General features: G+C 43.6%; 1 protein-coding gene across 2 annotated transcripts; it reads right to left on the reverse strand.

The window, feature by feature from the left end:
• Positions 1 to 19,042: 19,042 nt before the first annotated feature.
• On the reverse strand, positions 19,043 to 56,621 carry SGCA (sarcoglycan alpha). 2 transcript variants are annotated; one of them, XM_069751456.1, is made up of 10 exons: positions 56,588 to 56,621; positions 47,116 to 47,238; positions 36,777 to 36,919; positions 36,615 to 36,687; positions 34,819 to 35,017; positions 31,815 to 31,974; positions 31,209 to 31,408; positions 27,709 to 27,735; positions 25,304 to 25,412; positions 19,043 to 19,741 (listed from the first exon to the last, which is right to left on the reverse strand). In XM_069751456.1, exons 1-10 carry the CDS (start codon positions 56,616 to 56,618, stop codon positions 19,694 to 19,696), a joined length of 1,113 nt encoding a protein of 370 aa, XP_069607557.1. In that variant the 5' UTR covers positions 56,619 to 56,621; the 3' UTR covers positions 19,043 to 19,693. The 2 variants fall into 2 exon arrangements, with proteins under 2 accessions (XP_069607557.1, XP_069607556.1); XM_069751455.1 differs by lacking the exon at positions 19,043 to 19,741 and adding an exon at positions 24,870 to 25,006 and having other exon boundaries at positions 25,189 to 25,412.
• Between the last annotated feature and the right edge of the window lie 15,468 nt (positions 56,622 to 72,089).

Raw genomic sequence — 72,089 nt, forward strand, 5'->3', positions numbered from 1 at the left:
CCTGCCCCCCACCCCCCCAGGTGTTTCTATGTATAACAGCCACCTTGTACAGCAGTACTGCTGCATTTGGACAAGGTGGCTGACTTTTTCTCCTTGCACACGTGGAACTCAACAAGTACAAAATGTGTCTCATTACAGACCATTACAATGTCCCTGAGGTGTGACTTTCCTTTTTAATGACACGCAGCACCCCCATTGTTAGCGCTGCCCGTCTCCTGACATCATTGGTTGGCTGGCTGTGCCTGTGCGTCCCCCCTGCCCGACACAACGCCCCCCGTTGTCTCATATATTTTGACTGCGAGGGTGTGATTGATGGGCACGAGCAGTGCATATGTTCCCCTGTTTTCACTCCCCTCCTTCCGCCTTCTTCTGACTGTGCGGCCTCATGGCCGCGGCATGCGATAAGGGATCAGCTGAGGCCGCCCAGTCTGAAGCAGGTGTAAGGACATGTGTGAGCGGCGAACATATTTACTGCACAAGGCCACGAATCCCAGCACCGCAGTGTGACTTTAGGAAAAGCCACTGTGGGTCTGGGATTTATGGCCATCGTTAACCGCACCGGCCAACATGAAATGAGGTCATGAGACGGCCTGCACTAACAGGGTATTGCCAAGGGATAACACAAGAGCGCAGTTTCCTGTACTGGAAATAACAACGGTAAGGAATCTGCGCACAGCACCTAGGTGTAAATTTGTACACCTGTGCTGCGTCTCCTTAAAAAGACTAGTAGTCACGCCTCCACTACTGTTTGACAGTATAATGGGCTAAATAGTGTACGTGTTTAATTCAGCGTGTGCAAGGAGCAAAATTAAATAGAGCAACCTTTGACTTGTGCATCAATAATGCTGTTCAAGGTGTGGCTCTTGTACCTTGCAACACCTGAGGGGGGGGTTAAAGGTAACCTTTGAAATTGGTTCAACTAGGCTTTGGCCAACACTCTGCTCCTCTACTCCTCCTGCTGACCCTGGGCTCAAACACCGCTAGTTTTTGCCCGGAAATGCTAGCTGCACAGAGAAAAACACCAGCCAATGTGTTAGTGGGGTTCAGCACCGCCAGCTGTTCCCCTGCTGTGTAGTCGGCAACGTGTCCAGCACAAGCCACGCTGGCACAACAGAACAAAAGCTGCCACCAGTGCAGGCTTCGGCCTACACTTTGCTCCTCTCCTCCTCCTGCTGACCCTGGGCTCAAACAACGCCAGTTTCTGCCCGGACATGCTAGCTGCACAGAGAAAAACACCAGCCAATGTGTTAGTGGGGTTCAGCACCGCCAGCTGTTCCCCTGCTGTGCAGCTTGCAACGTGACCTGCAAACGCCACGCAGGCACATGAACTGAAATTGAAGGGAGCCTGCCCCCCACCCACAGGTGTTTCTATGTATATCAGCCACCTTGTACAGCAGTACTGCTGCATTTGTACGAGGTGGCTGACTTTTTCTCCTTGCCCACGTGGAACTCAACACGTACAAAATGTGTCTCATTAGAGACCATTACAATGTCCCTGAGGTGTGACTTTCCTTTGTAATGACACGCAGCACCCCCATTGTTAGCGCTGCCCGTCTCCTGACATCATTGGTTGGCTGGCTGTGCCTGTGCGTCCCCCCTGCCCGACACAACGCCCCCCGTTGTCTCATATATTTTGACTGCGAGGGTGTGATTGATGGGCACGAGCAGTGCATATGTTCCCCTGTTTTCACTCCCCTCCTTCCGCCTTCTTCTGACTGTGCGGCCTCATGGCCGCGGCATGCGATAAGGGATCAGCTGAGGCCGCCCAGTCTGAAGCAGGTGTAAGGACATGTGTGAGCGGCGAACATATTTACTGCACAAGGCCACGAATCCCAGCACCGCAGTGTGACTTTAGGAAAAGCCACTGTGGGTCTGGGATTTATGGCCATCGTTAACCGCACCGGCCAACATGAAATGAGGTCATGAGACGGCCTGCACTAACAGGGTATTGCCAAGGGATAACACAAGAGCGCAGTTTCCTGTACTGGAAATAACAACGGTAAGGAATCTGCGCACAGCACCTAGGTGTAAATTTGTACACCTGTGCTGCGTCTCCTTAAAAAGACTAGTAGTCACGCCTCCACTACTGTTTGACAGTATAATGGGCTAAATAGTGTACGTGTTTAATTCAGCGTGTGCAAGGAGCAAAATTAAATAGAGCAACCTTTGACTTGTGCATCAATAATGCTGTTCAAGGTGTGGCTCTTGTACCTTGCAACACCTGAGGGGGGGGTTAAAGGTAACCTTTGAAATTGGTTCAACTAGGCTTTGGCCAACACTCTGCTCCTCTACTCCTCCTGCTGACCCTGGGCTCAAACACCGCTAGTTTTTGCCCGGAAATGCTAGCTGCACAGAGAAAAACACCAGCCAATGTGTTAGTGGGGTTCAGCACCGCCAGCTGTTCCCCTGCTGTGTAGTCGGCAACGTGTCCAGCACAAGCCACGCTGGCACAACAGAACAAAAGCTGCCACCAGTGCAGGCTTCGGCCTACACTTTGCTCCTCTCCTCCTCCTGCTGACCCTGGGCTCAAACAACGCCAGTTTCTGCCCGGACATGCTAGCTGCACAGAGAAAAACACCAGCCAATGTGTTAGTGGGGTTCAGCACCGCCAGCTGTTCCCCTGCTGTGCAGCTTGCAACGTGACCTGCAAACGCCACGCAGGCACATGAACTGAAATTGAAGGGAGCCTGCCCCCCACCCACAGGTGTTTCTATGTATATCAGCCACCTTGTACAGCAGTACTGCTGCATTTGTACGAGGTGGCTGACTTTTTCTCCTTGCCCACGTGGAACTCAACACGTACAAAATGTGTCTCATTAGAGACCATTACAATGTCCCTGAGGTGTGACTTTCCTTTGTAATGACACGCAGCACCCCCATTGTTAGCGCTGCCCGTCTCCTGACATCATTGGTTGGCTGGCTGTGCCTGTGCGTCCCCCCTGCCCGACACAACGCCCCCCGTTGTCTCATATATTTTGACTGCGAGGGTGTGATTGATGGGCACGAGCAGTGCATATGTTCCCCTGTTTTCACTCCCCTCCTTCCGCCTTCTTCTGACTGTGCGGCCTCATGGCCGCGGCATGCGATAAGGGATCAGCTGAGGCCGCCCAGTCTGAAGCAGGTGTAAGGACATGTGTGAGCGGCGAACATATTTACTGCACAAGGCCACGAATCCCAGCACCGCAGTGTGACTTTAGGAAAAGCCACTGTGGGTCTGGGATTTATGGCCATCGTTAACCGCACCGGCCAACATGAAATGAGGTCATGAGACGGCCTGCACTAACAGGGTATTGCCAAGGGATAACACAAGAGCGCAGTTTCCTGTACTGGAAATAACAACGGTAAGGAATCTGTGCACAGCACCTAGGTGTAAATTTGTACACCTGTGCTGCGTCTCCTTAAAAAGACTAGTAGTCACGCCTCCACTACTGTTTGACAGTATAATGGGCTAAATAGTGTACGTGTTTAATTCAGCGTGTGCAAGGAGCAAAATTAAATAGAGCAACCTTTGACTTGTGCATCAATAATGCTGTTCAAGGTGTGGCTCTTGTACCTTGCAACACCTGAGGGGGGGGTTAAAGGTAACCTTTGAAATTGGTTCAACTAGGCTTTGGCCAACACTCTGCTCCTCTACTCCTCCTGCTGACCCTGGGCTCAAACACCGCTAGTTTTTGCCCGGAAATGCTAGCTGCACAGAGAAAAACACCAGCCAATGTGTTAGTGGGGTTCAGCACCGCCAGCTGTTCCCCTGCTGTGTAGTCGGCAACGTGTCCAGCACAAGCCACGCTGGCACAACAGAACAAAAGCTGCCACCAGTGCAGGCTTCGGCCTACACTTTGCTCCTCTCCTCCTCCTGCTGACCCTGGGCTCAAACAACGCCAGTTTCTGCCCGGACATGCTAGCTGCACAGAGAAAAACACCAGCCAATGTGTTAGTGTGGTTCAGCACCGCCAGCTGTTCCCCCGCTGTGTAGCCGGCATCGTGTCCAGCACAAGCCACGCTGGCACAACCGACCAAAAGCTGCCACCAGTGCAGGCTTCGGCCTACACTTTGCTCCTCTCCTCCTCCTCCTGCTGACCCTGGGCTCTAACACCGCTAGTTTTTGCCCGGACATGCAATCTGCACAGAGAAAAACACCAGTCAATGTGTCAGTGGGGTTCAGCAACGCCAGCTGTTCCCCTGCTGTGTAGCTTGCAACGTGACCTGCAAACGCCACGCAGGAACATGAACTGAAATTGAAGGGAGCCTGCCCCCCACCCCCCCAGGTGTTTCTATGTATAACAGCCACCTTGTACAGCAGTACTGCTGCATTTGTACAAGGTGGCTGACGTTTTCTCCTTGCCCACGTGGAACTCAACACGTACAAAATGTGTCTCTTTGAGACCATTCCACTGTCCCTGAGGTGTGACTTTCCTTTCTAATGATACGCAGCACCCCCCTTGGTAGCGCTTCCCGTCTTCTGACATCATTGGTTGGCTACTTGCGCCTGTTCGTCCGCCCTGCCTGAATAAAATGCTCCTCGTTGTCTTAATTATTTTGACTGCGAGGGTGTGATTGATGGGCACGAGCAGTGCATATCTTCGCCTGTCTTAACTCATCTCCTTCCGCCTTCTTCAGACTGTGCAGCCTCATGGCCGCGGCATGCGAGAAGGGATCAGCAGAGGCCGCCCAGTCTGAAGCAGGTGTAAGGACGTGTGTGAGCGGCCAAAATATTTACTGCTCAAGGCCACGAATCCCAGCACCGCAGTGTGACTTTAGGAAAAGCCACTGTGGGTCTGGGATTTATGGCCATCGTTAACCGCACCGGCCAACATGAAATGAGGTCATAAGATGGGCAGCGCTAACAGGGCATTGCCAAGGGATAACACAAGAGCGCAGACTCCTGTACAGCAAATAACAACGCTCAGGAAGCTGCGCCAAGCACCAAGGCGTTATTTTGGACACCTGTGCTGCGTCTCATCAAAAAACCAAGTCACGCATCCACTACAGTTTTACTGTAGAATGGGGTAAATTGTGTATGTCTTTCATTCAGCGTGTGCAAGTAGAATGAAATAGAAATAATCATGAGGAAACGGAGTTACTGTCCATAAATAATCAGATTTTTATTAGTTAACAACCACAAAATACTAATATTGATACAACAAGTTTCTACAATACATATAAATATAAACCTAAAACAAAAAAGAGGGGTAGTGGTAGCAAAAGAGATGGAAAGACACTGCGTGGATATACCCAATGCCAAAAGATCCTTTCATAAAGTGCTTAGTGCAAATGAGAGCTGGGCTAGGATCAGGGCACTATACAGTATTCAAAGTACGTCATGACAATTGTAGTTGCCAATTACACTAAGCCGTGCGCAAAGGCTCAGAAAGCTATTTAGTAAAGGTATATTAATGCCTACATATAAACGTGCCCAGATAAATCTTACCCAGATGCTGGCAGTTAGGACACTCCACGCGTGGAGTGTCCTAACTGCCAGCATCTGGGTAAGATTTATCTGGGCACGTTTATATGTAGGCATTAATATACCTTTACTAAATAGCTTTCTGAGCCTTTGCGCACGGCTTAGTGTAATTGGCAACTACAATTGTCATGACGTACTTTGAATACTGTATAGTGCCCTGATCCTAGCCCAGCTCTCATTTGCACTAAGCACTTTATGAAAGGATCTTTTGGCATTGGGTATATCCACGCAGTGTCTTTCCATCTCTTTTGCTACCACTACCCCTCTTTTTTGTTTTAGGTTTATATTTATATGTATTGTAGAAACTTGTTGTATCAATATTAGTATTTTGTGGTTGTTAACTAATAAAAATCTGATTATTTATGGACAGTAACTCCGTTTCCTCATGATTATTTCTGTATTGTGGAGTGTCCAGCCTAGAATTGTGGCTCTCTTTGTGAGGCTCCCCCACTAGGGTTGTGAGCATGTTAGAGAAATCTGTGAAATTTTTCAATTTGGTCTTTTTCTAGAATGAAATAGAGCAACCTTTCACTTGTGCAGCATTAATACTGCACAAGGTGTGTCTCTTGTACTTTGTAACACCTGAGGGGGGGGTTAAAGGTTTCCTTTGAAATTGGTTCAACTAGGCTTCGGCCTACACTCTGCTCCTCTCCTCCTCCTCCTGCTTCAACACGGGCTCTAACATCGCAAGTTTTTGCCCGCAAGTGCTAGCTGCACAGATAAAAACACACGCCATTGTGTTAGTGGGGTTCAGCAACGCCAGCTGTTCCCCCAGTGTGTAGCCGGCAAAGTGTCCTGCAAACGCAACGCAGACACAAAGCTGCCTCCAGTGCAGGCTTCGGCCTACACTCATCTCCCCCTGCTTACCCTTTGCTCCAACACCGCTAGTTGGGGCTCTAGGAAGACAATCTTTAATAGGCAAGGCAACGCATCCGGGTTCCAGCACCGCCAGCTGGTTCTCGGCAGTGTTCTTGTCACAGGTACTCCCTCGTGCCAAGCCTGGTTTCAGCACCGTCAGCTGTTTCCGGGTTGTGTCAACTTCACTGAGACGCCTATGCTTGCCCCGTCGTGGGGCGGTCGAGTTAGCCAACTCCAGGGTGCCTCCAGTTTAGGAGCTTCCTATGTGGGCTGCGTGAACTGGTAGTCAAGGCTGGTTCTGTAGTGCCAGTAGGCCCAGCTCCCCCTGTAGGACTGTTGGGGTTCGGTAACTGCGGCTGCCTCGCGGCCTAGCTGTTCTCTCCTCTCCTGTGGGCCTTGGGGTCCACCACCTGGTTCCAGCACCGTCAGCTGGTTCCGGGCCGAGCCTTTGGCTTAGGTGCCTCCTCCTGGGTATCCGAGTTCCGCCAACGCCAGGCGGTCCTTGGTAGTGCTTTTAAGCGCGGGCACCTACAGCTTAGTAACCGGGTTCCAGCACCGTCAGCTGGTCCTCGGTCGTGCCATTGGCTCTTGCACACTGGGGCAACGCATCCGGGTTCCAGCACCGCCAGCTGGTTCTCGGCAGTGTTCTTGTCACAGGTACTCCCTCGTGCCAAGCCTGGTTTCAGCACCGTCAGCTGTTTCCGGGTTGTGTCAACTTCACTGAGACGCCTATGCTTGCCCCGTCGTGGGGCGGTCGAGTTAGCCAACTCCAGGGTGCCTCCAGTTTAGGAGCTTCCTATGTGGGCTGCGTGAACTGGTAGTCAAGGCTGGTTCTGTAGTGCCAGTAGGCCCAGCTCCCCCTGTAGGACTGTTGGGGTTCGGTAACTGCGGCTGCCTCGCGGCCTAGCTGTTCTCTCCTCTCCTGTGGGCCTTCGGGTCCACCACCTGGTTCCAGCACCGTCAGCTGGTTCCGGGCCGAGCCTTTGGCTAAGGTGCCTCCTCCTGGGTATCCGAGTTCCGCCAACGCCAGGCGGTCCTTGGTAGTGCTTTTAAGCGCGGGCACCTACAGCTTAGTAACCGGGTTCCAGCACCGTCAGCTGGTCCTCGGTCGTGCCATTGGCTCTTGCACACTGGGGCAACGCATCCGGGTTCCAGCACCGCCAGCTGGTTCTCGGCAGTGTTCTTGTCACAGGTACTCCCTCGTGCCAAGCCTGGTTTCAGCACCGTCAGCTGTTTCCGGGTTGTGTCAACTTCACTGAGACGCCTATGCTTGCCCCGTCGTGGGGCGGTCGAGTTAGCCAACTCCAGGGTGCCTCCAGTTTAGGAGCTTCCTATGTGGGCTGCGTGAACTGGTAGTCAAGGCTGGTTCTGTAGTGCCAGTAGGCCCAGCTCCCCCTGTAGGACTGTTGGGGTTCGGTAACTGCGGCTGCCTCGCGGCCTAGCTGTTCTCTCCTCTCCTGTGGGCCTTCGGGTCCACCACCTGGTTCCAGCACCGTCAGCTGGTTCTCGGCAGTGTCTTTTGCTCTTGTACCTTCTGCTCCCCATCCTGGTTCCAGTACCGTCAGCTGGTTCCGGGCAGAGCCTTTGGCTTAGGTGCCTCCTTCTGGGTATCCAAGTTCCACCAATGTCAGGTGGTCCTTGGTAGTGCTTTCAGGCACGGGTACCTCCTGCTTAGTAACCGGGTTCCAGTAACGTCAGCTGGTCCTTGGTAGTTCCATTGGCTCTTGGACATTCGGCTACCCATCCGGGTTCCAGTACCGTCAGCTGGTTCTCGGCAGTGTCTTTTGCTCTTGTACCTTCTGCTCCCCATCCTGGTTCCAGTAACGTCATCTGGTTCCGGGCAGAGCCTTTGGCTTAGGTGCCTCCTTCTGGGTATCCGAGTTCCGCCAACGTCAGGCGGTCCTTGGTAGTGCTTTTTAGCACGGGTACCTCCTGCTTAGTAACCGGGTTCCAGTAACGTCAGCTGGTCCTCGGTAGTTCCATAGGCTCTTGAACCTTCGGGTAGCCATCCGAGTTCCAGTTCCATCAGCTGGTTCTTGGCATTTTCTCAGCCTTCTTGTACCTTCTGCTACATTTCCAAGTTGAAGACCCTAACGTCGACAACCCGGAAGACCACCCCGATGACGACGACCCGGAAGACCACCCCGATGACGACGACGACGACGACGGCGGAGACGACGACGGCTGAGACGACGACGGCGGAGATGACGACACTGGAGACGAAGACCCTGGAGACGACAACATGGAAGACCGAGAAGCAGAAGAACAAGAGGCTGCAGAACAAAGAGCAGAAGAACATTAAGCATAAGACTTAATATCAGAGCAAAAGATATTATCTAAATTATATGCAGAAGAAGACTAAGCAGTGTATGGGGGTGAGTCCGTTCCTCCTCGTGGTGCCCCTGGATAAAGCCTGATGCTGCAGGCCAAACTGAACGCGGACAAATGTAACTTTTGTGACTGGCAGAACGGAAGGTGTAATCTTCCAACTTTTATAGATAACAACTACGGGAATGCCTGTCACAAATGAGAATATGATGAAGAAGTAGAATAGGAAGAATAATAACAGTGGAATAAAAAGAATATGTAGAATAGGAAGAATAATAATAGTTGAAGAAAATGAATATGAAGAATGTAATAAAAAAAAAAATAGGTAGAAGATGAAGAAGAAGATGAATAAGGTGAAGAAGTTGATGTCAAGGATGCTGATGATGATGAAGATGAAAGTGTGGGAAAAGAAAAAAAAAAAAAAGAAAAAAAAGAAGGGGAAGGGCGTGGAATAGTGAAACATCAATATCTGACAAAATAAAAAAAATTTACATACTCAATATCTTTTTCAATCCGAACTTCTTTAAAAAAAAAAAAAAAACATGCTATTCTATTTGATTGGACTAATCCTCATTGCCTTTAATGTCTCCGCCACCTCCCCCATACATCCTACATTATTCTTAGTTGTTTTCCTTCAGGTAGAATGAACCTACAAGGAAAGAAAGGGTTTATTTTAATTCCGATATTTTGGTCCCATTGACTTGCATTGGGATCGGGTATCGGTATCGGCGATATCCGATATTTTTTGAATATCGGCCGATCCAAACCGATACCGATACTTTCCGATATCGGAAGGTATCGCTCAACACTATTCGTCAGTAATGGTTTCTTTCTTGCCCTTCGCCCATAAAGCTCTGTTTGGTTTAATGTGTGGCATATGGTATTCCAGACTGTTCCAGTTTGGCCTTCAGGTCTTTGGATGGTTTTTCCACCATTCGCAACAACCTTCGAAGACATCTTATTATGAATCTGTTGTCGGGTGTCCCGGGACCAGGGGTTCTTTCCCTGTCCCTATAGCTAGGGACACCCTAGCTCCCCCTTTTCCCCGGATTACTTCTGATAGTGATGATGCTGAATGCACCCTCAGTCTGTACCCTTCCCCAACCTAGGGATGAGGGAAGAAGTAGTGTACCGTAATTCACCATCCAGACTAACAAGGTAATACGAACAGGGATAAAGGAAAATACCAATAATACAAATAAACTCACACAACTTACAGAGGTATACACCGGGGAGTGGAGGATGGGGTAAAACCAAAGTAGGAGAAGAATGAAAATTAGCAAACATCCAAAATCTACCAACATTCACAGATAAATCCACCCTTAGTCTTCTCAAATAACAACCAACAACCTCCAGCCATGCAGCAAAACCTAGCTCTGACAATGAGTGCTTGACCCAAACTATATGGGATGGGGGAATGGCTAACAGTGAACAGCTGAACCTTAATGCAGGAAAGCTTCCAGGAGCTCTCAACTGAGCAGCTTAACCCCTGCACTGCTAAAAGGAACCTGCACCGTTTAATATGAAGGTGACATGCTTTTAATCATTGCAGGGGTAGGAGAAATCACACGCTGCAGTCTTCTGGCTCCTCTCTGTTGCGGTAAACCCGTGACACATCTCTTCCCAATTTTCCTCTTTCCCCCATGTCCAGGGAGGTTCTTTACGGCTCCATGCTTGGCAAAACTTCTTAAGAACATTGCGCACTGTTGAAATTGGGATACCAAGATCTTTGGAGATGGCTTATACTCTTTGGAAGTCTTATGTTTGCTAATAATAGCAGCTCTGATGTCCTCAGACAGCTCCTTTGTCTTCACCATTGTGACAAAGGAACAGGGCCTACCATGTGGCTTTTTAAAACACTGAAGTCGTCATTCATTGGCTAATTCATGTCACATGGGCACCGACAATTAATCACAGTTGATTCTCATTTGTGATTTACCGCAGGCGAGTCAAAATGTGTTTCCATACTTATTTAACCCCTTCATGACCCAGCCTATTTTGACCTTAATGACCTGGCCGTTTTTTGCAATTCTGACCAGTGTCCTTTATGAGGTAATAACTCAGGAACGCTTCCACAAATCCTAGCGGTTCTGAGACTGTTTTTTCGTGACATATTGGGCTTCATGTTAGTGGTAAATTTAGGTCGATAATTTTTGCGTTTATTTGTGAAAAAAATGGAAATTTGGCTAAAATATTGAAAATTTCGCAATTTCGCAATTTTCAAATTTTAAATTTTTATTATGTTAAACGAGAGAGCTATGTGACACAAAAGAGTTAATAAATAACATTACCCACATGTCTACTTTACATCAGCATAATTTTGGAAACAAATTTTTTTTTGCTAGGAAGTTATCAGGGTTACAATTTGACCAGCAATTTCTCATTTTTACAACGAAATTTACAAAACCATTTTTTTTAGGGACCACCTCACATTTGAAGTCAGTTTAAAGGGGTCTATATGGCTGAAAATACCCAAAAGTGACACCATTCTAAAAACCGCACACCTCAAGGTACTCAAAACCACATTCAAGAAGTTTATTAACCCTTCAGGTGCTTCACAGCAGCAGAAACAACATGGAAGGAAAAAATGAACATTTAACTTGTTAGTCACAAAAATGATGTTTTAGCAACAATTTTTTTAATTTCCCAAGGGTAAAAAGAGAAACTGGACAACCAAAAGTTATTGTACAATTTGTCCTGAGTATGCTGATACCCCATATGTGGGGGGGACCACTGTTTGGGCGCACGACAGGGCTCGGAAGGGAAGGAGCGCTATTTGACTTTTTCAATGAAAAATTGGCTCCAATCTTTAGCGGACACATGTCGCATTTGGAGAGCCCTTGTGTGCCTAAACATTGGAGCTCCCCCACAAGTGACCCCATTTTGGAAACTAGACCCCTCAAGGAGCTTATCTAGGTGCATAGTGAGCACTTTTAACCCCAAGGTGCTTCCCAAATTGATCCGTAAAAATGAAAAAGTACTTTTTTTTCACAAAAAAATTATTTTAGCCTCAATTTGTTCATTTCCACATGGGCAACAGGATAAAATGGATCCTAAAATTTATTGGCCAATTTCTCCTGAGTACACTGATACCTCACAAGTGGGGGTAAACCACTGTTTGGGCACACAGCAGGGCTCGGAAGGGAAGGAGCGCCATTTGACTTTTTGAATTAAAAATTAGCTCCAATCGTTAGCGGACACCATGTTGCGTTTGGAGAGCCCCTGTGTGCCTAAACATTGGAGCTGCCCCACATGTGACCCCATTTTGGAAACTAGACCACCCGCAGAACTAATCTAGATGTGCGGTAACCATTTTAAATCCTCAAATGCTTCACAGAAGTTTAGAACGCAGAGCCGTGAAAATAAAAAATAATTTTTCTTTCCTCAAAAATTATTTTTTAGCCCACAATTTTTTATTTTCACAAGAGTAACAGGAGAAATTCGACCCGGAAAGTTGTTGTCCAGTTTGTCCTGAGTACGCTGATACCCCATATGTGGTAGTAAACCACTGTTTAGGCACATGTCGGGGCTCGGAAGGGAAGTAGTGACATTTGAAATGCAGACTTTGATGAAATGGTCTGCAGGTGTCATGTTGCATTTGCAGAGCCCCTGATGTGCCTAAACAGTAGAAACCCCCCACAACTGACCCCATTTTGGAAACTAGACCCCCCAAGGAACTTATCTAGTTATGTGGTGAGCACTTTCAACCCCCAAGTGCTTCACAGAAGTTTACAACGCAGAGCCGTGAAAATAAAAAAATCATTTTTCTTTCCTCAAAAATGATGTTTTAGCAAGCAATTTTTTATTTTCACAAGGGTAACAGGAGAAATTGGACCCCAATTGTTGTTGCCCAGTTTGTCCTGAGTATGCTGGTACCCCATATGTGGGGGTAAACCACTGTTTGGGCGCATGTCGGGGCTCGGAAGGGAGGGAGTACCATTTGACTTTTTGCATGCAAGATTGACTGGAATCAATGGTGACGCCATGTTGCGTTTGGAGACCACTGATGTGCCTAAACAGTGGAAACCCCTCAATTCTAACTCCAACACCCAACACACCCCTATCCCTAATCCCAACTTTAGCCATAACCCTAATAACAACCCTAACCCCAACACACCCCTAACCACAACCCTAACCCCAACACACCCCTAACCATAACACTGACCACAGCCTAATCTTAACCCTATTTCCAACCCTAGCCCTAATTCCAACCCTAACTCTAATTCCAACCCTAACCTTAAGGCTATGTGCCCACGTTGCGGATTCATGTGGGATTTTTCCGGACCTTTTTTGAAAAATCCGCAGGTAAAAGGCACTGCGTTTTACCTGCGGATTTACCGCGGATTTCCAGTGTTTTTTGTGCGGATTTCACCTGCGGATTCCTATTGAGGAAAAGGTGTAAAACGCTGCAGAATCCGCACAAAGAATTGACATGTTGCGGAAAATACAACACAGCGTTTCCGCGCAGTATTTTCCGCACCATGGGCACAGCGGATTTGGTTTTCCATAGGTTTACATGGTACTGTAAACCTGATGGAAAACTGCTACGAATCCGCAGAGGCTAATCCGCTGCGGATCCGCAGCCAAATCCGCTGCAGATCCGCAGCCAAATCCGCACCGTGTGCACATAGCCTAATTCTAAGCCTAACCCTAGTGGGGCAAAAAAAAAATATATATTTTCTCTATTTTATTATTGTCCCTACCTATGCGGGTGATAAAGGGGGGGGTTTATTATTTTTTTTATTTTGATCGCTATGATAGAAGCCATCACAGCGATCAAAATGTACCTGTAACGAATCTGCTTCTTCTGCATTTTGGAAGATGGCGGCGCCCATGGAACAGACAGACGGACACCGGGAGGGACACAGGAGGTCGGTAAGTATGAGGGGGGGATCGGACAGCGGGGGGGTAGATCGGACAGGAGGACAGAGGGGAGCAGAGGACAGCAAATGACAGGACGGAGGGGAGGAGATCGGTGGCGATGGCGGGAGGCAGGCAGATCGCGATCTCCAGCCATGGCTGATGCTATTGCAGCATCGGCCATGGCTGGATTGTAATATTTCACCTATTTTCATTGGTGAAATATTACTATCGCTCTGATTGAAAGTGAAAGTGAAACGTCACTTTCAACAGCTAATCAGAGCGATCATAGCCACGGGGGGGGCTCCCCCTGTCCCTGCAGGTCGGGTGAAATTTCAGTTAATCCTTTCACCCGGCCTGCAGGAGCGCAATCCAACCACGACGCATTTGCTGCGTCACAGGTCGGATTGACACAGGTTTTCATGACGCATACGCTGCGTCAAAGGTAGGGAAGGGGTTAATGTAAAGGGTGCCAATACCAGTACACAGCAAGCTTTAGGTTTTTCTATTTTTTCCTCCCAATTATTTTTGCTTTAAATTATTGTTTATCATTTGCTCCTTTGTATTTAGCACGAGTGATCTATACAAAAAAACTGTTTCACTTGATTCATTTTTTGCAGGAGACATTAACCTAACGATCCCTGTGTGGCCTATTTAAAAAAAAAAAAAAAAAATCAGGTTCCTCGCATTATGTTCTCATTCACTTTATGCAGTTAATAGCCCTCTGTGTCTCTACTGCTAGATACTTAGGCAGTTAACTGGTTCATGCAGCTTTACATGAACACCCGAGCCTTACACTATGGCTGCTCCGAATAACTAAAGCAATTGCTACCATCCACCTCTCGTGTCTCCCCTTTTCCTCATAGTTTGTAGCTTGCGAGCAGGGCCCTCATTCCTCCTGGTATCTGTTTTGAACTGTATTTCTGTTATGCTGTAATGTCTATTGTCTATACAAGTCCCCTCTATAATTTGTAAAGCGCTGCGGAATATGTTGGCGCTATATAAATAAAAATTATTATTATTATTATTATTATTATGTATTTAAACTTCATGGGTGCCAAGAACGATGAGCAAGACTGTGTGTATATATATACACTGTGTGCCGAATTATTAGGCAAGTTGTATTTTAGAGGATTATTTTTATTATTGATCAACAACTATGTTCTCAATCAACCCAAAAGACTCATAAATATCAAAGTTTAATATTTTTGGAAGCTGGAGTGGGTTTTTTTTTAGGTTTGGCTGTCTTAGGAGGATATCTGTTTGTGCAGGTAACTATTACTGTGCAGAGTTATTAGGCAACTTAATGAAAACCAAATATATTCCAATCTCACTTGTTTATTTTCACCAGGTATACCAATAAATTTAGAAATAAACATTTCTGACATGCAAAAACAGAACTCCAAAAAATTAGTGACTAATATAGCCACCTTTCTTTATGATGACACTCAACAGCCTTCCATCCAAAGAATCTGTCAGTTGCTTGATCTGCTTACGATCAACATTGCGTGCAGCAGCCACCACAGCCTCCCAGACACTGTTCCGAGAGGTGTACTGTTTTCCCTCCCTGTAGATCTCACATTTTATGAGGGACCACAGGTTCTCTATGGGGTTTAGATCAGGTGAACAATGGGGCCATGTCATTATTTTTGCTTCTATGAGACCTTTACTGGCCAGCCACGCTGTGGAGTAGTTGGAGGCATGTGATGGAGCATTGTCCTGCATGAAAATCATGTTTTTCTTGAACGATACCGACTTCTTCCTCTACCACTGCTTGAAGAAGTTGCTTTCCAGAACCTGGCAGTAGGTCTGGGAGTTGAGCTTCACTCCATCCTTAACCCAAAAAGGTCCCACAAGTTCATCTTTGATGATACCAGCCCATACCAGTACCCCACCTCCAGCTTGCTGGCGTCTGAGTCGGAGTGGAGCTCTCTGCCCTTTACTGATCCAGCCTCCGGCCCATCAAGAGTCACTCTCATTTCATCAGTCCATAAAACCTTTGAAAAGTCAGTCTTAAGATATTTCTTGGCCCAGTCTTGATGTTTTATCTTATGTTTCTTGTTCAAAGGTGGCCGTTTTTCAGCCTTCCTTACCTTGGCCATGTCCCTGAGTATCGCACACCTTGCGCTTTTTGTTACTCCTGTAATGTTGCAGCTCGGAAATATGGCAAAACCGGTGGCAAATGGCATCTTGGCAGCTTAACGCTTGATTTTCCTCAATTCATAGGCAGTTATTTTGCCCCTTTTTTTGCCCAACACACTTCTTGCGACCCTGTTGGCTATTTGCCATGAAACGCTTGATTGTTCGGTTATCACGCTTCAAAAGTTTGGCAATTTCAAGACTGCTGCATCTCTCTGGAGGACATCTCACAATTTTGGACTTTTCAGAGCCCGTCAAATCTCTCTTCTGACCCATTTTGCCAAAGGAAAGGAAGCTGCCTAATAATTAAGCACACCTTATATAGGGTTTTGATGTCATTGGACAACACCCCTCCTCATTACAGAGATGCACATCACATGATTTACTTAATTGGTAGTTGGCTCTCAAGCCTGAACAGCTTGGAGTAGGACAACGTATAAAAAGTGTCATGTGATCAAAATACAACATGCCTAATAATTCTGCACACAGTGTATGTATATGAGTAAGGAAAAACCTCACCGTGCAATGAGTCATATGGCTGCTCTCATTAGGTATGCATGGATATATACGCACAAATTTCCAGGGCCCAATTTATCATTGTATTACTGAAAAATTTTGGGGGGAAAAAATAGTGAGTTTTTTATTTGCAACAAAGTCATCAAAAAATTGCACCTTTTTTCAAGTTGTCTTTTGTGGATTGGTTAGTTTTCAGATTTTTAAGTCAATGTGGCTTTTCTTATACTGTACTGTAATAATACTATTTCAAGAGAAAAACTGAAAGATATCAATGTAAAGCAGGACCCTCAGTCCAAAAACGGGGACAGTACTGTACAACTAGCTGAAAGATGACTTTTTCAAGTAATAATATATTGGTGGGCTGCAAATTGCAATGAAAATGTCATTAAAATCAGATTGAAAAATGATTCTAAGTATCACATCTGCAGCTCAGCCTCTCTGCAGCAGCAGCTTTTCTCCATCTGATCCCTTCTCTCCTTTCAATCCCACAACAATCTGGCAGACAGCGAGAGAGTACAGAGATCCCACGCTGCAGTCACAGCGCTGATTAAAGATACCGAGCTGGGAATTAATCTGGGCCGGATTATTGTGAAGGGTGTCGTGTATGAAAGTCAAAGGGATCCTTGTTGTCAAGTGAGACTTGGGGCAAAGATCTCTTAAGGACAGCCAACTTCAGGTGCACAAAGAGTTAGCGGCATCATTTTAAGTATAAATTGAATCTTCTAAGCCAGAGTGCAAAATCTGTAGGAGCCCCTGTCCACCATCATATGTCATCTATAGTACTAGCATCTTCATGCTATGCCTGTGCACTCTTTAAGTATCCTTGGGTATGACCACTGGTGCTGCGACCAACAACGATCCTGGAAAAGGGGCTCTGCATCCCCAGTAATGATGCTCTGCTGAGTGGTGCTCTATTCATTGTCTATAGGACTGCCAGAGAAAGAAGAGTACAGTGCTCAGCTATTTATGGCAGTCCCATTCACAATATAGTGTAGGCCAGGGGTGTCAAACTGCATTCCTCGAGGGCCGCAATCCATGCGAGTTTACTTAGCACAAGGTGCTGCAATCATTATGTGTGTAGGTGATTAAATTATCACCTGTGCAGTACAAGGAAATCCTGAAAACATGACCTGTTTGCAGCCCTCGAGGAATGCAGTTTGACAACCCTGGTGTAGGCCAAATATGGATACCCACACGCCATTTAAGACGGGGTTCAACAAAGCCTCGTTCTTGAGGTTCCAAAGCCTTGTTATTGGGATTTGCTGGAGGTTTCAACGGTCAGACCTCCATTGATCTATCAATAAATAGGAGAAAATATTTGATTTTGGGAAAACCTCATTAATAGAATTCTTCAGTTTTTTACGGGATGATGCAACACATGAGCAGGATGCGTGATCACGGGCCACAGCAGTGACGTGGCTTTTAGTGAGGTCACAACATAGGGTCCTGAGGAACTAGAACTAACTTGAGGTATCATCCCTATGGAAAAAGTGTCATCATACAGATGTATAAATGGAGATGTAGCCAATTTTGAATGTTGCTGGAGGACGCAGAAGTATCAGTCTAACCACGAACCTTGAGCTAAGTTCTCCTGTCACATATGAAGACACCAAGAATATAAATTACCTCAAATTCTGCATTGAGGCCTCAGATCTTCTAGTTACACCTCGGCTAAATGAGTGTCTTTAATCTTGCTCATTTTTTTTTACACTCCAGTAACGTCCAAGAAAAGGTCTTAGGTTAATGTTAGAATTTAGGGTATTGGATACGTTCTGTACAACGATTTAGGGGAGCTATTTCATTACATTTCACTCCAGGATGCTAGGTGCTAATGATTGATGATATATTATACGAAGACAAGAGCTTGACCTAGGACATTAAATAAAAGTAGACAATTTTTGTACTGAATGGAGAGTATATGGGACATGGGAACTGCGTACACGGTATAAAAGTGCTCCCCCACCTAAATACAAGGGCCGTGTGTTTGCAGTAGTATAAGGGAGGAGGAAGGCAGAGCGTATGCACAGCATTCCTTGTCTCCCTGCAACTCTCTGGTATGAAGAGCATGGTATAATGGGGGCATTATACCCTGAGCTCCACCCCTGCGATGACACCTGATGAGAAGGATGAAAAACTCTCACATTCAGAACATTTGAGATTAGCCAAGGCCAGGATAGGAGGCACAAGCAACCAAGGAGGGGTCCTACAGAGCAATATACCCCAAAGACGGCAAAGACTAGACCTAATGCTTCCAAAAAACCCATTACCTGGATGGTACAAAACTTGCATCTATTTGTCTGCAGGACCCAATCCATGGAATTTATAAAGTCAACAGGACCCTTTTTCTTCACTAAGGCATCTACATGACCGCATGCTGGTTGAATTGCATAGATTATATAGAACTAGCTGTTTTCAGAACCCTTAGTATGGATTATACAGAATTTTTTGAACACAAGACCTGACATTAATGATACAGACCAAGTCATGTAAATGACCTACTATGAAAAGGCAACCTCCAACTGGATTGGGATATGGATGCTAAAGAATCGAGGAACTGCAATGATGGGACCTATATGTCTTTAAGATCATTTTTTTTATCATGTAAAGGATGATATATTTTACAGGTTCCCCTTAAACAAGCTAATGTCCATTTCAATCACATACACTCGTCTGAGGCCTCTGTTGTCAACCACCTTCCCACAATGCATTGTGGTAGAAGAATGGTCCTCCCATCAGTAATAACGGAAGCCAGCAATCTCTCTCTGTAGTCCACACCGGACCATCCTTGTTTAGATGCCAGGTCTAGCTGGAGCGCAGAACAACAATTTTGGAGACATTTCTCATGGGTAAATTTTAGAACAATAATGCATACCACCTCAAGGGCAATAGGTAAGTTTTTATTATCATTTGACAACTTAGATTTTCCCTTTTTTTTACATTAGAAGAAATTTCCAGATTTTTTTTTTTATTAACAATGCATGATCGGTAAGGATCCTAAATATTGTCCCCCTCCCATATGAAGAATGAAGGGGCCTAGTGGAGAACCACAGTTCTTTTGCAAAATCAAAGGAGCTAAAAGGAGTAACAAATATTGAAACAAGTTCAAAACAGCATATTTTATCAAAATTATCAGGTGAGTCTTGTAGAGGTACACTCGTGTGCTGTGCTAAAATGTGTTGTTCATTTAATATTTCTCAATAAAACGAACATTGTTGATTTACTTCAGTGATTCGACAACACCTCGTTTTGACCTAAGCAGCACCCGTCATATTGTAGGAGCACCTTTTCATTTGTATTCAGCCCCTTTACGGCAATACTCACACAGGGTAACAGAAACGCAGCGCATGGCTTGGCCTTGTTCATTGTATTGGTTTAGACATCTGCACTGAAATCTATGGATGATTTTAAGGGAATCTGTCCAGTTGTCCATACAGTATGATCTGTGGAAAGCACGGTATAGAGAAGGAGAAGCGGAGCAGGATTATATATAGGTTTGATGGAAAAGATTCAGTATAACTTGTATTTTATTCATTGAAATCCTTGGTGTTGGTATGTACAGGAGTCCAGTGGGTGGTCCTTCTAGTGACTGACAGCTATCTCTGCATGCGCAGTCATACAGGGCGGACTGTCAATTACTAGTAGGACCGCCCACTGGACTCCAGTACATACAAACACTAAGGAATTCAATGAATAAAATGTAAGAATTATTGAAACTTTTCCCATAAAACTATATATCAATCTGATCAGCTTCTCCTGCTCTATATCATCCTGAATGCAGATCAGATATTATTTTCAACATGACAAGTTCCCTTTAAAAGGGTACTTCCATAATAGAGATAAATTGCTTATCCTCAGATTGCAGATCCCATTGTTTTTCTCCAGAATATGAATTTCCTGTGACTCCCTTTGGTAAGACAGAAGAGACATCCAGGTAGCAAATAGATGGAGGTATCTGTGCATGTACACCGCTCAGAGGTGAGACCCAAAACCGTGAATCATGTGACGCTGTACAATGGCTGATCACAATAGATATTTAGCAGGTAACACATCTAATAGGCTGAAAAAGAAAAATCATAGAACAGAAACTACATTTTGATTTGTGGTTGAATGGAGAAGACCCAAACTGTAAACAACCAGCGGCTTATCATGTTCTAAGGAAAGAGAATGCTGGGTGATGTAGTTCCTCAACAGTTATAACATTTCCCAAAGTCAACAGGTTACAATCTTGGGAGTATGTTCAGAATTAGAAAACCAGATCTGCATTTTTTTAAACGCGCCACTCTTGTCCATGAAAATGATTTGCTAGAGAAACTTAGCCCATTCACAGCTGATGCTTTGTTCACATCCCATACAATTTCTTTACGTAAAGTAACACTGCATTATTGTAAAGACCCGGATTCCCTGTTAGTTTACTGGCTGAACAAGAGTTAAAAAAAACTCTGCCTCCTAGGACGTTGGTGGTTTGGATGAGAAGCTAGTGTAGATACTCTCCATATGTGAACTTTAGACTCAGGCTTTCTAAATAAAAAGGCTTTTTGTTGTATTTCACTGGGAACACATTGTGTATGTCGGAGAGGGAGTGGGGTGTTCTGTACAAACAGGAACCAGTGTGGGAGGCAGGAGTGGAAAGAGGTGCAAAGGCCAGTGAGACGAGAGAGGAAGGAGCAGAGCATCTGAAGACTTGGAGAATAAGAGAGGATCTGGCCAAAGACATAGGGATGTCTGGTAAGGTGCATCATAGGACTATTGAGGCTTTGAGACTAAAACAGACTTTCTATAGGGAGCAAGAAATGCAAAGAACAGTGAAGAGGTAGAAGTAGAGTCTTCTGAAACAAAGAAGGATCTAGGAGGCATAGATGTGGTTAATCGATAGTAGTAGAAGTCGGTAATCTCTGGCTCCCCTTCTGGATTAAAACCCATAATGTTGAACTTGGAAAAAAAAGTTGTAAGTGTAGAAAGAGAAGGGTGACTGCAGAGATGTCAGTAAGGTCCACAGGGGAAACAAAGATGTGGATTTAGAGAAGTTCTCTCAAACCTGTGGATCTGCTAATAGTTGGTCTTTGTGTAAAAAGGGTGTGAGGTCTTCAGAGATAGAAGAAGGGTCTACCAGGAGACATAGATGTGGTGGGTGTGGATCACAGATCTACGACATATGACACTGAAACTACAATTTCCAGCATGCTCTAACAGCCTGAAAAAAAGAGGCGTACATGTGAAGTTGTAGCGGGGTTTACATAGACAGGAAAAGGATCTATGAGAAGGCATAGCTATTTATTTAGAGGAGTCACCACCAACATGTAATTTTGTACTGGTTGCTAACTACACCTACCAGCATAACCTGACAGCTGTGAGTTGTAGTTTGACAACTGCTAGGGAAACACTGGTTGAGGAGCACTACAGTAGAGATAAAGGATTCTATAGGGTCTACACTGGTTGAGGAGCACTACAGTAGAGATAAAGGTTTCTATAGGGTCTACACTGGTTGAGGAGCACTACAGTAGAGATAAAGGATTCTATAGGGTCTACACTGGTTGAGGAGCACTACAGTAGAGATAAAGGATTCTATAGGGTCTATGATGCTAGCAAAGTATGTCTAGAAGTATCTACAGAGGTTTGAAAGTGAGAAGGTCAAGATAAGGGGGTTCTATACAGATGTAGCAGTCTACATTAAGTACTTAAGGGAAAAGGAAAAATAGTGTCAATGGGTGTAGTAAAGCCAGAAAGGAAGAGGAGGAACAGAGAATACAGAAAGGGATGCTGAGTCTACAGAACCAATGTTCAGAAGACACTACAAGTGACATAGACTGACAGAGAACTGGAGAAGTAAAGCCAACTCCAGAGGCATGAAAAGACATATGAATCACACGATGAAAGGTAAAGATGGAGCATATGGAGACCACAAAAAAGGATGGAACACATGGGGACAAATGATTCCAGAACATTAACCCAGAATGGTGAGAATTTCAGAAGACAATTCAAGTCCTTGTGGCATAAAAAGGAGCAGAGGAGGAAACCCTATAAGGTACAAAGACTAAAAATGTGAGCTGCCTAAGTGATAAGTATTTGCGTGTTATATATATATATATATATATATATATATATATATATATATATATATATACATACATACATACTATAGATAAATATATGATATAGTGAAAATGCTATCATTTCAGGGCCCACATTTGCTCACCTCACCTAGATTCCTGGATCACTTTAGCATTCTTTGATATAATCTAAGTTTTTGTCACTAGAAAAACAGGTGGTCCTGATGTTGTAGTCACAGCATAGACCCCAAAATGTGACCATATGTAAGCATCCGCACATGTATATGATATAGCACACTCAATTTAGCACACATACTGTCAGTAGATATGACTATGGGTATCTCAAAATAAGACATAAACTTATGAAATAGTTGAGTGGGTATAATACTAAGAAATATGTCATGATACGTCATAATGAAGATAGATATGTTCTAAATGTCAACTTAGAGGGGAACTCATGCTAGGCTCAAGAACAAGGGAGTCCCAATGGTTAATGAAAAGGGGGTGACAACATGCAGTCACTCTCCATTGATATGAATGGGAATTACAGGATTGTATGACTCTGTTCACATCCGCAATGGCAAATCTGTTAGGCTACGTTCACACTAGCGTTCTGCTAGTGTGCGTCGCCTTAGCGTCGGGCGACACAGCGGCGACGCACGCGTCATGCGCCCCTATGTTTAACATGGGGGACGCATGCGTTTTTGTGTGTTGCGTTTTGCAACAATTGCGTCTTTTTTGCCGCTAGCGTCGGACCAAGAAAACGCAACAAGCAGCGTTTTTGCGTGCGTTTTGCCGCGTTTTTGTGTGCGTCGTGCGTTGCGTCGCCGACGCAGCGGCGCGCAACGCTAGTCTGAACGTAGCCTTAGATGCCTCTGTTGCAGATTCGGTTGCATTTCACAGAAAAAATAGCTCTTTTCTGTCAAAACCGCAAAAAACTTATTGAACCCCAATGAACTTCATTGTAAGGGCACATTCACAAGAGCCTATAAAAAAATCGTACATAATTTAATACAGAAAACTCGGAAAATCTTTTGCTCGTTTGTCATCCGTATACAATCCGTTTTTCACAGCAGCAGCTATTAATAATTTACAAGACCATTTACAGTTTCCTATGTTACAGTTACTATGTTACAGATCCTGATAAGAGCTTTGCCCTCCGGATCAGTGGAGGTTTCAGTCTCTGGTCTCCCCCTTATGTGAGATTATATCTGGGAGGACCATTATGGACATCACATGAGCACTGAACACAAAGCATATGAAGGAAAGTATCTGCATAACAAACTTGACTTTATATTCATGGTGTTTCTTATAATTAAATAAATCTGAAAAAGCCCAAATTTTTATTTTACTAAATAGTTAAGGTTCCCATGAGGCACATGGATATGTATATGAAAAGAGAGAGGTGTCACCACCAAGGTGCAACACTGTGATTGAGAACAATACTTTTATTGAAGACATTTAAAAAAAAATCAGACAATATAATCAAAGCAGATGCCGAAAATGCAGGTACAGACAATAAAGACAATTGGAGGGTGAGCTAGTCGAAAATATCCATGAATATATATATATGAATATATATAACCTATATATGATTTACCATAGGGCTGGTTCATTAATGCCCATATCAATAAATATAGAACATGTAATAAACAGAGAACATGTATAAAGGATTTCTGATTATATAATAGTGCAATGCAGGTACCCCAGAATAAGTAAGGCTCAATAGCAATAAGACTTAATAGCAGTAATGCTCAATAGCAATAAGGCTCAATAGCAGTAAGTAGTGGAGTAGTGGATTTGATGAAGCTGTTGTGAAACACGTGTCGGGTCTGTTGGTGGGTCAGCTGATCGTATCCATGTACTTGTGATTTCTTCTGAGTATATTTTATGCAATCCCCTGTATAGATCCACTACTCTACTACTTACTGCTATTGAGCCTTATATATTCTTGGCTACCTGCATTGCATTATTAAATAATTAGAAATCCTTAATATTTACATTGATGAACCAACCCTATGATAATTCATATCTTGTCATATCCATTCATATATTCATATATAATCATGGATATTTTCAACTGGCTCACCCAACAATTGTCTTTGTTGTCCGTACTTGCATTTTCGGCATCTGCTTTGATTATATTGTATGATTTTTTTTAAATTGCATTCAATAAAAGTATTGTTCTTAATAACAGTGTTGCAACTTGGTCCTGGCACCTCTCTCTTTTTTTCCAGTTTTTTATAATTACCTAATGTTCCATAGTGTCTGACCTCCAAACAGTTTTCTATGGCATATACACCCTAAAACTTTCATAGGTATTGATCTCATGACAGGGAATAATATCTGAGCACCCCCATTATCAGGATTGCTGTAGGACCTTACAAACCAGGCTTTTATGGCAGTGCAAAGTTTGTCGTAACAATATCCCTTTATTACTTATTCTGTCATCACTTGACTGTAAATTATACCATAATCTAATAAACGAAATTGTAAAATGTTATGTGATTCTGTGTTATTTCTATGTGACGAAGCTGATTGTTAACTATATCTGTTCCTTGGAAGGCGAGATGACAACCAGTATGACCACCATCTCAGATCTCACAGAGGTTGCGTCCCAGAGAGGTGAGAAGGGTATTTAGCTGGTATACTGTATATTCTGACGGCGGTAACTTTATTTCGCAGCTTATTATGTAACCATTGACTACATTAACACCAAAATACACTATAGCAGGAAACATCATTTTGCAGGATTAATTCCTTCAGAGATCAACTTCCCAGATGACTTCATTTCCTAGGAAGAGTAAAAGACGTAAGCACACTATTGCAGATATAAAATGTCAATACATGTACCATTACAGGTCACCATTATTTTTCTATGAGTGGTGTTTTCTATATACAACAGAACATAAACTGTCTGTGCACCTCATACACTCACACATAGGGTTGTCTTCATCCTCTGTATATACTATATACCTTGTTGAGCATTGGTGAAGGGTCTGGAGAACATTTATTGCTGCGCCAGGATGAGAGGTACATGGGCGCTATCATCTGAAAACTCCATCGGGGATGTCCTTTGTCCAGTGCGGGCGTTGAACATGGGCAGCGTGGAAAGGGGTCGAGGAACATCCCTGTTGGAAGCCATATGCCGTAGCTCTTCCGTGTTGGAGAAGATTGATTGTTGATGAACTAGCTGGAGTCTGTGAAGCACAAGCCATCACACATGATAAATGATACAATGGTAAGAACCAGATACAACATGATGGGCACATAAAGTACGTATAATATAGAGTGGCATCATAAAAACACCACCTTTAATGAACATTGAAACTTCTGGAGCCAGAGCCTGGTTCTAGATAGCAGTGCAGAACTGCAGTGGGTCTAAATGTGAATGTGCCCCTAGTGCTGGGTACCAAGGGAGTGTCAACAAGCCTGCCTCTTCACACAAGCTCAAAAAAGCTTAACTGCAACCATCTTAGTAGCCACCCAAACTAATTTAGGAGCACCCTGGTAAGCTGAGCACTTAAGTAAAGAGGTTTTAAGGACACTTAAAATACGGTAAAAAGATCTGAAATCTGTCTCTGATTTCTGAACTACTGGATGACTGAATCACCTATCATATCCCACTTAGCAGCTCTCAGATACTTCCCATCCGCACCCATCTCTGCCTCCAAATTTCTCTGCTTATACTCCACAAACAGTGTGCTGTTATGATGCCTGTGTGTAGAATATCCAATGTAGCCTATGATATGCAAACTCACACTGCTCCCCTGCCTTCTGCTTGTAAGCTGACGGGGAGAAACCTATTAGATGTAGTTAGGAGAAGAAACAAGCTGATGTTGTATTTCATAGGACGCAGACATACAACATTTGGTAGGGTTCACTGTGGTGGAGCGTAGACTCTCAACAGATTTTACATGCTATACTGTAAACGTTACAGTATAGCAAGTAAAATCTATTAAGAGTCTGCTCTCTACCACTCCTCCCCCTTCCTATCTTAGAAAACCAACAAATGTCATGGCAAATGTAATCTGCATTAAAGGAACCATATCCAGGGCCGCCATCAGGGCATTACTGCCTTTTCTGGCATATGGAGCCTGGTGAGCATAATGAGGAGGGGGGCCCCGTCCAGGCCCCCCTCTTTTTGCTGCTGCTCACAGGGGCCCAGGGGTAGGATACGGCAAATTCAGTAACTGGGACATGCATCCTCGGATGCATGTCCAGTTAAAATCTATTGCTGTGCAGGAAGCTACCAGTCAATAATTAATAGCCACCACTCAATTAGACACATCGCTGCCGTATGACGTCACTACCTTGCACTAGCGAATCCGTGCCTCAAAATGGATACGGAAGAGGATGCCGCTGGACCACGGCCAGGTAAGGAGAAACTGTTTATAATTTTTTGCATGAGGCCAAGATGAGAGATCATACAGGGCCTGTGGGCAAGATGGCAGGACATATGTTGCCTGGGGGCAGGAAGGGAGATATGAGAACTGGAGGCAGGAAGGGAGGACATATGGGGCCTGGGGGCAGGATGGGAGGACATATGGGGCCTAGGGGCAGGATGGGAAGACATGTGGGGTCTGCGGGCAAAATGAGAGGACATATGGGAGATGGGGGCAGGATGGTGATCCCTGTATTACCTGTACAGTATACACTATATACAGAGCTGCTGTGTATAATGTCAGTGGTGATCCCTGTATTATCTGTACACTGACACTATATACAGAGATCGTGTGTATAATGTCACTGGTGATCCCTGTATTACCTATACACTATGTAGAGATCCTATGTATAATATCACTGTATTACCTGTACACTTACACTGTACACTGTATACCATGTACAGAGCTCCTGTGTAAAATGTCACATGTGGTAATATTAGTATTATGGTTTTCTTTTATTAATGATTAGTATTGTAGCATTCAGTTAACATGTGTCAAATGTCTGTGAGTCTCAAGGGGGCTTGAACATTTTGCCTGAATGTGTCCCTAAAATTCTTGGTGGGAGCCCTGACCACATCAGATAGGAAAAATAAATCAAAAATAGTGATCCACCAACTACAGATAGTGAACATCAGGGAGATGAATAGCTAAGTGTCACACACAGCATGCTGGTGAAAATGTGTGACATGGGCATGCCCCTTTCAATGCTGCACACCAAGTTTACATTCTCTTCACCCCCATCCATGCCACCTGAGGCTCTGTGGCACAAGAAACCTTGGAAATTGGTAAATTAATGTAGTTTTCTGACATTTTCATGATGGCCTGGGAGATTTGCTTAAATAGGAGTCCGGAGAGTCTCCCTTTTGTCCTGAGAGCCTCCAGGACGATCTGTGGAAGTTTGCAAATATGTATAAATGTCACATCAACTCAAAGAAGTATTCACAAGGAGCCTCTGCATCATTATTTATTGCTAGCCTATGCTATATTATACAGGCAAAAAATATTGCTGGGGAGCTGCTTTAAAGAAGAAGAAAGAAGTTCTGATACTCACTCGGATGCCTCAGCGTCTCTCTTTTGCCTTGGAATAAAAAAAAAATAAGTGTGAGAATAAATTCACACAAGTTGTATAATAATACAGTAACAATCATATTACATAGTAACATAGTTAGTAAGGCCGAAAAAAGACATTTGTCCATCCAGTTCAGCCTATATTCCATCATAATAAATCCCCAGATCTACGTCCTTTTACAGAACCTAATAATTGTATGATACAATATTGTTCTGCTCCAGGAAGACATCCAGGCCTCTCTTGAACCCCTCGACTGAGTTCGCCATCACCACCTCCTCAGGCAAGCAATTCCAGATTCTCACTGCCCTAACAGTAAAGAATCCTCTTCTATGTTGGTGGAAAAACCTTCTCTCCTCCAGACGCAAAGAATGCCCCCTTGTGCCCGTCACCTTCCTTGGTATAAACAGATCCTCAGCGAGATATTTGTATTGTCCCCTTATATACTTATACATGGTTATTAGATCGCCCCTCAGTCGTCTTTTTTCTAGACTAAATAATCCTAATTTCGCTAATCTATCTGGGTATTGTAGTTCTCCCATCCCCTTTATTAATTTTGTTGCCCTCCTTTGTACTCTCTCTAGTTCCATTATATCCTTCCTGAGCACCGGTGCCCAAAACTGGACACAGTACTCCATGTGCGGTCTAACTAGGGATTTGTACAGAGGCAGTATAATGCTCTCATCATGTGTATCCAGACCTTTTTTAATGCACCCCATGATCCTGTTTGCCTTGGCAGCTGCTGCCTGGCACTGGCTGCTCCAGGTAAGTTTATCATTAACTAGGATCCCCAAGTCCTTCTCCCTGTCAGATTTACCCAGTGGTTTCCCATTCAGTGTGTAATGGTGACATTGATTCCTTCTTCCCATGTGTATAACCTTACATTTATCATTGTTAAACCTCATCTGCCACCTTTCAGCCCAAGTTTCCAACTTATCCAGATCCATCTGTAGCAGAATACTATCTTCTCTTGTATTAACTGCTTTACATAGTTTTGTATCATCTGCAAATATCGATATTTTACTGTGTAAACCTTCTACCAGATCATTAATGAATATGTTGAAGAGAACAGGTCCCAATACTGACCCCTGCGGTACCCCACTGGTCACAGCGACCCAGTTAGAGACTATACCATTTATAACCACCCTCTGCTTTCTATCACTAAGCCAGTTACTAACCCATTTACACACAATTTCCCCCAGACCAAGCATTCTCATTTTGTGTACCAACCTCTTGTGCGGCACGGTATCAAACGCTTTGGAAAAATCGAGATATACCACGTCCAATGACTCACCGTGGTCCAGCCTATAGCTTACCTCTTCATAAAAACTGATTAGATTGGTTTGACAGGAGCGATTTCTCATAAACCCATGCTGATATGGAGTTAAACAGTTATTCTCATTGAGATAATCCAGAATAACATCCCTCAGAAACCCTTCAAATATTTTACCAACAATAGAGGTTAGACTTACTGGCCTATAATTTCCAGGTTCACTTTTAGAGCCCTTTTTGAATATTGGCACCACATTTGCTATGCGCCAATCCTGCGGAACAGACCCTGTCGCTATAGAGTCCCTAAAAATAAGAAATAATGGTTTATCTATTACATTACTTAGTTCTCTTAGTACTCGTGGGTGTATGCCATCCGGACCCGGAGATTTATCTATTTTAATCTTATTTAGCCGGTTTCGCACCTCTTCTTGGGTTAGATTGGTGACCCTTAATATAGGGTTTTCATTGTTTCTTGGGATTTCACCTAGCATTTCATTTTCCACCGTGAATACCGTGGAGAAGAAGGTGTTTAATATGTTAGCTTTTTCCTCGTCATCTACAACCATTCTTTCCTCACTATTTTTTAAGGGGCCTACATTTTCAGTTTTTATTCTTTTACTATTGATATAGTTGAAGAACAGTTTGGGATTAGTTTTACTCTCCTTAGCAATGTGCTTCTCTGTTTCCTTTTTGGCAGCTTTAATTAGTTTTTTAGATAAAGTATTTTTCTCCCTATAGTTTTTTAGAGCTTCAATGGTGCCATCCTGCTTTAGTAGTGCAAATGCTTTCTTTTTACTGTTAATTGCCTGTCTTACTTCTTTGTTTAGCCACATTGGGTTTTTCCTATTTCTAGTCCTTTTATTCCCACAAGGTATAAACCGCTTACACTGCCTATTTAGGATGTTCTTAAACATTTCCCATTTATTATCTGTATTCTTATTTCTGAGGATATTGTCCCAGTCTACCAGATTAAGGGCATCTCTAAGCTGGTCAAACTTTGCCTTCCTAAAGTTCAATGTTTTTGTGACTCCCTGACAAGTCCCCCTAGTGAAAGACAGGTGAAACTGCACAATATTGTGGTCGCTATTTCCTAGATGCCCGACCACCTGCAGATTTGTTATTCTGTCAGGTCTATTAGATAGTATTAGGTCTAAAAGTGCTGCTCCTCTGGTTGGATTCTGCACCAATTGTGAAAGATAATTTTTCTTGGTTATTAGCAGAAACCTGTTGCCTTTATGGGTTTCACAGGTTTCTGTTTCCCAGTTAATATCCGGGTAGTTAAAGTCCCCCATAACCAGGACCTCATTATGGGTTGCAGGTTCATCTATCTGCTTTAGAAGTAGACTTTCCATGGTTTCTGTTATATTTGGGGGTTTGTAACAGACCCCAATGAGAATTTTGTTACCATTTTTCCCTCCATGAATTTCGACCCATATGGACTCGACATCCTCATTTCCTTCGCTAATATCCTCCCTTAAAGTGGACTTTAGACAAGACTTTACATAGAGTATTGCTACCCAATACCGCATCATTGATCACAGTGCTGTATCCCATCTTCATGAGCATTCACACCACAATAGTCACCGTGATCCCTAACACCTCACCAATGATCATGATCCTTCACATCACACCAATCACCATAATTCCTGAAACCACCCCAATCAGCATGATCCCTGAAATCTCACCAGTTATCATGATCCCTAACACCATGTCACCCATCATTATCCCTAACCATACACCTATCATCATGATCTCTATCATCACTCCAGTCATTATGACCATGTTAATCATATGATCCTTAACACCGTGCCTTCATCCCAAACACCATGTTAATTATCATAATCCCATCTACTACATCCTCCATGAAATGATCCCTACTATCTTCCACAATCTACCGCATACAGCATCTGTCTCACCATAATCGCTGATGCTACTCCTTATACCCTTCATCTTCACCACTATCCTACAGTATGTCTACATCTTGAGCTTAGGCACAACCATCTTCATGAAGTAACAATGTCTCCCCAATCTCCTAGTTTTGGTCCTATCTTTAAAATAGAGGTGCCCAAGAGACAGAAATTGATCCGGACCCCTGCCAACTCACATTCTACTGGTAAATCACATTGAGGATAGGCAAAGCCCTTATACAGCAGTATGATTTCCTATGGACAGTGGGAGAACACAACTCTTGCATTTTGCTTCTCTGTACTTACACTCCTTCCCTGCGGCAGCACATAATATAGGAAAGCAGGATGCACAGCAACACAGCGATGAGGATAGGAAGTAACATTGTCAGCAGGTAATCCGGTATGTAGTCAATTTCACCTAATTCATTAGAAGGAGGATTAAATGTCGCATCCCATTCCAGCTGCTGAAAACTACGAGGAGAAGGAGAGGATCCCGACTCATCTACCTGTAACATAAACCAATGGAAGCTCGGCATTTATCAGGTCATATTTTGGCTCCGGATTATTAAATGTTCTGAATGATCAAATGGAGATAGAGAAGCATGTAAAAAAATATAATTATTAAATCAGAGAACATTACTAACTGGTTACAATGGCTGCTGGATTATTGGAATTACTGGATTGGTTATGAATTAAAGGAATTTTCTATGATGGCCTGAGATTTTTTTTTTTTTTTATGCATAAAAAGAAATAATTGGCTACATAGCAAATTCCGCATAAACATTCATATTTTTTCAACAGATTAGCGCTGCATAATTTTTTACAAAAAAACATGCATTTTGTTAACTTGTGAATTGTTGTGTGAGCCTACGCCACCTGGTGGCCATATGCAGTACTACGCATGGTACTCACCAAGGTCACATTGCACCAGTCTATGCTGAAGTCATTTGCCAAGAGTTGAGGACACAGCACTGGTCTCTTTCCTTCTTTGCACTGTTGTTGGATCTGCGGCTTTTGGGTCTCGTAAAGACACTCAGGGAAGGGTACAACAGATCCCACCTTTACAAACACACTGTACAAAGGCAACTGGTTAGTTGTAGTGAAATCTTTAGATTTTGGTATCAACGTTTGCTCAGTTGGGGATTGTCATGAGATGGTTTGTTAAAATGTGCAGGTTAGTGGCCTACAGGTTTGTCCAAAATTAACAACTTTAGTGTTGGGGGGATGGAGGATGTTTAAGTCCTGCCCCAAGCCCTGCCCAAGAATGCCCCCGATGCTCGCAACACCTGCCAGGAAGGACCACCCACATTTGGGACTATAGTAGAATAATTAGGACAGTCCAGGCAAATTTAGGAGTGTAACCAGCAGTTCCATAACTTGAAACTGATGGGACCCAATGCAAAATTTCCAATGGAGCCCCACATCTACTAAGGAACTTTAATCGTACTAGTCTACTCATATGGGAGAAAGGGACACAAAAGGTGTCTGTGAAATGAACTCTCATAGCAGTTACACGCAGCTGCCACTAGGGGGAAGTCACTACATACAGATGTATACAGCTCCTATTGAGCTTGGTGCTTACTGCATAAATGTACACACACTTAGCTCCCCCTAGAGGTGCCTGGATGCAGCTGGAAAGATATCATTTACTAATTGAAAATGGTAAAGTTGGGTGATAACTATTGTCTGCTATAACAGCTCTCGTTTGTGTCGTCATCCATGTCTCCCAGACCTTGCTAAGCAGGGATATAAAAAAGAGGGAATATACCATTGCATTACTAGGCAGGAATGCTATTCAGGGGATTAGGAAAGCTGGGTGCTTTGTTATTGATGGCATTGGTACTAGTTGTCACACAGCTTTCCCAGAAACAGGCGACCCACATAGCCTCACTGAGTGGCTTATAGTTCCAATGACATGTTAACTAGAAAATGCTAAATGCGCTTTGAAGATGGCACTCCTGGCATTACCCTGAATGTAATTAAAGGCACGTCCTGTGAAGTAACAGGAGCGCGGACGTACGCGGATGGCAGTGACATTAATGACGGCTAATGCGGCACAGGATTACTTTCTGAGAGCGCAGACTTTAATACTGCACAGATGTTGCTGCTGGGAGGATTAAAGGGACGTTGCTGGATGTACAACCTCTGCTGGTAAACAGGAAGGTCAGTCTAGACCTCTGGCTTTCAAGCTACAGCAGCACTACAAGTCTCAGCATACTCTGACATGTCTTTAACGTCGTCTGGAGAGACGCAGGTTGCAGGCTTTAAGGCCGGTGCTACATGGCGACTTTGGCTACGGCACAAGTGCTGTAAGACCGTGCAACCTTGCAGCGTAATACAGGACAATAGGGACTCATTACCAAGCAAAGCCACAACACATGGATTTTTCAGCTTGCATGTCTCAGTCATAGTATCTGGCGGATTTTAGTGCGACCCCATGCCCTTCCACTATGCTGCATCGCATACAACCATCTTTGGCTTCGATCAGATCCAAAGTAGCTGTGCCCCCAGCCTAAAAAAATAGATAATGTTTTGGTGTCTACAATACTCTAGGTAGCGTTGCTAATAAATCATTTCTCTTATGGGGGTTATCCAGGAATTTTTTTTTCTTTTTACTAAAGACCTAAAAATTAACAGTGAGGTAGTTGCTAACTACCTGCCTGCTCTACCCAGCACTGTCCGCTCTTGCTGGCGATTCAGCTGATTCACATTAACAGAGCAGATCTTCCTTTTCTGTACTGCTCTGTCGATGGGGTGTGACAGCCTGGCGTCATGCTGATTGACAATTAGCCAGGGCAGATCATGTTGTCAATCAGCATGACATCAGCATTTAACAGGAGAGCGCGGAAGAGAAGCCACTGCTCTGTCAACATGACGTCAGCAGAAGCCACTGAATCCATGGCAGGAGAGCTGCTCTGTGCCAGCAGATATCAACGCCAAGTAGAGCAGACAGGTAGTTAGCAAATATCTGCCTGTTAGTCCTTAAGTCAACAGTAAAAACGTTAAATAGTCCCAAATAACCCCTTTAAAGGGGCGTTTCATTATAATACAATGTTAATATTGTCATTTGAAAACGTGTAATTCCTCATAATCTCAGCTAAACTTTCACGCCCCCTTAACTGCCATGTGGGTGACTACAATAGAGACCACTGACGACGCAGGTTTTCCTTTTTCTTTAATTAGCGCCATCCATGTGTTCTTCTGGAGTGTATATTTATTGGATAATAGTAGTGTATGGGCATGTAAAGCCATACGGGCACTAATAGCCAAATGATTTTTTCAGAGGACGGTTGCCACCCCCTAGTCCCACATTAACACGTACATTCACCAGATGAACTTAAATAATAATAATTAAAGATCCAAACTAGAATGGAGTAGTATAATAATTTTAGCGCACCCCAAAAACCACCACAAAACAATTAACTTTAATCCACATCAATGGAGTAAATGCAATAATACGTGGCCCCCGAGATAGTCAAAGAACTGAAGGTTAGTTGTCACTTGTCAACGTCCCAAGACTACTGGGTCGAAAAAGTGCAGGGTTTATGTAAAGCCTACCCAGAAGTGACCATTCTCTGGGTGGACTGAGGGCATCTACCAGCAGGAGTGTTCCCATAAACAGTTGGCTCAGGACAGGAGACCCAAGGTTTGAGCTGAGTATTTTGATCTGAGCATGGCCTATGTACCCGTACCATGAAAACATAACAAATAGGTCTAAAACTTGATGCAGCATTATGTGCCACAGTTTGGTGCTCTATAAATGTGCCCCAATATGTTTTAAGCTATTACACAATTTACTGATCCCTCTAATCCGCAGCTCCTCAGATCTCCGCCTTCTGGACTCAGTAAGATCTCATTGTCAGTAGCCATTTGTGTTGGGCTGTGAGAATCGTTGCTTGCTCATCTGTATAAATACCCTTCTTTTAGTCCGGGCAGTGGTAGTGGCACTCTACCCCCTTTGTCCAGAGCTGACGTGACGTTCATGACAGAAAGTTGCTGGGTGTTCCAAAGATCCTGCAGAGGGACCTGGAAGTTGTGGCGGGCTTCTGGTGGGAGCATCTCTTCCACATCCACATTGCTAATCAGAAATTCAGCCTCATATGAAGGTGGCGCATCTGAAATAGGACAATTAAGGAAAGCATTAATACCAGGGAGATAACAAACAAGACGAATGGGTCAATAACAGAGGGAGCGTGTAACACCGAGTGGTGGAGATCAACAACATATTAGCTGTTACGCCTATCACATCGGCATAGGGGCATCAGGTTCTAGCTCACATGATTAATATTGCACTTCTCTCTTCTGATGTCTAAGGAATGAAGCCGAATAACTGAGAAACACTAAACGACGGTTCGGCCATATGTGGGGTCTTTTTCAATCAAATAACATTAGAAAACATGTCACATATAACCTGATATGCAGTGTTAAAAAGTGGAGACATAGTGCATCAGTTTGCCTACAGGGATCCTTAAAGAGGTGTCCAAGACTTGGATAATGATGATTTGTCACAATCAAATTGGTGAAAGTCAAAAACCCAGCACCCCAAGGATCAGCTGAGCTGTGGTGACCAAGAACGATCACTACATGGTGTGTGGAGCTGAGGTCTTCCGACTACATACATGGCTAACCCCCCACTGATGTTCACAACCTATCCTTAGTTTACGTCTTTACTATCTGAGTCCCGGACAAAGCCTCTCAATATGATTTTGGACTTTATCTGTTCCCATACCCCAAACCTAAAAAAACGATATAAGCTTTGCTAAATATGCACAGGGGTCCTGGAAGATGAGATCTAGGCTGCGTTTCACTGTTAACTAAGCAGGTGCGTAAATTTCCTGCTTCTGAATTCTGACAGATCAGTGCGTATGCTGTGTAAGGGACAATGTCAAAGATGTGGGCCTTCTTTCGAATATTCCCTTATTTTAGGCAGATCATGGAGCCACTGACAACAGCACCTGAGGGCTTGGAAGGGTATGTGCATACGTCATCTTACCATCTTATACACTGAAGCAGGGGCAGATATATTATTGGTTCAGCCTGTGCAGCCGCACAAGGCCCCAAGAGGGAAGGGGCCTATTTTCACTTCCAAAACAGGTGGAATTGTGCGTTATGATGACCTATTGGACTGAAAAAGGCCCCTATATTGTTCTTGTACAGAGGTCCTCTTCTGTTTATGTCCACCAGTACAATGAAGCTTCTTCTTTGTTGCCTCCTTAGACATCTTTGCTGCCAGAATTTTTTTTAAATTATTTTATATATGTATATGAGACAGCTTCCACGCAGAAGTTATCTGAAGGATGGTCAGGTCACTTCTTTAAAAAAAAAAAATGCTAAAAAAATGGCTTATATGCACAGCCGATTTGACATTGCTTTGCATATCATCATTATTTTTTATGTTTTTTTTAGCCCTTTTTCAGGTAGGTTTCATGCAAAATCTGCCAGAAAAAAACCCCACCATGTGCACATATCCTAAGACTTACTGAAATCATGCTCACCTACTGAAAACAGGCTTTAAATATTTGTCATGTAATACTACATTTCTCCTGCGGGGTCGCTGCTGGAAATATGTTAAGGTTACCGACAACTCCAACTGGCAGACATATCACAATCAGCTGATCACAAGCAGGTCCTCATTAAAAGAAGTGACAAGATCTATAAGGGATCTGCATACAGCAGCACAGATCTCAGCTTCTTGTAGTATGAGCCACTTACCTGTTGCAGAAAGAATGTTAAAAATAATCTTTTCTCTAAAGATTTCGAAGGTGTCCCGGTTGTATACAGTTAACTGTAAGACAATCATTGAGAAAGGTTTCAGGGGAATTAGTAAATACGCAGGCGACTACCGCAATGACTCCACAACTTAATTCTCTATACCTCTATGACATGCTTCCCAGGCTTGGTAGGGGTACCATATAAAAATGCACTGTGCCAGGGAGAGCGCTGGGTATAGCGTAACCATCTTGGCAGATCGGGGAACCCCATCAAATTAGCACGAAAAGAAATGGAGGAAGGTCGACCTGGTTAAAAAAAAGAAAGACATGAAGAATGTGCCACTAATATATGTATAGGGACAATATATGACCTCTTGCCTGTAATTCCTTATACTCATCTAAGAGGTACAATGGAGAGATCTCCGATGTATCAAAGTTTTATATTATAAGACCTCACATTAACAAAGGCTTAGGGAGAAAGTTTCAGAGAAGAGCTCCCCCTAGCTTCACTGCGAACACATTGATCATTTGCTACCATAGTGTCACTATTCTCTTACAATAGCTAGACCTGCACTTTTCAATTTGTACAGCAGATGGCGCTTGTCCGATCCTGATGTTCCTGTACATAAGCAGTACTGCACTGAGGAAGACATAGGACATTCGGGGATTTTTGATGTTCTGCCATTGAAGAATTTCTTGTTAAACCCTCAACCTCGAATTCATCTTCCTAAATTATACAACTTTGCATAATAATTAGGGATGAGCGAACGTGCTTGTTGATACTCGGATATCACTCAAGTATCTGGGTGTTCGGATTTGAAGCTGGAATCCCCACCCCTCATATTTAGCGTCTGTTACACAGCCAATAAGCATACGAGGATTGCCTGCCAGTCACTGTAGTACCGTAGCTATCTTGGTAGTGGTATAACTGTGATTGGCTGACCGCATTACCTCATCAGAGGTTATAAAAGGACTGGCGCCGCCAAGCTTGGCTCACTGACGCCAATGAACAGATCAGGGACAGTTCTGATTGGAGGGAGAGAGCAGTTATCCAGGCTTGTTTGTGCACAGTTTAACTAATCAGTGTCCTCTAATGCTGATACTGGTGCTGATGTTGAACCCTCACACTGACAGTCCATCTAAGGCAGTGTTTCTCAACTCCAGTCCTCAAGACTCCACAACAGGTCATGTTTTCAGGATTTCCTTAGTACTGCACAGGTGATAATTTCATCACCTGCTCAAGCATTAATTCCATCGCCTACGCAATACTAAGGAAATCCTGAAAATATGACCTGTTGTGGGGTCTTGAGGACTGGCGTTGAGAAACACTGTTCTAAGGGATAATCCTGTGCTTTGCTGTTTGCATCAGATACTTCCTGCATTTAGCCTAGGGACATTTGCGGGATCAGGGAGAGTGGCAGAATACAGCGTTTAGGCAGGGCTTAGGGCTTTAAAGTCCATTGCTAATTGTTAAATACATAGCTGCTGCACGTGGCCACATTCTTTTTTTGGGGGGTGAAAGAATTTAATATATTGTCATCCATAGAGTACTACGTGCTTTGTGTTACATAACAGTAGTTAATAACACTCAAAAAAAGCATTCAAAAATCTTTCTGGATTGAATTTGACATCCATATTATGTGCATTGTTTTACATTTCGGTGATATATAACATTCCAAAAAAGCATTAAAACATTTTTCTGGATTCAATTAATCATCCATACAGTATGACAACCTTTTTTTTACATTTCAGCAGTATATAATGCTCCAAAAAAGTATTCCAAAAAATTTTTGGATTCAGTTTAGTCATCCGTAGGTCCAGGATCCTCTTCCGGCCATAGGCCCCAGATCCTCTTTGGAATAGTTACTTCTTTAGATGTTGACCACTCGCACACTGCTTAGCCTGGGGTCCCTCATTGCCTCAACAATCCAGCTAGGCTTATTCTGACACTCTCATTTCTTAACTCTGTTTTGGCACCCTAATCTATTCCCAATACTGTCCTATCCTATCTTCTATATCTTTCCCTAATCTTGTACAAAGCAAATGTGAAACACATAGACTTTATCATAACGTTAAACGAATACAATAATGTTCATAAAATCCTAGAGAACAAGACATCTTTAATGCTAACACTGTATAAGAAGGGAAGAGGCACATAGCAGGCTTTTCACTGTGTGCAGAGCTTTTATGAATCTAAAAGTACGACAACTACACTTTGTTCACAATATTTGAATGAGGCACTACAGTTGGTGCCTTCAAGGGTGTATGGATGACCCTGCTTATAATTTTTGGCACACTTTGCACTTAGTGCATAGACTTCATGAGTCTAGGAGTACCACTACATGACAATTTGAACAGAATATGTATGAGGCCCTCCTTAATAATAATGATAACCATTTTATTTCTATAGAGCCAACATATTCTGAAGCACTTTACATTTTAGAGGGGACTTGAACAGACAATAAAAGACATTACAGAATAATAATTAAACTTACAATCTAGTAGAAAATAGGGGGGACAGGAAAGGTGGATGGTAACAATGGCTTTCATTGTACAGTCCAGCTATCAATGTAATGAATATGGAGTTCACGTAATGCTGCAAGAATCAGTAACTAACCAGTATGTGTAAGGACACAGAGGACTATTAAGTGCATGTAGGGTGTATGAAAAGATGATACGAGGGTCCTGATTTTGAATAAAATTTTGTATGGGTAAACAGGGATCGTTAGATAAGTATGTTGAGGCGATAGGCTAGTCTTTATGTCTAATACAGGGTATATCTGAGTCACTCTGAGTCCCCAATTTTTGGCATTTATTGCTTCCTTCATAAATTACACTGAAATTTTCAATTTTTAATAAAAAATTTAATTTTGGTTTACTTAAAAAAAAATGTAACTCCTTTTTTAATTTTCCCTTATATACAAGTCACTAGGGTTGAGCGACTTTTCTTTTTATAGGATCGGGTCGGGTTTCACGAAACCCGACTTTTTCAAAAGTCGGGTCGAGTGAAATCGGCCGATCCTATAGAAAAGTCGGGGTCGGGGTCGGCCCTGGGATCCATATTTAAGTGTAAAATAAAGAATCAAAATAAAAAATATTGATATACTTACCCTCGGACGCGCCCTGGTTCTCACCGGCAGCCTTCCTTCCTAAGATTGAGCGCCTGAAGGACCTTCGATGACATCGCGGCTTGTGATTGGTCGCGTGAGCGGTCACATGGGCGTCACGCGACCAATCACAAGCCGCGATGTCATCTAAGGTCCTTCAGGCGCTGATTCTTAGGAAGGAAGGCTGCGGGTTAGAACCAGGGGGCGTCCGAGGGTGAGTATATACCTATTAGGAATATACTCACCCTCGGACGCGCCCTCGGACGCTTCCTTCCTAAGAATTAGCGCCTGAAGGACCTTAGATGACGTCGCGGCTTGTGATTGGTCGCGTGACCGCCCATGTGACCGCTCACGTGACCAATCACAAGCCGCGACGTCATCGAAGGCCCTTCAGGCGCTAATTCTTAGGAAGGAAGGCTGCCGGTGAGAACCAGGGCGCGTCCGAGGGTGAGTATATCAATATTTTTTATTTTTATTCTTTATTTTACACTTAAATATGAATTCCGATACCGATTCCCGATATCTTAAACATATCGGAACTCGGTATCGGAATTCCGATTCCAGATCAGAAGATCGCCGACCTCATGGCCGACCCCACACAGGGGTCGGGTCCGACTTTGCCAAAAGTCGGCGACTTCTGAATCTGGCCGACCCGTTTCGCTCAACTCTACAAGTCACTATACAGGAAAGGATGTTTCTTAACATTTTTTTCCCCTGTAAACTCCAATTTCTCGTTGATTTTGAATGTTTTATTGTCAGTCCTTAGAGTGGGATAAAAGTGTGACACCATTGTTCTCAGCAACGATCTGGGAGTCAGATGCTTTAAAGGGACACTGTCCCTTGTGCAGGCATGTACTACGGAGGACAGAGAATGAACTTCAATCCAATATTGCAGCCAGCATGCAGCCAGCGGGTAAGGAAAGGGTGAATCAAAAACACAAAAACCCCGCCTCCATGGCTGAAGATTGTTCCCTCCAAATTCAGGTGACAGTGTCCCTTTAAGGGGTCTTCACCATGATGTCCTCCTTATGTTCACCATTTCAACATTTTCACTCCTTATAGTGTCTTCCAGAAACATGCTTGGATTTCCCATTGACTCCTATTATACTTGTTACTCGAAACGAGCATATGAGCATTAGGAATTGCTCGATTCGAGTAACGAGCATCCGAGCATTTTAGTGCTCACTCATCCCTAATCGTTACACTGAAATGCGCCTTTAAATCATTCATTATCCTTTCAGTACACTTTTACTATATATAAACAGATATGATTTGCAAAAAAAATTGTTACATTCTGTATTTTACTCCATTCATAAATCTACAAGCTTCAGTTTTGATATTCTTGCTAGCCCAATGTCTACACAGAGCTTGCTCTGCTAATTTGGATTCTGAAGAACGTCATTCATTGGGGCCATTTCTTAGCAATAGTAGGCACTGTTAGGGTATGATCGTGGGCACATCTAGTGGAGATCTAAATGTGCCATCCACTATGGTAGCACTATGGTAGTGAAGGGTGAGTTCCTAGAAAAAGTATTCATACACCATGAACTTTTCCGCATTTTTTCACATTACACCTACAAACTTAAATGTATTTTGGGGGGATTTTATGTGATATACCAGCACAAAGTATTCTCAGTACAGCTGTTCTGTGAAGACCTCAGAGGATTGCTTGAGAACATTTGGGATCAAATAGCATCATGAAAAACAAGGAACATGCCAGACAGGTTAGGAATAACGTTGTGGAAAGGAGTAAAGCAGGGTTAGGTTATAAAAAAAATAGCCCAAGCTCTGAACATCCATCATCCAAAAATGGAGGGAGTATGGCACACTCCAAACCTACCAAGACATGGTTGTCCACCTAAAATAACATTACAAGCAAGGAGAGCACTAATTACAAAAGTAGCCAAGAGGTCCATGGTCACTTTGGAGGAGCTGCAGAAATCCACAGCTCAGATGGGAGAATCTATCCACAGGACAACTATTATCAGTCATATACACCACAAATCTGGCCTTCATGGAATAGTGGCAAAAAGAAAGCCATTTTTAAATGCAAACCATAAGAAGTCACATTTGTAGTTTGCAAAAAGCCCTGTAGGAGACTAAGCTAGTATGTGGGAGAAGGTCCTGTGATCAAATGAGACCAGAGTAGAACTTTTTGGTCTAAATGCAAAATACAATGTGTGGAGGAAAATGAACACTACGAATCACACTGAAAACACCATCCACACCATCAGACTTGGTGGTGGCAGCATCATGCTGTGGGAAGTTTTTCTTCAAGTTATAGTGCAATATGTTAGCATTTGGGGCCCCACTTCTAACTTTGTGTAGAAACCGACCCGGTAAAGGACACTTCCATTTCAGAGAGAGGGGCATGTTGCTCTCAATCCCAAGTGCTGCAGTACATGTTTAAGATAAGTTTATATGCTTCCAGCTGAATGATGTTGCCGTTTAAGTTTTCCAAAGACATACTGATAGGGAATTTAGATTGTGAGCCCCAACGGGGACAGTGATGATAATGTGTGCAACTTGTAAAGCGCTGCGGAATATGTTAGCGCTATATAAAAAATAAAGATTATTATTAAGATTATCTGTAATCTGTAAATTGCCTTTAAAACTGGAGTCCACTAACATTATATAGGCTACTGTAAATTATGCCATTTTTATGTTGTCTATACAACAGAAAGAGATTTGACTCCCTTGCAGTTTTCCAGGAAAGATATATATCTTGGTACCGTGTTAGCCAGTGGATAGAAAAACATTTAGAATTGAGAGTACTCAGTGGTTGATACGTTTTAATGGCTAACTGAAAAGATGGTAAGGTAACAAATTGCAAGGTTTCGAGACTACTCAGTTCCCTTCATCAGGCATAGACTAATAGAAATTCTGAAGAATCACATATTTATGCACAACACAGCACAGAAATAATGTAATAGATAAGACAGGTTATGTGAAGCAGAACTACCATTATGTGAGTGATAAACTGTTATGTCCATAAATATTGGAACAGTTCATAGATAAGGAGTGTGAATGTTTTATTGTCCTCTGATTGAGGTCAGGTCCTATGTTATGATGCCCCCACACTGTCTGAGGAGCAAATTCCTTAATTGATATAAAAAGACATAAATCCATGCGACACATTCATTCCTGCACTGAGTGTGTCAAAGGTCATCATCAGTTTATATTCCCAGACTCTTCTGTCTCTCTGAGATTTGAAGTTACCTTTTAATGCAAGTAATTTCATGTCCAAAATGCTGTGATCAGGGAGACAAAAATGTATTGCCACAGGTAGATCCATTCTTTTTTCTCTTACTGTGTGGCGATGAGAGTACATTCTTGTTCTAAGCTTTTGCCCTGTCTCTCCCACATATAGACCCCCAGTTGGACATTTAATACAAATAATTAAGTACACCACATTAGATGTGATGAAGCTGAAAGTACCGGGGATCGTGTAGACCTGATGTGAATTGGGGATCTTTATCTTGCAATGGTCATTATAAATGGACAGGTTTTACATTTTCTCTGGTTGCAAGGAAGGGTTTCTGCAGCTGTTTGAGAGGACAGGGAGCTTCTGACAATGATAATTCTTGGATTTGGAGGCTGCCTAAAACACAGTAGTGGGGGGTCTGGAAAAAATGGATTGTAAGCGGGCATCTTTTTGTAGTAAAGGTTGTAATTTCCGTGCAACTCCTCTTAGCAACCCCAGATTTGGATTGTAGGTGACTACTAGAGGCACCCGATTATTTTATTCTTTAGCATTGTAATGTATCAGGGGATTCTTTGATATTCTAATTGCTCTTGTAATTTGGTTTTGAATTGTTCTTGGATGGTAGCCCTGATTCAAAAAGGTCTTTCTGAGGCGACCAAGGTGTTCATCCCTATCCATGGGGTTGGAACACATACGACTGTATCTGATGGCTTGGCTGTAGACAATAGAGTTTTTTAGGCGTTTTAGATGGAAACTGTCCCATGTAAGGTATGTTGGGTGGTCGATTGGCTTCTGATACAGGGATGTTTCTATTTAATTGTTCTGCAGCTTAATGATAGTGTCCAAAAAGTCAATTTCAGTGCAGGAGTAGTTGAGTGTTAAGTTGATGGTAGGATGAAATTGATTGAACTGTTCATGGAACAAATTTACCTGTGGCTCTGACTCCGTCCAGATTATTAAAATATCATCAATGTAGCAGTAGTAGGCTAGAGGCCTGATGGGATCTTAGGCTGTCAAGCTTGGCCATGAAAAGATTTGCATACTGTGGTACCATTTTACTTCCCATTGCTGTGCCAGTCTCCTGTAGATAGATCTTCTTGTCAAATTCAAAGTAATTGCGGGTGAGGATGAATTTTATAAGTTTCACCACAGAATCAGCATCATTCCCTGTGTTCTCCAGGAAGAATTTTCAGGCATTAAATCCATCCTGGTGTGGGATATTAGAGTATAAAGATTCCACATCCATGGTGGCCAGGATGGTGCCTTCTGGTAGAGGACCTATTGCTGCTAGTTTATTCAATAGGTCAGTTGTGTCCTGAATGTAGTGTGGTGTATCCTTTACCAGTGGTTTAAGAATACCCTCTACCCATCCAGATACCTGCTCAGTAAGGGTGCCCACACATTAAATAATTGGCCTTCCTGGATTTACAGATTTGTGGATTTTGGGAAGCATGTAGAATGTCCCTATTCTTGGACTTTCTGGTATAAGGTCAACTCCAATTTTTTGTAGTAGCGGGTGTCCATAAGTTGTCTGCGTGCTTCCTTCATATAGTCTGATGTGTTCATCATGACTATTGCACCTCCCTTGTCAGCAGGTTTAATGATGATTTCTTTGTTGGTTTTCAGAGACTGTATGGCCTTTCTCTCCTGGGCACTGATGTTGGATGCTTGCCTCCCGTTCGTATCTATGATGGTGAATTTTATCAAATGGCTGAAGGAGTCTATATAGTTATCCAAATGAGGGTTGCGTCCAGGTGGAGGTGTCCAGTCTGACCTCTTCTTGGTTGTTAGGATCCCTTTTCCTTCAGTCCGAGTGTTTTCTGAATCTTCTGTATCATTGAAATATTCCCTCAGGCGCAGTCTCCTGAAAAAATTGTTCCATATCAATGCAGAGTTCAGTTTTATCTAGGGACTTAGTAGGACAAAATGAGAGTCCTCTAGAAAGCACGGCCAGCTCCACTTTGTTGGGTTTATTAGATTATACATTTATTATATATTTATTAGATTATATATTAGATTTATCAGATTATAAACCCAACAAAGTGGAGCTCGTCGTGCTTTATGGACATAACTGTTTATTACTCACATAATGGCAATTCTGCTTCACGTCACCTCTCTTATCTATGACATTATTTCTGTGCTGTGTTGTGCATAAATATGTGATTCTTCAGAATTTGCTTTATTCTGTGTCTGATGAAGAGACGTATGTAGTCTGGAAAGCTTGCAATTTGTTACCATCTTTTCAGTTAGTCATTAACAGGTATCAACCACTGAGGAATCTCAATTCTAAATATTTTGCAGTTTTCCAGTGATTCTAATAAATAAGTACCATATATACTCGAGTATAAGCCGAGATTTTCACCCCATTTTTTGGGGTCCCCCTGAAAGTCCCCCTCTCGGCTTATACTCGAGTCATACCCAGGGGTCGGCAGGGGAGGGGGAGCGGGGGCTGTCTAATTATACTCACCTACTCCTGGTGCAGTCCCTGCACGTCTTTTCCCCGGCGCTGACAGCTTCTTCCTGTACTGAGCATCACATGGTACTGCTCATTACAGTAATAAATATGCGGCTCCACCTCCCATAGAGGTGGAGTCGCATATTCATTACTGTAATGAGCGGTAACGGTGACCGCTCAGTACAGGAAGAAGCTGCCGGCGCCAGGGAACAGACGTGCAGGGACTGCACCAGGAGCAGGTGAGTATAACGGGGAGGGGAGCGCTGCGCAATATATACCTGCTTCTTGTTCCGGCGCTGCTCCGTCTTCAGCTGTGACGCTCAGGTCAGAGGCCGCGGTGACGTGGTTAGTGCGCGCCCTCTGCCTGAACGTCAGTGCACTGGATGCTAAAGATGGAGCGGCGCCGGAACGAGGAGCAGGTGAATATTGAAAGTGCCGGGGGCCTGAGCGATGGAGAGGTGAGTATGTGATTTATTTATTTTTTATCGCAGCAACAGCAAATGAGGCAAGTGTCTGTATGGAGCATCTATGGGGCCATAACGTTTGTGCAGCATTACATGGGGCCATAACATTTGTGATGCACTGTATGGGGCCATAATGTTTGTGCAGCACTATATGGGGCCTTGTTTGTGCAGCACTATATGGGGCCATAACGTTTTTGCAGCACTATATGGGGCAAGTGTCTGTATGGGGCCATAATGTTTATGCAGCACTATATGGGGCAAGTGTCTGTATGGGGCCATAATGTTTGTGCAGCACTATATGGGGCAAGTGTCTGTATGGGGCCATAATGTTTATGCAGCACTATATGGGGCAAGTGTCTGTATGGGGCCATAACATTTATGCAGCACTATATGGGGCAAGTGTGTGTATGGGGCCATAATGTTTGTGCAGCACTATATGGGGCAAGTGTCTGTATGGGGCAAGTGTCTGTATGGAGCCATGATCAACGTTTGTGCAGCACTATATGGGGCAAATATCTTTATGGAGCATCTTATGGGGCCATAATCAACATTTGTGCAGCATTATATTGGGCAAATGTGTCTATGGAGCATCTTATGGGGCCATTATTAACCGTTATGCAGGATTATATGGGGCATATTTTAATATGGATGATCTTATGGGGCCCATCAAACTTTATGGAGCATTATATGGGGCTCCTGATTCAATATGGATATTCAAAAAACACAACCTACTGATGTCTCAATTAATTTTACTTTTATTGGTATCTATTTTTACTTTTGACATTTACCGGTAGCTGCTGCATTTCCCACCCTAGGCTTATACTCGAGTCAATAAGTTTTCCCAGTTTTTTGTTGCAAAATTAGGGGGGTCGGCTTATACTCGGGTCGGCTTATACTCAAGTATATACGGTAAGTTGCTCATAATGCAATTCCTCAACATGCTACACAAAGCAAATTTTTTTTTAATAAAAGGAAATATTCCTTTGTTTTTTTCTATTTTACAAAGAGTGTCACTCATCAAAGGTCTTATTACAGGATATCCTGTTCCTGAGAACTTCTGTGGACAATTACACATTGGAATCAATGGTCTATTCATATTATACACAGGTGCACTTGGCGATCAAGAGATCCTCTCTTTAGCTGCTCTCTGCTCTAAATCAAGGTTCTTGGCTAGAAGACTCCCCCCAATGATTTCAAAGTATAGGGCATGTGTAACATGATTTAGTAACCACCAAAATTCCCTTTAGTACAGGCTTCAGTTTGTGACTCACCAGATTTGTTCAGGAAGTGCTGCTGGTAATCCTGCGTGTCCATCTTGTGAACAAACAGCGAGCCCACTGAGGGGTAGACATTCTGATCACAGAGACAACCCAAGAGACACAACCAGAGAGATGCTGGGAGGGGAGGGAAGGAGAATAAAATCAAATCCGTGTGCATTGTATTTTACTTCTTAAAGTGGTTTACTGTGGATCAAGGGATCAATTTGGTGATGACCATTACTATGGTGCACATATAGTGGGGAAAATAAGTATTTGATACATCGCAGATTTTGCAAGTTTTCCCACCTGCAAAGAATGGAGAGGTCTGTAATTTTTATCATAGGTACGCTTCAACTGTGAGAGACAGAATCCAGAAAATCACATTTTCTGATTTTTACATAATGAATTTGCATTTTATTGCATGAAATAAGTATTTGATACAATAGAAAAAAATGAATTTAATATTTGGTACAGAAACCTTTGCTTGCAACTACAGAGGTCAGATGTTTCCTGTAGTTTTTGAACAAGTTTGCACACACTGCAGCAGGAATTTTGGCCCACTCCTCCATACAGATCTTCTCCGGATCTTTCAATTTTCGAGGCTGTTGCTGCTCAACATTGATTTTCTGCTCCCTCCAAAGATTTTCTGTTAGGTTCAGGTCTGAAGACTGGCAAAGGCCACTCCAGGACTTTGAACTGCTTTTTATAGAGCCACTCCTTAGTTGCCCTAGGTGTGTGTTTCACGACATTGTCATGCTGAAAGACCCAGCCGCGACCAATCTTTAATGCTCTTACTAAGGGAAGGAGGTTGATGGTCAAAATCTCACGATGCAGGACCCCATCCATCCTCCCTTCCATACGATGCAGTCGTCCTGTCTCCTTTGCAGAAAAGCACCCCCAAAGTATGATGTTTCCCCCACCATGGTTGGGACGGTGTTCTTAGGGTTGTTCACATCCTTCTTCCTCCTCCAAACAAGTTGAGTGGAGTTGATACCAAAAAATTCTATTTTGGTCTTGTTTGACCACGACCTTCCCCCATGCGTCCTGTTGATCATCCACATGGTCATTGGTGAACTTCAAATGAGCCTGGACATGTGCTGGAGTGAGCAGGGGGACCTTGCATGCCCTGCAGGATTATAATCCATGACGACGTAGTGTGTTACTAACGGAAATTTTTGAGACTATGGTCCCAGCTTAAGGTCATTGACCAGGTCCTCCCATGCAGTTCTGGGCTGATTCCTGACCTTTCTCAGAAGCATCCTTACCCCACGAGGCAAGTTCTTGCATGGAGCCCTAAACCGAGGAAGGTTGACAGTCACATTGTGTTTCTTCCATTCTCTAATAATTGTGCCAACAGTTGACGCCTTCTCACCAAGCAGCTTGCCTACTGTCCGGTAGCCTATCCCAGCCTTTTGCAGATCTACAATTTTGTCTCTGGTGTCCTTAGACAGCTTTTTGGTCTTGGCCATGGTGGAGAGGTTGGAGTAAGATTGATTGTGTGGACGGGTATTTATGCAAGTAATGAGTTCAAACAACTGCAATTAATACAGATAATGAGTGAAGAGTAGGAGGGCTTCTTAAACAAAAACTAGCAGGTCTATGAGAGACAAAATTCTTGCTGGTTGATAGGTGAATAAATACTTATTTCATGCAATAAAATACAATTTAATTATTTAGAAAATCATGCAATGTGATTTTTTTTTTATTTTTATATTCTGTCTCACGCAGTTAAAGTGTACCTATGCCCTATCTATCTATCTATCTAGAACAAAAAACAAAACATGAGGCACCACAAGCAAATACAAAATTAAGTTAGTAGGTGCCAGCTTCTAGGTTACAGCCCAGTACCCTAATAATATAAATGCAAAAAAAGGCAGGAAGCAGACTATAAGAATATCGGCAGGGCTTGGAAGGGAAAGAGCGCCTTTTGACATTTTAAATGCAAAATTTGCTGGAATCGTTAGTGGACGCCATGTCGCATTTGCAGAGCGCCTGAGGTGCCAAAAGAGTGGAAACTTCCCACACCATTTTGGAAAATAGACCCCTCAAGGAACTTATCTAGATGTGTTGTGAGTAGTGTTGAGCGATACCGTCCGATACTTGAAAGTATCGGTATCGGATAGTATCGGCCGATACCCGAAAAATATCGGATATCGCCGATACCGATATCCGATACCAATACAAGTCGATGGGACATCAAGTATCGGAAGGTATTCTCATGGTTCCCAGGGTCTGAAGGAGAGGAAACTCTCCTTCAGGCCCTGGGATCCATAGGGATGTGTAAAATAAAGAATTAAAATAAAAAATATTGATATGCTCACCTCTCCGGCGGCCCCTGGACATCACGCTGCTAACCGGGAGGCTTCTTTGTTTAAAATGCGCGCCTTTAGGACCTGCGAATGACGTCCCGGCTTCTGATTGGTCGCGTGCCGCCCATGTGACCGGCACGCGACCAATCAGAAGCCGCGACGTCATTCGCAGGTCCTCAATTCCTAGAATTAGGAGTTTTTGTGAATGAGAATGACGTCGCGGCTTCTGATTGGTCGCGTGCCGGTCACATGGGCGGCACGCGACCAATCAGAAGCCGGGACGTCCTTCGCAGGTCCTAAAGGCGCGCATTTTAAACAAAGAAGCCTCCCGGTTAGCAGCGTGATGTCCAGGGGCCGCCGGAGAGGTTAGCATATCAATATTTTTTATTTTAATTCTTTATTTTACACATCCCTATTGAACCGATACCGATACCCGATATCACAAAAATATCGGATCTCGGTATCGGAATTCCGATACCGCAAGTATCGGCCGATACCCGATACTTGCGGTATCGGAATGCTCAACACTAGTTGTGAGCACTTTGAACCAACTGGTGCTTCACAGAAGTTTATAACATTGAGTGGTGAAAATAAAAAAAATAAAAAATCACATTTTTCCACCGGTCTTTTAGCCGCAATTTTTTTTATTTTCACAAGGGTAACAGGAAAAAATGCATCATACAATCTGTTGTGCAATTTCTCCTGAGTATGCAGAAACCCAATATGTGGAGGAAAACTACTGTTTGGGTGATTGGCCGGGCTCAGAAAAGAAGAAGTGATGTTTTGGAAAGCAGACTTTGATGGAATGGTCTGCGGGTGTCATGTAGTATTTGAAGAGCCCCTGATGTGCTTAACACCCCCACAAATGACCCCATTTTGGAAACTAAAACCTTCAAGGAATTTATCTAGCTGTATAGTGAACACCTTGAACCTCCCAGGTGCTTTACAGAATTTTACAACTTTGATCTGTGAAAATGAAAAAAATATATTTTCCCTCAAGAATGTTGTTTAAGCCCCAAATTTTTTCATTTTCTCTCAAGGATAGCAGAAGAAAATGGCCCCCAAAAATAGTTGTGCAGTTTCTCCTAGGTATACCCCATATCTGTTAGAAAACTACATTTGAGGCACACTGAAAAGCTCAGAACGGAAGAATGCCATATTGGATTTCACATTTTGCTGGACTGGTTTGAGGGTGCCATGTCACATTGGCAGAGCCCCTGAGGTGCCATAACAGTAGAAACCCCCCATAAGTGACCCAATTTTACAAGCTACACCTCTCAATGAATTCATATAGGGGTGCAGTAATCATATTGACACCACAGGATCACAGGTCAGATGGTGTCCATAGTGCCTCATCTGCCTCATTATAGGGAATCACGTATTTCAGAGATTTACACAGAAATCCCTGTGTATGCACTCAGCTTTCAGCTTCAAAAAAATCATGGACGCCTTAGATTTCTTTTACGAACAGTGCAAAAATGGGCCGTATTTTCCTGGAATTTCTGGATGATTGGAAACCGTGGCCTCCACCTATATCAAGAACTGGGGCCCATCTCACTCTTCATTTACCAATAGGAGCCTCTACTTTCCTGGTGTCATGTGATAGCACCCAGCATCTATGATACATTTATGTCATGTGCAACTGTGGTATGCCAGAAATGTCTAAGAAGATTCCCTTAAAGGCAATCAGTCATCAGGTTTTTGCTATGTAACTTGAGGACAGCATAAGGTAGGGGTTAAAACATTGAACTCAACAATGTGTCACTTATCAAGCCATGTGCTGTTGTTTACTTACAATGAAGGTTTTATCACCAGGATATTATCATTGCTGGGACTACCAGACTTGTGCCAAGTTATCAAACTCCGCCCCCTCCTGTGATGAGCATCTTGCTGTCAATAGACTTTGTACATAGAGAGCCTGGTGTGGGTGGCAAGATTTCTGAGCTCTGCTGCTTAGATTTAGTAATCTAAGAACTCTGATTGTAACACAACTGCAGCACCCAGTAAACTAAGAGATACAGTGCTGGAATCAGGGACTCTTTTCCTACATCATGCTGCTCTCAGATGAGATAGCAAAAACCTGCTGAAAGATTCCCTTTAAGAATTTCTTAACAAGCCAAGAGTTTTTGAGCTAATAAAATATTTAGCTTATTTGCTTATATTTAATAAGATAAGCAGTAGAAAGCTGTTTTTAGGGTAAAAGAGGCGCCTCCTAGTTTGCAGCTATAAATAGAAAGACAGAGAGAAAGATAAAAGATGTATGGAAATATAGAGAAAAAAGAAAAAAAAAAGACTAGATAGATAGACAGACAGACAGTGGGGGAATGAAGTACCGTATTTTGCGGTTTATAAGACGCACCCCAAATTTTGAGGAGAAAGACAGGAAAAAAACCTTTTTTTTTTAAGAAAATGATGGTGCTTATTACAATTCATGCGTCTTACTGCTTACTGGGATGGTGGCTGCGGTGAAGCGGGGTCCCAGGGTCGCTGCAGGTGGAGGCCGGAGTGGGGCGATGCTGCAGACCCCAGACTGGGAGAAAGAGGTGTTCGGATGTGCGATGCTGCGGGGGTGCGGGGGCTCCACCAACATTTTGTGAAAGCCCGGAGCCCCCGCACTTCCATGGTTTACTTTCCGGTGGACTCCAGGAAAAATGCTGCCGGAGTCACATGCGCAGATGGAGATCTTGGCGCTGAGATCTCATCTCCCAAGATCTTGGTGTCAAGATCTCCATCTGTGCATGTGCTGCCCCCCGGTAGCCATTTTCCAAGAGTCTACCGCAATGTAAACCATGGAAGTGCGGGGGTCCCGGGCTTTCACAAAATGTCGGCGGGGTCCCCGTACCACCGAACACTGGCAGTGTTGCGCCTCCAAACACCCTCCTCATCCCAGCCTGCGGCATGCAGCAACGCACAACTCTTGCCTCCTCCAGCAGAAACCCTGGGACCCTGCTCCATTGCGACCGGTAAGGTATTTATGAATTATAAGATGCATCCCCGTTTTCCCCTCAATTTTTTGGGAAAAAAAAGTGCGTCTCATAATTCGAAAAATACGGCATTTGATCCCTTGCTGATTTTGTAAATTTGCCCAATGACAAAGACATGAACAGTCTATAATTTTAAGGGTAGGTTAATTTGAACATTGAGAGATAGAATATCCAAAATAAAATCCAGAAAATCATATTGAATAAATTATATAAATTTACTTGCATTTTGCAGGGAGAAATAAGTATTTGATCCCTCTGGCAAACAAGACTTAATACTTGGTGGCAAAACCCTTGTTGGCAAGCACAACAGTTAGACATTTTTGTAGCTGAGTGGCTTTGTTAGCCACTCCTTTGTTGCCTGGCTGTATGTTTTGGGTCATTGTCTTGCTGGAAGACCCAGCCACGACCCATTTTTAATGTCCTAGCCGAGAGAAGGAGGTTGTCACTCAGGATTTTAAGGTACATGGCTCCATCCATTCTCCCATTGATGTGGTGAAGTAGTCCTGTGCCCCTAGTAGAGAAACACCCCAAAACATAATGTTTTCACCTCCATGCTTGACAGTGGGAATGGTGTTCTTTGGGTCATAGGCAGCATTTCTTTTCCTCCAAACACGGAGAGTTGGGTTAATGCCAAAGACCTCAATTTTTGTCTCATCTGACCACAGCACCTTCTCCCAATCACAGAATCATCCAGGTGTTCATTGGTAAACTTCAGACGGGCCTGCACATGTGCCTTCTTGAGCAGATGGACCTTGCGGGCACTGCAGGATTTTAAACCTTTACAGCGTAATGTGTTAGCAATGGTTTTCTTGGTGACTGTGGTCCCAGCTGCCTTGAGATCATTAACAAGTTTCCCCCGTATATTTTTAGGCTGATCTCTCACCTTGCTCATGATCAAGGATACCCGACGAGGTGAGATTTTGCATTGTGCCTCAGATCGATATCAATTGACAGTCAATTTGTATTTCTTCCATTTTCTTACTATTGCCCCAAAAATTGTCTCCTTCTCACCCAGCGTCTTACTTATGGTTTTGTAGCCCATTCCAGCTTTATGCAGGTCTATGATCTTGTCCCTGAAATCCTTTTAAAGCTCTTTGGTCTTGCCCATGTTGTAGAGGTTAGAGTCTGACTTATTAATTGTATCTGTGGACAGGAGTCTTTTTTTTATAAAGGTGACTATGTAAGACAGCTGTCTTTAATGCAGGTAATAAGTTGATTAGGAGCGCCTAACTGGTCTGTAGGAGCCAGGACTCTTAATGGTTAGTAGGGGATCAAATACTTACTTCTCACTGCAAAATGCAAATAAATGTATTTAATTTATACAATGTAATTTTCTGGATTTTATTTTTGATATTCTATCTCTCAGTGTTAAAATTAAACTACCCTTAAAATTATCGACTGTTCATGTCTTAGTCAGTGGGCTAAAGGTACCGTCACACTAAGCGATGCTGCAGCGATACCGACAACGTTCCGGATCGCTGCAGCGTCGCTGTTTGGTCGCTGGAGACCAACGATGCCGGTAACCAGGGTAAACATCGGGTTACTAAGCGCAGGGCCGCGCTTAGTAACCCGATGTTTACCCTGGTTACCATCGTTAAAGTAAAAAAAACAACCACTACATACTTACCTACCGCTGTCTGTCTTCCGGCGCTGTGCTTCTCTGCTCTGGCTGTGAGCGCCGGGCAGCCGGAAAGCAGAGCGGTGACGTCACCGCTCTGCTTTCCGGCCGCTGTGCTCACAGCCAGTACAGGAGGAGTGCAGAGAAGCAGAGCATCGGGGACAGACAGCGGTAGGTAAGTATGTAGTGGTTGTTTTTTTTACTTTAACGATGGTAACCAGGGTAAACATCGGGTTACTAAGCGCGGCCCTGCGCTTAGTAACCCGATGTTTACCCTGGTTACCAGCGAAGACATCGCTGAATCGGCGTCACACACGCCGATTCAGCGATGTCAGCGGGAGATCCAGCGACGAAACAAAGTTCTGGACTTTCTTCCCCGACCAGCGATATCACAGCAGGGGCCTGATCGCTGCTGCCTGTCACACTGGACGATATCGCTAGCCAGGACGCTGCAACGTCACGGATCGCTAGCGATATCGTCTAGTGTGACGGTACCTTAACTTACAAAATCAGCAAGGGATCAAATACTTATTTCCCCCAATGTAGATACAGTTGTGGCCAAAAGTATTGACACCCCTGCAATTCTGTCAGATAATACTCAGTTTCTTCCTGAAAATGATTGCAATCACAAATTCTTTGCTATTATTATCTTCATTTAATTTGTCTTCAATGAAAAAACACAAAAGAGAATGAAGCAAAAAGCAAAACATTGATCATTTCACGCAAAACTCCAAAAATGCGCCAGACAAAAGTATTGACACCCTCAGCCTAATAATTGGTTGCACAACCTTTAGCCAAAATAACTGCGACTAACCGCTTCCAGTAACCATCAATGAGTTTCTTACAATTCTCTGCTGGAATTTTAGACCATTCTTCTTTGGCAAACTGCTCCAGGTCCCTGATATTTGAAGGGTGCCTTCTCCAAACTGCCATTTTTAGATCTCTCCACTGGTGTTCTATTGCATTCCGGTCTGGACTCATTGCTGGCCACCTTAAAAGTCTCCAGTGCTTTCTCTCAAACCATTTTCTAGTGCTTTTTGAAGTGTGTTTTGGGTCATTGTCCTGCTGGAAGACCCATGACCCAGGGAGACCCAGCTTTCTCACACTTGGCCCTACATTATGCTGCAAAATTTGTTGGTAGTCTTCAGACTTCATAATGCCATGCACACGGTCAAGCAGTCCAGTGCCAGAGGCAGCAAAGCAACCCCAAAACATCAGGGAACCTCCGCCATGTTTGACTGTAGGGACCGTGTTCTTTTCTTTGAATGCCTCTTTTTTCTCCTGTAAACTCTATGTTGATGCCTTTGCCCAAAAAGCTCTACTTTTGTCTCATCTGACCAGAGAACATTCTTCCAAAACGTTTTAGGCTTTTTCAGGTAAGTTTTGGCAAACTCCAGCCTGGCTTTTTTTATGTCTCGGGGTAAGAAGTGGGGTCTTCCTGGGTCTCCTACCATACAGTCCCTTTTCATTCAGACGCCAACGGATAGTACGGGTTGACACTGTTGTACCCTCGGACTGCAGGGCAGCTTGAACTTGTTTGCATGTTAGTCGAGGTTCTTTATCCAACATCCGCACAATCTTGCGTTGAAATCTCTTGTCAATTTTTCTTTTCCGTCCACATCTAGGGAGGTTAGCCACAGCGCCATGGGCTTTAAACTTCTTGATGACTCTGCGCACGGTAGACACAGGAACATTCAGGTCTTTGGAGATGGACTTGTAGCCTTGAGATTGCTCATGCTTCCTCACAATTTGGTTTCTCAAGTCCTCAGACAGTTCTTTGGTCTTCTTTCTTTTCTCCATGCTCAATGTGGTACACACAAGGACACAGGGCAGAGGTTGAGTCAACTTTAATCCATGTCAACCGGCTACAAGTGTGATTTAGTTATTGCCAACACCTGCTAGGTGCCATAGGTAAGTTACAGGTGCTGTTAATTACACAAATTAGAGAAGCATCACATGATTTTTCGAACAGTGCCAATACTTTTGCCCCCTCCCCCACCCCCTTTTTATGTTTGGTGTGGAATTATATCCAATTTGGCTTTAGGAGAATTATTTTTGTGTTGTTTTCATTTAAGACAAAGTAAATGAAGATAATAATAACAAAGAATTTGTGTTTGCAATCATTTTCAGGAAGAAACTGAGTATTATCTGACAGAATTGCAGTGGTGTCAAACCTTTTGGCCACAACTGTAGATTTGCTGCTGAATGGACTGCGCAGATTTATAATGAAGCTGGTCCATAAATAATCTCTTTAGGACACTTATAAATACTCTGTTTCACCCACACATGAGACAATTTATTTATATCCCACAGATATATATAGAGTAGAGCTGTCACATCTGAGACTGAGGGTTATACCAGGAAGAAGGAAGAAAAACTGTAGGCGTCAGGATAAACCGAGTTGCAATAGGAGATAATAGGGGTATCAGGCAATAAAAGGCATAAGAAGTTTGAAAGTAATGTAAAGAAGGTGATAGGAAAATCAAAGGATGTAAGTAGAAAGCGGAAAGTAAAACCCAAATAAAAAGGTAAAATACACCACACACATAACACACAACACAGCAAGGACATGCCTGTCAGACGAGCCACACTCCAAGATGCCATATCTGCTCTGACAGTGGAGGGGACGGATAGTAGAAGAGTGACAATGCCAGCTGGAAGGGGAGGAGAGAGAGAAGCACTGGTGACACATGGACATTGGCATGTCTGCGCCTGACCACAAAAAATGCACTCAACACAGAGGATATCCTCACCAAGATACCATTAAACTGGTTGTATGTCAAACAATCATAGTGTATCCTGATGTCTTCTTGTACTTTACAGGGGAAACTGACAATTAGAGTTCAGTTTCCCTATAGCACTACCGCAGTTGAGAAAAAGTATTACATGGTCCCTCTAAAGATCTGAGGTTGAGGGTTGTAATAATCACCTAGGCAGCTTAACAATGCAAATATTATTTATTCCTTACGTCCATGGTCTTCCAGCAATTCCAGGTAGATGGCCAAAATGCATTTCCCCCTGTCCACAACATCTCCACCCCAGGGCTGGTAGTTCTACTGCCCCCGTACAGGCGATACCTACTGTCTCCCAACTTTTGGTTGACCCACAGCTTTAGTATCGCCTGCAAAAATAGTCTGTAGTCACACTCAATCCTCCTCCAGCTCCAGTCAGCATCAACAGTCATTAGGATACTTCCTCAAATCCAGACGACAGATACCACAACCATAGCACGTGTATCCAGCTCCAAATGACAACAACAACAGTCCTTAGGATAGTTGCTCAAATCAAGACAACAGATACCAGGAACATAGCATGTGTATCCAGCTCCAGCCAGCAACAACAGTCCTTACGATAATTCCTGAAATCCAGATGACAGATACCACAACCATAGCACGTGTATCCAGCTCCAGATGACAACAACAACAGTCCTTAGGATAGTTGCTCAAATCAAGACAACAGATACCAGGAACATAGCATGTGTATCCAGCTCCAGCCAGCAACAACAGTCCTTACGATAATTCCTGAAATCCAGATGACAGATACCACAACTGTATCTCATGTATCGATCTCCAGCCAGCAACAGCCCCTCCATTTCTTTATCATTGTCCTAAATACCCCAAGCCGCCCCTCTAGAATTGAGCTCTGCATTTTGGACACCCCATCCACAAACCTAACTGTGCATTGTTGGACGTATTTTTATGCCTTCAAGTCCCATCACCTGGGACTGCATGTGAGACCCCCAATGTTGACAGCTCCACTGGGTCTATTATCCCCATCCACACAATGGGGCTAGTAACTGGTATAACAATGGCTTAATTGAGACCCCTGAGACACTGATATGAGTAATGGAATGATAGCTTTTACTTTACCGTTACCAATCTTGTCTCTGGCCTTATATATGCATAAGATCCATCCCGCATGTCTTCCTCTGCTTACAGTTCCTGAATGGAAACATTGATTCCTAAAACTGAACACATTCCAGGAGAGATTTACTCACCTTAAACTGACGAGCAAGCAAATCTCTAATAAAACACAACAACAGGATTGACATAACCAGTGAGCCGTGCTGGAAAAAGTCTGCATCCTTTAGAGCCGTGAGCTCTTCTCTATATCCATTGGTCCAATAGTCTTTAGGCTGTGTCCCCACTAAAATTAACATTCTGGGTCCTCTAGATAAAATTGGAATTTTATTTGCACTTACTGTGACTAATTGATGGAATTCCTAAGAGAGTGATTCAAAATGCCCTTATTTGAAAACAACCCCTTTAAATATTACATCCCTCCAATAATTTACAATTCTTTAATTATTTTCCTAATGGATATATCCATTTTTAGAAAAGGCCTAACAGCACCAAACTTGTCCACATATTGCAGCTAATTGTCATTCAATTTAATAGTGTCAATTGCAAAACCAGACACATCCCAAAGACAAGTGTGGTGGCACAGGTTTTTCTTACCCTGGACAATCACTTTATTCCATATTAATCCAGTATAGTATTAGAACTATGAGATCTAACAGAGTGTTAATGGGGATGGGAAGAGGTGGTGTTTAGGGCTCTATCCTAAAAAAAACAAGTCCCTAAGGCCATTAGTATGGAAGATTATGAATAGATAAACCTTATCCAAAGGCATATTGGCTCAGCCACCAGATAAATGATAACCATCTATGTAATGATCATTATGAGACACTCTTCACAGAGGTTTCCCTCTCCAGATAATAAAGTTTCATATACTGTCCTTTTGACGGGAGATGCCCAGGCTACATAACCCTTTTAAGTAAACCTCCCAATACTTGCATCAGTGGATGCCTTCATGGATGTGTCAGCAGCTTGTAGCAATGGTGTACAATGTACTGGGGATTTGACGCTCATATCACCATGGGGCAGATATTGGCCAAAATTAGTTAAGTGTCTTCAGTAACCTCTAATTCTTCATATTTTTCACCCATACAAAAATATGGACTTAAAATTAAAGCAGGTTAAGTGAGGACACAGCTAGAAACAAGTCAAGTTGTCAACTTTGGTTGTCAGCATAGAAGAATATACCTTCATACACAGGTTACAGAAGGACCATGTGATTTTTTTTTTCAACCCACCCAACTAGTGATGAGCGAATATACTCGTTACTTGAGATTTCTCGAGCACGCTCGGGTGTCCTCCAAGTATTTTTTAGTGCTCGGAGATTTAGTTTTCATCGCCGCAGCTCAATGATTTACAGCTACTAACCAGCTTGATTACATGTGGGGATTCCCTAGCAACCAGGCAACCCCCACATGTACTTATGCTGGCTAACAGATGTAAATCATTCAGCTGAGGCGATGAAAACTAAATCTCCGAGCACTAAAAAATACACGGAGGACCCCCAAGTGTGCTCGGGAAATCTCAAGTAACGAGTATATTCGCTCATCACTACACCCAACTTTAAGATCCTGCAGATGGCGCAGCTTGACAGAGAAGAGCCAACATGAAGAGAGGAGAAGGGAACACGGATCCCCTGAACACCCTGGGAGCAGGAGCTCACCCACAGCTACCGGTCTTGGGCACCTTACACATGCTCGAATCGTGTTGCACCAACATCTGCATGAGCTCTAACTCAGAATTCCCTAAGAGACTTTGAAAATAAGTTTTCCAAACTAGACAACGTCTTTAAGGTAAAGCATAAATGCTATTTAATTCCTTTATCCTTACTCCATTAATATATACCATATATTCTCGAGTATAAGCTGAGTTTTTCAGCACTTTTTTTATGCTGAAAAAGACCCCCTCGGCTTATACCTGAGTGAGGATCCCAGAAGACGGAGGGGGAACGGCAGCAGTTTAGCAGCAGGTCACAGGAGGCAGGAGCCGGCGGCTGCGGCTAAAGTCTGTGAGCGCTCATAAAAAGAAATGAATATTCACTGCACTGGCAGCAGTAGCGTAGTCACCGGGGGGGGGGGGGGGCAGAGGGTGTGAGCGTCCCGGGCAAGGTGCTCAGAGGGGGCCCACCCGGAGCTACACTACTGTAACTGTATCGGAGCGCCCTGAGCAGACATGGGGGGCATGGTGCCAGCAGTGGGCCCCCCGCCCATCACCGCAAGGTCAGCTGTATCGGCATTTAGCCGCTACAGCTGACCGCATTGATGAGGGAAGGAGCGCGCAGCTCTCCTTCTCCCATCACCCCCCTGTCAGCGTCTGATATCACCGATGCTGACACTGACAGTGGGTGTGGTGATGTCACCACCTGGCGCCTGTTGTCAGGAGATGTTCGGAGCACCGCTGGAACAAGGAGGAAGAGAGGTGAGTATTTATATTTTTTATGGGGGCTGCCTTATACTACAGGGTCTGCCTATGGGGATACTGTCTTATACCACAGGGTCTGCCTATGGGGGTACTGTCTTATACTACAGGATCTGCCTATGGGGGTGCTGCCTTATACTACAGGATCTGCCTATGGGGGTGCTGCCTTATACCACAGGGTCTGCTTATGGGGTGCTGCCTTATACTACAGGGTCTGCCTATGGGGTGCTGTCTTATACTACAGGGTCAGCCTATGGGTTGCTGTCTTTTATTATAGGGTCTGCCTATGGGGTGCTGTCTTTTACTACAGGGTCTGCCTATGGGGCTGCTGTCTTATACTACAGAGTCTGCCTATGGGATCCTGCCTTGTGCTATAGAGTCTGCCTATGGGTGCTGCCTTGTGCTATAAGGTCTGCCTATGGGGAGTGCAATATACTATATTGAAGACTATCTGGTGCATTATACTATATGGAGGCCATCTAGTGGGCCATTGTACAGTGTGGGGATTACAGTGAGAGGGCCATCGTACAGTGTGGGGATTACAGTGAAGGGGCCATATTACAGTGCTGGAGCCATCAAACAGTTTGGGGGCTACTAAGGGGTCAGTATACTGTGTGGGGGTGCATTACAGTGAGGAGGCATCATGGTATGTATAAGAGAGCATCATACTGTGTATAGGGAAGCTGTACAGGGGGCAGACTCGGGACATTATTCAATGTGAAGTGGGCGCTAATTGTTATAGGTGAACTCAGGTTACTGTGACTGTTAAAGGGGCACACAGGGCAATATTACTTTCTAGGAGGTAAAATGTGGGCACTGTTTTCTAGGGCACTTGCACCCGGCATTACTATATTATAGAGGGGTGCTTTAGAATTTAGAAGGCACAGAGAACCACACAGCAGGTGCAGTAATAGGGACACATATGGCAGCAGCGGCTCAGTATTTGGGTATCAAGTGCAGTAATAGGGACACATACAGCAGCAGCAGCTCAGTATTGGGGTATCAGGTGCAGTAATAGGGACACATATGGCAGCAGCGGCTCAGTATTGGGGTATCAGGTGCAGTAATAGGATCACATAGGGCAGCAGCTCAGTATTGGGGCAGCAACAGGATGAGGAGTTTTGCAGGTTGGGAATAGATGGTGATGGGGCTGGAATATGAGAAGTGAAATGTGTCTTTGTTGTAATCTTTGCAGATGAGTCCTGGCTGGAACAAGTTGTCATGTTGGTCTGGGCCAGATGGAAAAGACGTGAAAAGTGAACGATTCCATCAGAAAGAACGTCAGTGGTAAGTCATTATCTGTAACTGTGCTGTGATCTCTTATATGTTCTGTAGGGCTGGTATCTACCACTGACCATATGGCGGTAATATCTATGTTGGTCTTGAAATAGAGATTATCTTCGGTAATAGTCTGGTCATCTGCTGAGGTTCTCCTCCACTATTTGAGTGCATCACCGTGTTGTAATCAAGCTTACGTTGTTAGCGGCCCACTCAGAAGCTTTGCCCCCCCTGAACAAAAACCCTAGCTATGCCTCTGGCTGGCAGTGAATATCCATTTCTCTAATAGCGCTTCCAGCAGCGGCCGGGCGGTCGCGTGTGCCGTTACTTAAAAGAAATGAATATTCACTTCTCTCCACTCCCATGGGCATGGAGGGCAGTGAATATTCATTCTATTAAGCAGCAGGCACACGTGATTGCCCGGCTGCTGCAGATGCTGGCACCAGAACAAGACGCTGCGAGGGAATGCAGGGATGGTAAGTAGGATGGTTTATTTTTTTATGTTTTTCTGATGGGGCCATGCATACCAGGATAGGGATAAAGAGATGAGGTGGCCATACATACCAGGATAGGGATGAGAAGCCCATGCAGACCAGGATATGGATGAGGGGGTCATGCAGACCAGGATGGGGATGAGGAGCGATGCACACCAGGATGGGGATGAGGAGCCATGCAGTCCACGATATGGATGAGAGGGCCTTGCAGACCAGGATGGGGATGAGTGGACAATGCATACCCGGCTTATACTCGAGTCAATAAGTTTTCTCAGTTTTTCTGTGGTAAAATTAGGTGCCTCGGCTTATACTCGGGTCGGCTTATATTTGAGTATATACAGTAATTTATTTTCTGTGTGTAATCCAAAAAACTTCTACTATACCAATTATGTCTGTAAACTTTTCACTGCGGCCTTAAATATGCACAGGCAAAGCAGGAAGTTAGCGTAAGCAACTAATGCCCCTTTCACACATCAGTTTTTGCAAATAGTGAAAAACTGATGCGACAGATCCGTTTTTCCTCTGGATCCGAGAGAGAGAGAATGCATTTTTTCAGAATGAAAAATGCATTTCTTTAAAAAAATTGAATCGGTCACCGGATTCCATCATTTCACCTCATGTTTCATCTGTTTTTCGCCGGATCCGTCGCTGTGTGTTTCTTCACTGGACAGAAAAAACGTTCATCTGTTCCTCTCGTTTTCTCCAGCCGCCGGAAAACTAATTTTCGACTGATCAAGCAAAAAACGGATGAAACGTGAGGCCATCTGTCGCAATCCGGCACTAATACAAGTCTATGAGAAAAAAAACGGATCCGGCAACAACTTTTGCCGGATCCGTTTTTTTTCAAAATTCACCGGATTGTACCTGATGGCAGAAACCTGATGTGTGAAAGGGGCCTCATAAGTTATCACTGAGACTAAGACAATTACTGTGTAAATACCAAATTAATGGTCAGCAAAGTGTTAGGCTATGTGCACACGTTGCGGATTGTCTGCGGATCCGCAGCGTTTTTTGCGGTGCAGATACGCTGCAGATCCACAATTGATTTACAGTACAATGTAAATCAATGAGAAAAAAAAAAGCTGTGCACACGTTGCGGAAAATCCGCTGCGGAAACGCTGCGGTTTAAAAGAAGTAGCATGTCACTTCTTTTTTGCAGATCTGCAGCGTTTTTGTACCTATTCCATTATAGAAAACCGCAGGGGTAAAAAATGCAGCAAAAACGCACAAAAAACGTGACAAATCTGCAGCTGCGTTTTCTGCCAGGAGAGGCAAAATCCGCACCAGAGATTCCTAAGGCTAATCCGCAACGTGTGCACATAGCCTTAGTTGTTTTGGGCGCTGGACCATCATATGCTCTAAAAAACAGTCAGATTTCTGTCACTGGCTGCATCTCGGGGACGAATAGAGCTCTACATGCTGACTCACTATTTAGAGTATGCATGGGATCTAGCCGGAAACATGATGCTCAGTATCTCTTGCATATGAGTATATAGAATGCTGCATTCAGCTCGTGTACACTTGATATCAAAATCATCTGCATTTATTTTTTCCTCTCGTTACGCCAAGAGTCCACTGTTTTTTATTTTTCTTCCAACATAACTATTTGAGGATTTTTTTTTTTGCAGAACGAATTGTGCATTTGAAGGACACCATTCAACTAACCTTATAATGTAGTAAAAAATGGGGGGAAAATACCAAATACAGTAAAATTGTGAAAAAGCACAATTACACCATTTCTTTTTGTATTACCGTATATACTCGAGTATAAGCCGACCCGAGTATAAGCCGACCCCCCTAATTTTGCCACAAAAAACTGGGAAAACTTATTGACTCGAGTATAAGCCTAGGGTGGAAATGCAGCATTTACCGGTGAATTTCAAAAATAAAAATAGATCATTATTTCCCCATAGCTGTGCCATATAGTGCTCTGCACCGTTCATATTGCCCCATAGATGCTGCACAGATGCCCCATATAGTGCTGTGTGCCGTTCATATTGCCCCATAGATGCTGCACAGATGCCCCATATAGTGCTGTGTGCCGTTCATACTGCCCCATAGATGCTGCACAGATGCCCCATATAGTGCTGTGTGCCGTTCATACTGCCCCATAGATGCTGCACAGATGCCCCATATAGTGCTGTGTGCCGTTCATACTGCCCCATAGATGCTGCACATATATCTGTGCCATGGCCGCTGCTGCTGCAATAAAAAAAAATAAAAAACACATACTCACCTTTCTTGATTGCAGCTCCCAGCGTCCGGTCCCGGCGCCTCCATCTTCCCGGCGTCTCTGCTCTGACTGATCAAGCAGAGGGCGCCGCGCACACTATATGCGTCATTGCGCCCTCTGACTGAATAGTCAGAGCGTAGACGCCGGGAAGATGGAGGCGCCGGGAAGATGGAGCGGCGCCCGGCGGCTGGAACGTAGACAGGTAAATATAACATACTCACCTAGTCCCAGCGATCCTCGCGCTATCCCTGCCTTCCTCCCCGTCTTCTGTGCTGCAGCCTCTTCCTGTCAGCGGTCACCGACACCGCTGATTAGAGAAATTAATAGGCGGCTCCACCCCTATGGGAGGTGGAGCCGCCTATTCATTTCTGTAATGAGCGGTCCCACGTGACCGCTGAAGAGGGGAAGAAGCTGCAGCACAGAAGACGGGGAGGAAGGCAGGGACAGCGCGAGGATCGCTGGGACTAGGTAAGTATACCTCAGCGCCCTCACCCCCTCACCTGCCGACCCCACCGCTACCGTGACTCGAGTATAAGCCGAGAGGGGCACTTTCAGCCCAAAAATTTGGGCTGAAAATCTCGGCTTATACTCGAGTATATACGGTATTTATATTTTGTGGTTAAAATGACCTGGTGACATGATTCTTCAGCTAAGTACGATTGTGACAATACCAAATATATATATAGGCTTTTTGTTATTTAAAAAAAGTATATTCACTATATTGCTGGATTAGTATAAACAACGTCTCACCAAAAAAACTAACACCATAAAAATGTGTCCTTCTGGAGTGTATATTTATTGGATAATAGTAGTGTATGGGCATGTAAAGCCATACGGGCACTAATAGCCAAATGATTTTTTCAGAGGACGGTTGCCACCCCCTAGTCCCACATTAACACGTACATTCACCAGATGAACTTAAATAATAATAATTAAAGATCCAAACTAGAATGGAGTAGTATAATAATTTTAGCGCACCCCAAAAACCACCACAAAACAATTAACTTTAATCCACATCAATGGAGTAAATGCAATAATACGTGGCCCCCGAGATAGTCAAAGAACTGAAGGTTAGTTGTCACTTGTCAACGTCCCAAGACTACTGGGTCGAAAAAGTGCAGGGTTTATGTAAAGCCTACCCAGAAGTGACCATTCTCTGGGTGGACTGAGGGCATCTACCAGCAGGAGTGTTCCCATAAACAGTTGGCTCAGGACAGGAGACCCAAGGTTTGAGCTGAGTATTTTGATCTGAGCATGGCCTGTGTACCCGTACCATGAAAACATAACAAATAGGTCTAAAACTTGATGCAGCATTATGTGCCACAGTTTGGTGCTCTATAAATGTGCCCCAATATGTTTTAAGCTATTACACAATTTACTGATCCCTCTAATCCGCAGCTCCTCAGATCTCCGCCTTCTGGACTCAGTAAGATCTCATTGTCAGTAGCCATTTGTGTTGGGCTGTGAGAATCGTTGCTTGCTCATCTGTATAAATACCCTTCTTTTAGTCCGGGCAGTGGTAGTGGCACTCTACCCCCTTTGTCCAAAGCTGACGTGACGTTCATGACAGAAAGTTGCTGGGTGTTCCAAAGATCCTGCAGAGGGACCTGGAAGTTGTGGCGGGCTTCTGGTGGGAGCATCTCTTCCACATCCACATTGCTAATCAGAAATTCAGCCTCATATGAAGGTGGCGCATCTGAAATAGGACAATTAAGGAAAGCATTAATACCAGGGAGATAACAAACAAGACGAATGGGTCAATAACAGAGGGAGCGTGTAACACCGAGTGGTGGAGATCAACAACATATTAGCTGTTACGCCTATCACATCGGCATAGGGGCATCAGGTTCTAGCTCACATGATTAATATTGCACTTCTCTCTTCTGATGTCTAAGGAATGAAGCCGAATAACTGAGAAACACTAAACGACGGTTCGGCCATATGTGGGGTCTTTTTCAATCAAATAACATTAGAAAACATGTCACATATAACCTGATATGCAGTGTTAAAAAGTGGAGACATAGTGCATCAGTTTGCCTACAGGGATCCTTAAAGAGGTGTCCAAGACTTGGATAATGATGATTTGTCACAATCAAATTGGTGAAAGTCAAAAACCCAGCACCCCAAGGATCAGCTGAGCTGTGGTGACCAAGAACGATCACTACATGGTGTGTGGAGCTGAGGCCTTCCGACTACATACATGGCTAACCCCCCACTGATGTTCACAACCTATCCTTAGTTTACGTCTTTACTATCTGAGTCTCGGACAAAGCCTCTCAATATGATTTTGGACTTTATCTGTTCCCATACCCCAAACCTAAAAAAACGATATAAGCTTTGCTAAATATGCACAGGGGTCCTGGAAGATGAGATCTAGGCTGCGTTTCACTGTTAACTAAGCAGGTGCGTAAATTTCCTGCTTCTGAATTCTGACAGATCAGTGCGTATGCTGTGTAAGGGACAATGTCAAAGATGTGGGCCTTCTTTCGAATATTCCCTTATTTTAGGCAGATCATGGAGCCACTGACAACAGCACCTGAGGGCTTGGAAGGGTATGTGCATACGTCATCTTACCATCTTATACACTGAAGCAGGGGCAGATACAGTGGGGCAAAAAAGTATTTAGTCAGTCAGCAATAGTGCAAGTTCCACCACTTAAAAAGATGAGAGGCGTCTGTAATTTACATCATAGGTAGACCTCAACAATGGGAGACAAACTGAGAAAAAAAAATCCAGAAAATCACATTGTCTGTTTTTTTAACATTTTATTTGCATATTATGGTGGAAAATAAGTATTTGGTCAGAAACAAAATTTCATCTCAATACTTTGTAATATATCCTTTGTTGGCAATGACAGAGGTCAAACGTTTTCTGTAAGTCTTCACAAGGTTGCCACACACTGTTGTTGGTATGTTGGCCCATTCCTCCATGCAGATCTCCTCTAGAGCAGTGATGTTTTTGGCTTTTCGCTTGGCAACACGGACTTTCAACTCCCTCCAAAGGTTTTCTATAGGGTTGAGATCTGGAGACTGGCTAGGCCACTCCAGGACCTTGAAATGCTTCTTACGAAGCCACTCCTTCGTTGCCCTGGCAGTGTGCTTTGGATCATTGTCATGTTGAAAGACCCAGCCACGTTTCATCTTCAATGCCCTTGCTGATGGAAGGAGGTTTGCACTCAAAATCTCACGATACATGGCCCCATTCATTCTTTCATGTACCCGGATCAGTCGTCCTGGCCCCTTTGCAGAGAAACAGCCCCAAAGCATGATGTTTCCACCACCATGCTTTACAGTAGGTATGGTGTTTGATGGATGCAACTCAGTATTCTTTTTCCTCCAAACACGACAAGTTGTGTTTCTACCAAACAGTTCCAGTTTGGTTTCATCAGACCATAGGACATTCTCCCAAAACTCCTCTGGATCATCCAAATGCTCTCTAGCAAACTTCAGACGGGCCCGGACATGTACTGGCTTAAGCAGTGGGACACGTCTGGCACTGCAGGATCTGAGTCTATGGTGGCGTAGTGTGTTACTTATGGTAGGCCTTGTTACATTGGTCCCAGCTCTCTGCAGTTCATTCACTAGGTCCCCCGCGTGGTTCTGGGATTTTTGCTCACCGTTCTTGTGATCATTCTGCCCCCACGGGGTGGGATTTTGCGTGGAGCTCCAGATCGAGGGAGATTATCAGTGGTCTTGTATGTCTTCCATTTTCTAATTATTGCTCCCACTGTTGATTTCTTCACTCCAAGCTGGTTGGCTATTGCAGATTCAGTCTTCCCAGTCTGGTGCAGGGCTACAATTTTGTTTCTGGTGTCCTTTGACAGCTCTTTGGTCTTCACCATAGTGGAGTTTGGAGTCAGACTGTTTGAGGGTGTGCACAGGTGTCTTTTTATACTGATAACAAGTTTAAACAGGTGCCATTACTACAGGTAATGAGTGGAGGAAAGAGGAAACTCTTAAAGAAGAAGTTACAGGTCTGTGAGAGCCAGAAATCTTGATTGTTTGTTTCTGACCAAATACTTATTTTCCACCATAATATGCAAATAAATTGTTAAAAAAACAGACAATGTGATTTTCTGGATTTTTTTTTTCTCAGTTTGTCTCCCATAGTTGAGGTCTACCTATGATGTAAATTACAGACGCGTCTCATCTTTTTAAGTGGTGGAACTTGCACTATTGCTGACTGACTAAATACTTTTTTGCCCCACTGTATATATACTAGATTGTGGCCCGATTCTAACGCATCGGGTATTCTAGAATATGCATGTCCCCGTAGTATATGGACAATGATGATTCCAGAATTCGCGGCAGACTGTCATCGTCGCCATGGCAACCATTATGACATCTACGTCGATACTGTGCCAGTCGCTGAATCAGAAACGTGAGATGTCTACGTCCTTTATGACATCGTCGCTGTGCCCGTTGCTGATTGGTCGAGGCCTGGCGGCCTCGACCAATCAGACGCGGGATTTCTACGTCCTTTATGACATCATTGTCGCTGTGCCCGTTGCTGATTGGTCGAGGCCTGGCGGCCTCGACCAATCAGAGAGCCGGGATTTCCAGGACAGACAGACAGACGGAAAAACCCTTAGACAATTATATATATAGATATATATACAGTGCCTACAAGTAGTATTCAACCACCTGCAGATTTAGCAGGTTTAATAAGATGCAAATAAGTTAGAGCCTTCAAACTTCAAACAAGAGCAGGATTTATTAACAGATGCATAAATCTTACAAACCAAAAAGTTTTGTTGCTCAGTTAAATTTTTATAAATTTTAAACATAAAAGTGTGGGACAATTATTCAACCCCTGGGTTTAATATTTTGTGGAATAACCTTTGTTTGCAATTACAGCTAATAATCGTCTTTTCTAAGACCTGATCAGGCCGGCACAGGTCTCTGGAGTTATCTTGGCCCACTCCTCCATGCAGATCTTCTCCAAGTTATCTAGGTTCTTTGGGTGTCTCATGTGGACTTTAATCTTGAGCTCCTTCCACAAGTTTTCAATTGGGTTAAGGTCAGGAGACTGACTAGGCCACTGCAACACCTTGATTTTTTGCCTCTTGAACCAGGCCTTGGTTTTCTTGGCTGTGTGCTTTGGGTCATTGTCTTGTTGGAAGATGAAATGACGACCCATCTTAAGATCCTTGATGGAGGAGCGGAGGTTCTTGGCCAAAATCTCCAGGTAGGCCGTGCTATCCATCTTCCCATGGATGCGGACCAGATGGCCAGGCCCCTTGGCTGAGAAACAGCCCCACAGCATGATGCTGCCACCACCATGCTTGACTGTAGGGATGGTATTCTTGGGGTCGTATGCAGTGCCATCCAGTCTCCAAACGTCACGTGTGTGGTTGGCACCAAAGATCTCGATCTTGGTCTCATCAGACCAGAGAACCTTGAACCAGTCAGTCTTAGAGTCCTCCAAGTGATCATGAGCAAACTGTAGACGAGCCTTGACATGACGCTTTGAAAGTAAAGGTACCTTACGGGGTCGTCTGGAACGGAGACCATTGCGGTGGAGTACGTTACTTATGGTATTGACTGAAACCAATGTCCCCACTGCCATGAGATCTTCCCGGAGCTCCTTCCTTGTTGTCCTTGGGTTAGCCTTGGCTCTTCGGACAAGCCTGGCCTCGGCACGGGAGGAAACTTTCAAAGGCTGTCCAGGCCGTGGAAGGCTAACAGTAGTTCCATAAGCCTTCCACTTCCGGATGATGCTCCCAACAGTGGAGACAGGTAGGCCCAACTCCTTGGAAAGGGTTTTGTACCCCTTGCCAGCCTTGTGACCCTCCACGATCTTGTCTCTGATGGCTTTGGAATGCTCCTTTGTCTTTCCCATGTTGACCATGTATGAGTGCTGTTCACAAGTTTGGGGAGGGTCTTAAATAGTCAGAAAAGGCTGGAAAAAGAGATAATTAATCCAAACATGTGAAGCTCATTGTTCTTTGTGCCTGAACTACTTCTTAATACTTTAGGGGAACCAAACAGAATTCTGGTGGGTTGAGGGGTTGAACAATAAATGACCCTCTGAAAAGACTTTTCATAATTTAAAAAAAAAAATAAACAAAGAAATAACATTCTTTTTTGCTGCAGTGCATTTCACACTTCCAGGCTGATCTACAGTCCAAATGTCACAATGCCAAGTTAATTCCAAATGTGTAAACCTGCTAAATCTGCAGGGGGTTGAATACTACTTGTAGGCACTGTATATATATATATATATATATATATATATATATATATGTATATATATATATATATACCCCTATACTATGTGTAGACATTTATCTTAGCTATTCTATTCTAACCTGTCAGTGTGATTTTACTTTTTTTATTTATTCATTGTTTTGTATTTATGTATCCCTTTTGCATTTCTTGTGTTATTGATGTGTAATGTTGTGTATATTCACATATATTATATTGTATAGGACCTGTCTGTCACATGACATTCTTTCAGCATTTGATTGGTGCTGGACTCTTTTTATACCGGATATGTCATCTAGCAGATCAGCTGTGATAAAGACCGCTAGGTCGAAACGCGTCGCTCACTCCACTATGTGTATGATGCCGTCCCAGGAGTTGTCTCCTTATTTTAATATGTTGGATTAAAAATTGCATATTTTACCTAGAAGCTGGAACATTTTCTTCTTCTTTCTTGGAAACTTTCTACGTCACATCAGGACGGAGTTCCGGGCTTCTTACATCTCTTCGGTGAGCTGGCTTCTTTGCTTTCTAGTTTGATTTTACTATACACCGCACTGAATTGCCGGCTTTTCTATAGAACACCAATGCGTATTTCTCGCAAGTCACACTGTTGGTCCGTGTGTAATCCGTATTTTTCTCACCCCCATAGACTTTCATTGGCGTATTTTTTGTGCAATACGGTGACAAACGCAGCATGCTGCGATTTTCTACGGCCGTAGAAGACCGTACAATACGAATCAGTAAAATACGGCTGATAGGAGCAGAGGCATAGAGAATCATTGTACCGTATGCAATCCATATTTTCTGCACCTCTCTTACGTCCGTAAAACACGGTAGTGTGACGCCGGCCTAAATGCTAAAACTGATTTTCCATTATGATTCTCCAGGTCCTTACAAGTTCATAGACACCAAACATATGTAGGTTCTTTTTTATCTAAGTGGTAAAAAAAAAATCCACACTTTGCTTTAAAAAAATGCGCAATTTTCCGATACCCGTAGCGTCTCCATTTTTTTGCGATCTGGGATCGGGTGAGGGCTTATTTTTTGCGTGCCGAGCTGCTTTTTTTAATTATACCATTTTGGTGCATTCTTTTGATCGCCTGTTATTGCATTTTAATGCAATATCGGGGCGACCAAAAAAACTTAATTCTGTTGTTTCAATATTTTTTTCCGCTACATCATTTAGCGATCAGAGTAATCCTTTTTTTTATTGATAAATCGGGTGATTCTGAACGCGGCAATACCAAATATGTGTTGGTTTGATTTTTTTTATTGTTTTATTTTGAATGGGGCGAAAGGGGGGTGATTTAAACTTTCATATATATTTTTTTTCATATTTTTTAAAACTTTTTTTTACTTTTGCCATGCTTCAATAGCCTCCATGGGAGGCTAGAAGCTAGCACAATTCGATCAGCTCTGCTGCATAGGAGCAATGCTCAGATCGCTCCAATGTAGTAGATTTACTGCATTGCTATGAGCGCCGACCACAGGATGGCGCTCACAGCAATCTGGCATCAACAGCCATAGAGGTCTTCAATAGATCTCTGGTTGTTATGCCGACACATCGCTCACCCCTGATCACATGACGC

This window comes from Ranitomeya imitator, chromosome 2 (assembly GCF_032444005.1).
Source record: "Ranitomeya imitator isolate aRanImi1 chromosome 2, aRanImi1.pri, whole genome shotgun sequence".
Taxonomy (NCBI): domain Eukaryota; kingdom Metazoa; phylum Chordata; class Amphibia; order Anura; family Dendrobatidae; genus Ranitomeya; species Ranitomeya imitator.

Coding starts and splice junctions, on each gene's coding strand:
- SGCA (XM_069751455.1), bottom strand. CDS start 56,618: ATGGCATCTTGGAGTGTGGCTCGTCTGACAG. Junction 31,975..34,818: donor CTGCCCGGACTAAAAGAAGG/GTATTTATACAG, acceptor GCCTTTGTACAG/TGTGTTTGTAAAGGTGGGAT. Junction 27,736..31,208: donor TGCTGCCGCAGGGAAGGAGT/GTAAGTACAGAG, acceptor TTTTATTCCAAG/GCAAAAGAGAGACGCTGAGG.